We start from the raw sequence: 72,089 nt of genomic DNA, 5'->3' as shown, positions 1-72,089 counted from the left end.
AACACATCTAGTCTCCATTCCACTAACATCTCATCATTACATGGATTTGGTCATGGAACTAGTGATAGTGCCATTTCTTCAAAATGTCCAAAGCTGCTTTTCAACACAACACTGGTCCATCCACTTGTTGGTCATGCTACTGTGTGAATCAGTGACTTCATCAAGTAAAAAAAAACAAATTTGGCTTGGCAGACTGTTCAACATTATTCATACGTTTTTCATGTATAGGAAACAGGGAACAAATCTGGCACCAACATCAAATACTGCTATACAAGTTCCTGTGCAGTCAAATGGGTCTTCTCGTCATCTGTATGTACAAGGGGCGGGATGCAGATGCTCACCAAGAAAAACACATTATAATAATTCATGAAAAAGAGAAAAAGAAGATGGCACCTACCGTTCCTGTTAAAAGACTTTTATTTAATCTGTTAAAAAACAGTGCTGGGGAGAACTGTGGAGAGTGGGATGAACAGACAATGGCCATTTTGTGCTGGTTTCACTTCAAAGGGTCATACGGTTTTCACATGTCTCAGTCTTACATAAGCCAAGGGGCAGCAGCTGTGTTTCCTCTTGCCAAAATCGGAGTGGTGACTATCACAACTCTACCAATTGATTGTAGCCAGCACTTCCCCACTCTCTCGCCATAGGGTATCACCCTATGGCGGACTTTCTTTCCCTCTCTAAATTTCTTCATCATAATTGCAAGGTAAGCAATAATTTAATTCAATATGTGGTGAATACTTTTCCAAATACTTTACTTTAGACTTCTCATAAACGTACCTGCATTTAACCCCTTAATGACCGCCAATACATCTTTTAACTGACATGAGATGAATGTCATCCGCTCAATGCCGACTTTTATTCCCCATTGACTTGCATTGGGGTCGGGTTTCGGACGAAACTCCGACTTTTTTTGCCCTAGTCGGACCAGTTTCATCTGAAACGAATTTTGTTTCATGAAACCCGATCCGACTAAAGTTGCTCAACTCTAGAATTAACTCAGAAAGTTAATTGTTAAACCATAATAACCGATCTTTGCTGAAGCAATCCAATCAATGTTTCATAAAACTTTATTGTTTAGATGCTGTAATTCATCTTTGCTATAGTCCAGTCTTAAGCATAAGTACGTAGTACATTCTTTTTTTTCCACAACTAAATAATAATAATAATATTAATTAATAATAAAATAACACCTTTGGGTTCAAATTCTCAATTGACTTTACAAACCAAAAAAAAAAACACAGAAGTTTGTTCAAATTAATAGTTTAAATTATTAAAGACATTGGTATTCTCTTTGGACAACGTAATTAATGTTCTTCTTCTGTTTCAGCTATTCGTGAAGGAATAGCATTCCATACAAACAATGGAGATCTAGATAACCGGTTGATGCTAACATAGAAACAGAAATATGAAATTTATCTCCATAGCAACAGAATCATGTCATGTAGTTTTAGAAGCAGTAATTAATATTTTGAAGTGACAACTCGCAATAACTGTTTGTAGCATTGTACTTGCATGTACTGTAAGTTTTCAAATAAATATTGCCAGTACAAGTTTTATGAATCTCATGTTATAGTTACCTGTTAGTGCCAGAAGTGCAACTGGAAAGTATTTAGCTCACATTTAAAATTCCTAGCAAGGTCCCCTCCTACCATATACAGTATGTGTCTTTCCTTACCTCTATTCTGAGATTATGGCTCAAAATGACATTGTCCAAATATTTGACGATGCATGGTGGGCTCTGGTTTTTCATGCCTGTTTCTATAATCTAAAATGTTGCTGAGCCTTTTTTTAAAGATTCACTCCCTTCAAAGCTCTTAATATATTGCAATCATCATTTTATACAGCACTGTGTACTTACAATTGCTCATTTTGCCTTTCTACCCAGCTATTTCTTCTCTTTTCTCTGCTCTATATAGAAACAGGAAGTCTCTTTTCCCTGCATGAGTCATCCCCCTCTTCAACTCCTGACTTAGCTGCTTCCTCTACCCCTCTAGGACTTTTGCAGTGATGACTCATGCCAGGAAAAGAGACCTCCTGTTTCTACACAGAGATTAGAATAATTCAGCTAGTCTTTATTTAATAATGTGATGTCATAGACCAAATGGAAATGAGCATAATTAGCTGGGTAGAAAAGCAAAATGAGCAATTGTAAGTACACAATACATATAATATGATGAGAGCCATATATTTTTGGATAAACACTTTGATGGAAGGAATGCTTCTTTAATATTTATGTATTTTTATGGTGAGTTGGTGGTGTTCCACCCAACTACTGAAAGAACCAAAATGTTTGATACCATGATTGTAGACAGTGGCATCCATGACCACTCATGGACTAATATTGTGTCTCTGAAATCCAATCGCTTCTCTTATATGGGTAAAATATTCCATTGTTAAGCATTCATCACAGCCTCCATTACATATGTGTTGAAAATGTCATGGCATGAATAATATAATGAGGGCACAATGCAATGTGAACTTGTCATTAACAATGTATTGAATTCTTCATGGCAATAACTGGGGAAACTCAAATCAAAATTGCGTACATTGAAATAGTTATCTATAGTTATCTGTTTTGTACACTTAACAAAAATAGGAAATTCTAATACTCCTCAGCTTACGGTAGCTTTTCAGATGCAAATTTAGACAGATGGAAATTACAAAGAGATAGATTGATAAATAGATAAATATATAGATAATTTATTCAGCCCATCGGGCTATGTGCCCGATGTGCACATAGCCCGATGGGCTGAATAAATTTTCTTCATACTTTTCAAAAGGCGTGCTGCTTTCAATTTTTGATGGATGCTTTAAAGGTTTGGTAAATACCTGGGAGCGTGCACCCCCCTTTTTTCTTATATTGTTTGTGCTGCTTTTTCACTTTTTCAACTAAATATATAGATAGATAGATAGATAATAGATAGATAATATATACAGTATATAGATAGATAATAGATAGATATGGGATAGATAGATAGATAGATAGATAGATAGATAGATAGATAGATAGAAAAACAGATAGCAGCACAAACTTGAGCAGATTTTGGGTGCAGTACTTCCTGAGTAATGCGGTTGTCCAAACCAAAATATAAATGGAAAAAAATCAGGCAGCACTCCAGTTCAAGGAAAAATTGTGGATTTTAATCCAGCACCAAGTGGTGCAACGTTTTGACCTCACAGCATGGTCTTTGTCAAACACTTGATAAAGACCATGCTGTGACAAAGACCGTGCTGTGAGGTCGAAACATTGCACCACTTGGTGCTGGATTAAAATCCACAATTTTTCCTTAAACTGGAGTGCTGCCTGATTTTTTTTCCATTTAGATAGATAGATATGGGATATATAGATAGATAGACAGATAAAAGATAGATACATAGATATTTGAAAGATATCAAATGCACTACAAATTTCACAAAAAAATAGGATTTGCCACTGTGCAAATTTTTGCAATTCCTTTAGCTGAAATCCAGCAATTTGGTGGTTGACCAACCCATATCTTACTGAGTACTGTTTAGGGCCAAGATGGGGTTACCAAATAAGCAAAATATATATTATACTCATCTCAGCCATTACCTGTCCCAACTTTGCAAATCCACGCCAGTCCTCTTCTGACATGTCATGATGTTGTATGAGGCTTAGTCAGCACCATAGGGGCTAAAAAGTAAGGACTGAAGAGAATAAGGCCCAAGACAGAAGGAGAGAGACAGCGGAATACTGAGTGAGGAGCTGACGGAGAGGGACAGGTGTGGGGCTGAGGGGAATATATAATTTCTTAGTTTTAGAGACCATTGTTCATTGTGCTCTGAGGTTTTGAAAGATCTCAGAACAGAATAAGAAAAAAATTGGCAATTTGATTCCTTTCGCATAACTTTGAAGCAAATGAAATTTCCCTGCAAACTTTGAGCAAATCTCTCAAATTTGAATTTCAGCAGATTCGCTCATCTTTAATAAATGGAGGACATGAGGAGAATAGATACTGTAGTTTTTTTTTCTTTCTGTGACATCAATTTTTGTCTCTTTTGTGAATTGAATACAAACAAGTATACAAAAGTACAAAAAATATATAAAGAGTTATTGCTTCCGATACACAACACATACCAGGTGTATAGCACACACACAGTGACTGTAATAATACCCAATTATCTAAAGTAATTTCCTCCTGGTATTATGCAGCTAAGATAATTCCTGTCTCTGAAACCCATTTTAGTCTTTGCCTTGTTAGGTTCTAGAAATGTTTACACCAACTATGAACTTGCACGGAACCAAAATAGACTCATGTCTGTGATTGTTAAAATAGATGTTTGCTGTACACTTTAGCACTTTGATTTTTCTTTTATATTAAGAGAAAAAAGTATTCACTTGCTCGGAGAATCCAGTGGAGTGTAGGTCTGCCCGCCCCTGTCAAATTGATAGAGTGAAGATGTTGAACTAGATAATGGAAACTTTCTATTCAGTGAGGGTTGGAATAAAGAAACCGTTTCTAGTCATTATCAGCATTGATTGCCTTACTACTTGAGGCTTAGATCCGAACTCACTCTTTATGAAGAGAGAATAAAACCAGCGTGGGATCCACTGCAGACAATGTGGTTAGGCAAAGCTTATCATTTTGTGCTAAAAGTAATCACAGCAATGTTTAACAACTTAGGATCTTACTCAATGAATCGCATGTGGATTGCTACATTGCTACTTTATTCTTGCACCATCATTCCTCAAATAAGAAGAGAGTTTGGAAAAAGCTTTTTTTTCCCCTCGCAGTCTGTTATCTAGATTGTCTGCAAATGAGCTTACAACTAATTAGTTCTTTTCTCATTTTTGACATAGGTCCATTAAGTGCAGCCTTACTTTACATTGTCTATTGCTAGATTATCCGTAACCCACAATGCAATTTTTTGTAAGAAATGCATCCAGCCCTCCCATAAATGCTGTTAGAGTTTCTGTTATTACTACTACCTCTTATACTCAGACATTCTACCGTTTGACTGCTACAACTATATAGAATCCTTTCCTATTTAGATGCCAGTTACCCTTTGTCAACATGTAATAAATGTCCCCTGGTCATTTGTATGGTCTTTAGAATAAATAAATCATGTGCCAGTCCTTTGTTTTCATCACACTTGTATGTGTGCATATGAATGAAATCCCCTCTGAGACATCTTTTTTTGTAAGCTAAACAAGTCCAACTTTTCCAACCTCTCATCATATGAGAGGCCTTCCATCCCTTGTAATAATCTAATTTCCCACCGTTGAACTCACTCTAACTTCCGATTATCCTTTTAAAAAGAAAAAAGGAAAAAAGCCAGCTCACCTGAAGGCATGTGTTGTGGGAAGCACGGACCACGTGCAGTCATCACGTAGCAGTCAGAGCAAATTGAGGAAAAAAAGTCCAGCTTCACAAAAAGTCCGATTTATTATTTAAAATATGGTCCAGAAGAAATAGGAATCACATGAGTAACATATTGGCAACGCGTTTCGAACAATAGTGTGTTCTTTTTCTTCTGGACCATATTTTAAATAATAAATCGGACTTTTTGTGAAGCTGGACTTTTTTTCCTCAATTTGCTCTATCCTTTTTAAAATGTGGAGCCCAAAACTGGATCCCATATTCTAGATGTGACCTCACCAGTGATTTATAGGGGGATAATAATACATTGGGATTGTGGGATTATATGTCTTTTTATACATTCTAAAATCTTGTTTGCTTTTGCAGCTGCTGCTTGACATTGAGTACTACTGCTCAGCTTACTTGTAACGAGCATACCCAAGTCCTTCTCCTGTTCTGTAGTCCAGAGTATATCTCCATGTAACATATATACAGAGATATGAATACTCCAGCTGCGGTGCATCACTCTACATTTATTAACATTAAACTTCATCTGCCAAGTGTTTGCCCATGTAGGCTTCTAATCTAGATTGTTTTGTAATAATACACAATCAAGCTCATTTTATGTTATCTTACATAGTCTGTTTCATGTGCATAGCGATATCGCTAGCGATATCGCTAAAGCATCACCGATTTTGTGACGCAGCAGCGATATCACTAACGATATTGCTATGTGTGATACTTTCCTCCGACCGGCTCCCCCGCAGTCTGTTGCTGATCGCGCGAGATCGTGCAGCTCCATTTCTCATCGGGCGCTTCCTGTTGGTGCCGACGAGCGACACGTGGACGCGGGCGGGAGGATGTCAGGATCGCCGAGTCTGAAAGGTAAGTAACGACCGCTGCTGCGTCGCTACATTGCTGTGAGACCTGTCTGCTCACTAGCGACCATTTAGCGATGCACCAGCGATCCTGACCGAGTCATATCGTTGTCAGGATTACAGGTGCATTGCTAAATGTAAAGGGGCCTTAACACTTTACCCTCACTCCCATTTAAAAAGTCATTAATAAGGAGAATAAAAAGAATTTTTCCTAAAACAGATCCTTATGGTCATCACTACTAAATTAATCCCATTTTGAGAATGTACAATTTTTTTATCCATCTGCATATAATGCCCCCTAGTCAATGCTGCTGTTGCTTCAGTATAAGGCGGTAATGTTGTACAGTATCACATGCATTTGCAAAGACAAGATAAATCACATCAGCTGCTCGGCCCATATCCAGATTTATAATTATCTTCTGATCGAAACCAAGCTCATAGATTAGACGCGACTTATCTTACACAAATCCGTGCTGGTTTTCTGTTATTACATTATTCTCTGCAATATATTTCTGCAGGACATCTCTTTTAAAGACCTCAAACCACACCACTGATGTTAGACTTACCGGATCATAGCTTTAGTTGCCCGGATCCACCTTCGCCCTTTGTGTTCTTTAGGTCTTAGGCCTGTTTCACACATCTTTTTGTCCCAATCAGTCAAGATCCGCCGTTTTGCAAAAAAAACGGATCTGCCATTTTTCTTGTTGGATCCTTTTTTTCCCCAAAGACTTGCATTACCGGCGGACCTTCATGGATGGCCATCCATTGGATCCTTTTTTTTGCGGATCCGCCAAGATTTTGGTGTCCGCTGACAAGACTGGACGGACAATGCAACGTTTTTCTGGCTGGCCGGATCTGCACTTTATAGTGCGCATGCCCAGCAGAGTCGCATTTGCAGTAAATTTAACCCTAAATCCCGATCTGGCAGCTGAGAAAAAAATCTCTCTCTCTCTCCTCTCCAGACAGCGGTTCCTTTAAATTTCTAAAATTTCTTCCTTCCCCAGATCCGTCAAAAAAACGGTCCGGTGCCACACGTTCATGTCCGTACGCAGGCGGATCTGTTTTCTGCCATTTTGGCGGATTGCAACTGACAGAAAAAACTGATGTGTGAAACAGGCCTTAGCATTTTGTTATACTTATTGATTTTTACAGCTGGTTGGTGGTTTCTAGCTAAAATAAGAAATCATTTAGTCTAACTTTTATTAAGTTGCCTTTACAAATAGTTTTTTTTAAAGAAAGATTGCTGTCGTTTTGATACAGTTCTTCTAGGCAAAGTCAGAAATTGATTCAGCATGAAGCAGCAGTATCATTCTGCAATATGTATTTCTCATTCCTTTTAAATCCACTTGTAACCTTGAATCAAAAAACAGAACCAAAAAATGTAGTTGCATTTTTTTTATAAGGGAAAAAAATGTCATTTCCAGAGCACATTATGTCAAATAAATGCTACAGATCTTAAGCTATTTTTATGTAATGTTTTTAATAATGCAATTCAGATTTTAAAACAAAGCATTTGAAAATATCGTAAAACAACATATATTGCCCTAAAATGCTGCAAAAAAAGTCTAAAAAAGCTCAAAAGCACAGAGAGTGAACTTATATTTATACACTCATTTCTTCAGCTATATTTAACAGTTAAAGGATCACTCCAGGTAAAAGTGATACACTGTATTTGGTCCAGTGCAGGATGACATACTTCTGGTTTCACATCCTTGATTCTGGGTTCTCTGGTTGGCATCTCTTCTCCCGCTGAATCACAACAGATACACATTATCTTTGGGTGTTTTCGTTCTGTTATCTGTTATGATTGAGTCACCGCAGGAGGCAAAAACAGAAATGCAAGCTAAGTCCAGAAAACCAGAGAGGTTGGCAGCTATCGGATTGCAGACCCCTGAACCTATCAACACAACTAGCAGTAGCCGTGGGGGGTTCCTACGATGCCCTAGACCCCTCGATCACAGCCGGAGGACTAGATAGCCTAAAGACAGAAAGGGAAATCTAAACTGCCCCAGAGCAGACACCAAAGCAAAAGGCAGCCCCCCACATATAATGACGGTGAAGCAAGAAGAAAGAACACAACACAGACAGAAAGATAGACTGAGCAAAGACGGGGCCCAAGCTAACTAGATAGGAAAGGACAGGAAGGCTGCTGTCTGCAATCTGTGAAAAACCCTATGAAAATAAGAGCCAACAGACTGACAGTGAAAAAGGCCCTGAAGACGCTAGGCTTCAAAAAGACTATGTCAGTACTCAGGAATATTCTGAAGACAGAGCAACAGGCAAAAGGAGAATCAGCTCACCCCAGCAGGGAATGGCAGAATCCAGAAAAGCAAGGCAAAAAACAAAACACAAATGCAAAAAGGGCAAAGCAGCAAACTTAGCTTTAGAGGAGCAGGAATCAGACTGGTGTCCTAGAAGTCCACAGAGAAATCACCCGCAGGGCAGAAGGGCCTCGGCAGCCTTATATCCAGTCAGTGACTCCACTCAGCCAATCATCATCTTTAGGCTCAGGTGCCTGATAATCAGGCTCACTACCTTCCCTCACCAGAATAGGGAGTTCACCAGACCTCAGTGACGAAGGGGAAAATGAACTCACAACAGTTATCTTTGTTTCTGTCGGTTTTGCTTAACAGGTGTTTTTCATTTACTCTGTTTGTCTGTCCTATCATCTTTCGGGTGCAGTTTTAAATACCTTCTCCTGATAGTGTTTCCTGTTGGTGATAGACGTTATTGGTTTGATTCACTTTAATGTATTTTGTGTTGATTGCAGTAGTTTTGTGTGTGATTTCATTATTTCTTATGGAACTGCTATTCTAGCGATCCAAGGAGCTGCTAAAGATATTCAGGTTAAGCAGCCATCGAGTAATCTTGGGGGCCAACTTCTCCACTCAGACATGGACAAACCACTGTCAGAGGTTTTTTATCCTAATCTGGACAGGGACCTGTCAGATTCAGGTATTTGTCTTTGTTGTTTGTACGTTACTGGTATGAATGTGCTTTGGCAGTCATAATACAGAACAAGATGAAATATGGCATTACATAGTTCTAACTTCTTTGGTGTTTTTTCTATATCTGTGTCATTCAAGCCTCTTCAGACCCCACACTAAGCGTATCATAGTTTATAAGCTTTGTGCAGTTATTCCATTAAAAATTCAGCCATTAAGCTAAACTAAAATTTAGATTCCAAACTCTTAACTTGTCTATGATTTACCATTACCCTACTTTTATAAAATATTTTACAGTCTCATAGAATATGATCATGTCATTTAAAGCAATTAGTTAATTTTGATTTACCAGTCATAAAAATGTAGCTTAGAAGGCATATGGAAATCACACAGAAAGTGCCAATACTTGGAAGAAGCTATCCATTTACAATGATACATCCTCAATACACTTCCTAACTGATTTGCATATGATTTGTACACTGAATTTTTACATGATAAGGGAGCTCTACAGAAAAGATATCATTTTTTTGGGAGGGACAAACACCTATACATCCATACCAATACTTCCATAAAAGCATGCTGATAGGTTCCCTTTAAGAAACAGCGGGCATTTCTACTGATATGTCTGCTTTAAGCCCCCATCACACATAGTGATCTCGCTAGCGAGATCACTGCTGAGTCACAATTTTTGTGACACAACAACGATCTCACCAGCGAGATTGCTGTGTGTGACAGCGATCAGCGACCGGCCCCCCTGCCGGTATTGCTGATCGCTGCAGGAAAGGCCAGGACTTTTTTTTGGTCGCTGGTCTCCCGCTGGCCACCACGCATCGCTGCGTGTGACAGGCGGGAGACCAGCGATCTCCTGGTAACTAACGTACACATCGGGTATCTAGGGACGTGCGTCCCTTGGATACCCGATGTGTACATTAGTTACTAGAGTTGAGCGATACCGTCCGATACTTCAAAGTATCGGATCGGAATGGATCGGCCAATCTTAAAAAAAAGTATCGGTATCGCCGATTCCGATACCGGAAGTCCCATTCAAGTCTATGGGACTTCCGGTATCGGAATAAGAAAAACCCTATTTTTGCCTTGTACAGCCTCTCTGGAGTCTGTACGGGCCTTTCGGGGGGCTGTGCCGGCCTGCCAGGGGGTCTGTGCAGGCTCCGGTGGTCTGTGCCGGCCTGCTGGGGGGCTGTGACGGCCTGCCGGTGGTCTGTGCAGGCTCCGGTGGTCTGTGCCGGCCTGCCGGGGGGCTGTGCCGGCCTGCCGGTGGTCTGTGCAGGCTCCGGGGGGCTGTGCCGGCCTGCCGGTGGTCTGTGCAGGCATCGTCCGATGGGACTACAAGTCCCATCGGGCGATGCCTGCTACCATGACAGTGATTGACACATTAGCCAATGATGGGACAGTAGTAGTCCCATCATCCGGCTAATGTGTTGAATGTAAAAAAAAAAAAAAAAAATGACATGCTACATACATGCTACATACATACAACATGCATACTACATATGTACTACATGTAACATACATACTACATATATACTACATGCAACATGCATACTACATGCATGCTACATACATGCTACATACTACATACATGCTACATTCATACTACATATATACTACATGCATGCAACATACATACTACATATATACTACATGCATGCAACATACATACAACATATATACTACATGCATGCAACATGCATACTACATATATACTACATGTAACATACATACTACATAAATACTACATGCATACTACATACATGCTACATACTACATGCATGCTACATACATACTACATGCATGCTACATGCATGCTACATACATACTACATGCATGCTACATACATACTACATGCATGCTACATACATACTACATGCATGCTACATACATACTACATACATACTACATGCATGATACATACATACTACATGCATGCTACATACATACTACATGCATGCTACATACATACTACATGCTACATACATACTACATACATACTACATATATACTACATGCATGCTACATACATACTACATGCTACATACATACTACATACATACTACATGCATGCTACATGCATGCTACATGCTACATACATACTACATACATACTACATATATACTACATGCATGCTACATGCTACATACATACTACATACATACTACATGCATGCTACATACATACTACATATATACTACATACATACTACATACATACTACATATATACTACATGCATGCTACATACATACTACATGCTACATACATACTACATACATACTACATGCATGCTACATACATACTACATGCTACTATGTATGTAGTATGTATGTAGCATGTAGTATGTATGTAGCATGCATGTAGTATGTATGTAGTATGTATGTAGCATGCATGTAGTATGTATGTAGCATGTATGTAGTATGTATGTAGCATGCATGTAGTATGTATGTAGCATGCATGCAGTATATATGTAGCATGCATGTAGTATGTATGTAGTATATATGTAGTATGTATGTAGCATGTAGTATGTATGATGCATATATGTAGTATGTAGTATGTATGTAGCATGTAGTATGTATGATGCATGTATGTAGTATGTATGTAGCATGCATGTAGCATGTAGTATGTATGTAGCATGCATGTAGTATATATGTAGTATGTATAGTATATATGTAGCATGTAGTATGTATGTAGCATGCATGTAGTATGTATGTATGTAGTATGTATGTAGCATGCATGTAGTATGTATGTAGCATGCATGTAGTATGTATGTAGCATGCATGTAGCATGTAGTATGTATGTAACATGCATGTAGTATGTATGTAGCATGTAGTATGTATGTAGCATGCATGTAGTATATATGTAGTATATATGTAGCATGTAGTATGTATGTAGCATGCATGTAGTATGTATGTAGTATGTATGTAGCATGCATGTAGTATGTATGTAGCATGCATGTAGTATGTATGTAGTATGTATGTAGCATGTAGTATGTATGTAGTATGTATGTAGTATTTTTTTTTTTTTTTTAAACATTTAACACATTAGCCGGATGATGGGACTACTACTACTGTCCCATCATTGGCTAATGTGTCAATCACTGTCATGGTAGCAGGCATCGCCAGATGGGACTTGTAGTCCCATTGGACGATGCTTGCACAGACCCCCGGACATCAGCACAGCCCCCCGGCAGGCCGGCACAGCCCCCCGGCAGGCCGGTACAGACCCCCACAGGGTGCACAGACCGCCGGCAGGCCGGCACAGCCCCCCGGCAAGCCGGTACAGACCCCGGGCAGTCCACACAGCCCCCCGGCAGGCCGGCAGAGACCCCCGGAAGGCCCGAAATGACGGCGCATCATGATGCGCACACACCGCGCATCATGATGACGTCATTTCGGCTGTCAAATCAATCAACTTTGAACTTCCGATTCCGGTATCCGATATTGAAAAAATATCGGATGTCGGTATCGGAATTCCGATACAGCAAGTATCGGCCGATACCCGATACTTGCGGTATCGGAATGCTCAACACTATTAGTTACCAGCTTCCTGCATCAGCGCGCTGGTTACTAACAAGCACAGCGACACCAGGTGCTCGGCGTCGCTGTGCTGATCGCTGGTGAAGCTGTCTGTTTGACAGCTCACCAGCGATTACATAGCGATTCACCAGCGATCCTGACACATTGATATCATTGTCAGGATCGCTGGTGAGTCGCTATGTGTGACTCCAGCCTTACTTGTAGCCTTCATGATAAACAAAGGTGGAGTGGATTTTTTTTTTGCTTCCGCAGTATTGAATAATGTAATCAATTGTACAATTCCCTTCAATTGAGAAAAAGGTATCCTTAGTAGCATATAACAGCACATTGAATGCCAGAAGAATAACCTTTATGCATCCATCAGGCAAGAAGAACCCTTTAGATTTGTTAGGCATTTACGCTTTAAGCTTTTAGAATAGGACATTGATCTGGACACTGTAAATACAGCGAAAATAGACCCTTAGTCAAGTCTACATGATATCTGGGACAAATCTGAACAGAAATAATCACACGTATCCTTCTTTTGCCATTTGTTACCCTGCATTATTCTGTCTTTTCCACATCAGTACAAAAATCATCATTCATTCTTTTACTTGACTGTAAGTGAATAAAACTAATAAAGAAAACCTTAAATGAAAGGGTATTCACTCACCAAGACAAAACTCTGTCAATGTCATTTATTAGAATATGGAAACTTTTGACTTCCTTCTATTAAACAAAATAGAGAGCCTTTATGAAAGAGACATATCGAACCATTTCATTCAGTGAGCACCATGCCTGCAATTTCAGCCAAAAAAGTTACAATTTCAGCCAAAATGTTCACATTCAGATGATCGTGTCATTGCTTTCTTCTTCTTTTTGAATTAGTACAATAACACTACCCAACAATGGTGCCAGGATAAAGATAAATTAATTGCAATTTTCACATCAGATTTTAAAACAGAAACACATGGAATCTAGGAGACTTTACTCACCACTGAAATACTGCGGGGCATATCCATTAAAGCTGTCTAATTCTTAGAAAGTGCAAACTTAGGTTAGAGAGCATTGAAAAATGGTAAACTTGTCAAAGTGGTTTATGCTGATTAAATGTTTTAAATCTAGTGTTAAGATTAGTCTAGCCTATCTATTCTAACATGACGCCATCTAATTGTCGGCTAAAGACCCCCATACGATTTAGACAAATGTTGGCCGCATTATCCAATATCAAAAGGTTTATCTGATGGTCTAATATGTATGGGAACGCCAGCTGACTGATGGTCGGGGGAGATGTGGGTCACAAATGCCCGATTTCAGACTGACGATCACATTACTCTCCTGGAGATAAGCCTCCGGGTGACTTGTCAGTTAGCAGAAATGTCAATGAGAGCACATAAGTGCTCAATCAAATTAGCACTCATGTCTATGGGAATACTAATGTGTAGAGTTGAGCGAATGCGTTCGGAATCTGAATTTGCCATATTCGTGCCATATTGGTCCCCTATTCATGCCAAATTTATGTTTGATGATCAGCTTCAGACATATTCAATCATTTCTACCCCCATTGATTCCAATGATGTTCGGCTGTTTGGCAAATATTGCAATAACAATATTCACCACCTATCATAATCTGATCTGAATTTTGAAAAAAATCGCTCAACTCTACTATTGAGTCCACTGAGATGGGTGAAGAAACTTTCAGCCCACAGCCCTAATGCGTGTAGCCGGCTATACTTTCTGCGAGAAATGTGTACCATCATTTTGGTGCATTCTTTTCTTGCATTGTGTGGCGTGTTGTTAAGCCATGACCCTTTTTGAGCAAACCACACCTATTTCAAGCGAGGCCACACCACCTAGAACAAGTTCTAAAAAGTGTCTAGAACACATCACTGTCCTAAAGCAAGCTATGAAATACAGTTTTTGATGCAAATTATGCCAAAAGTCCATCACTTTGAGCTTGATAAATATGGCCCCTGTGTCCTAATACAAGACAGAGCACAGCTGTATCATTATTTTGTCAGTGAATTCCTAATAGAAATAGCAGCAAGTCATCTCAATACTAATCAACTATTAAAACCGAACATTGAAGATTCTGAAAATATCTGTATATCAAGTAATCAAGCCTAACTCTTGATGACCCTGAGCACCAGATCTGACAAATGATCTATTAACTCATCCCATCTGTGTCCATGAACAAACGCTTTTCTCTCCTGTCAAATCTTACAGTGAAGAAGAAAATGCAAATTTCTATCTGTTACACCCTCTGCTATTTTTCTCTTTCTGAACCATCCAATGAGTTGCCATATCTGTCCTTGCTGGTCTATACTGTACACTAATACCTTGCATCTGATTGTTTTTTTTTTTTTTACCTTTCCTAGCTAAAGTTATGTAATTTTTGAAAAAAGTTGCGTTGCGCATTTTTTGCAAGCTGATGTAATTATTGTAGTAATTGTCAGATACAGATTTTACATCTTACTATGTGACTGCATACTGCTGAATCTTGACAGTGAATGAATTGCACACTGTCATGTTTCTCCAGTATTCCCTTATTAGGGAGTGTCATCTTACTGCGATCCGATTCTCAGACATGAGAGAATCGTATTACAGGTGCGAAGAAGACGGAGAACTTCATTTCTCCATTTTCTCTGTGAAAGTATATCGGAGTGCACTCGGATGACATCTGAGTGCAGTCCTTTCTTTCACACGCACCATATAATTCAATGGGTGCACGTGATCCGAATATCAGAGCCATTCGTAGAACGCTGCAATAATTGCAGATCTGCATTGTCCCATAGTATAACATTACTAGTATGCCAGATGGGACGAATGAATGACAGAATGCTATCCTACAATATTCCTAATATTGTATTCTTATTGCATCTTTAGTACAAGTGTTTTATTAACTCCCATTTACTGTTCAGTGTTTCTGTATATGTTGGGCATAAGGATGTGTATAATAATTAGGAACCATTTGTGATAAGTTCACTTTTACATGTGGTCATAACAGTGCAGAGTATTTAAGAACACTGGTTGTCCATATGCTCTATACCATGATTAAGGCTTAACCGCTGAAACGTGGTTCTCTGTGGTGTACAAGCTATGAAGCTTTTTAATTGAAAAAATAAAGTTTTACTTACAATCATCTTGTTTTCAACACTGGAGATTTTTTTTTCCTTTTTCTCCTATATTATAACATTGAGCCCAGTGCTATTTGGTAAAACATCAGATACCACCGTGTTATGCGCCTGTGTGAGCGATTCCTAAACCTGATTTATTTCTTCACAAATATCAGAAGTCTACAAATCATTTGCTGCTGATTTTATCTAACTTATAAACTGTATATAGTTGACAGTTTTGAAGTTGAAGTGGTCATTATTACCCTCTACTCCTCTTAGGTCAGACCTCATCTGGAATATTGTGTCCAGTTTTGGGCACCACATTTTAAAAAAGACATCAACAAACTGGAGCAAGTTCAGAAAAGAGCGACCAGAATGGTGACCGGTCTGCAAACCCTGTCTTATGAGGAAAGGTTGCAGGATTTGGGAATGTTTAGTTTGCAAAAGAGAAGACTGAGAGGAGACTTAATAGCTGTCTACAAATATCTAAAGGGCTGTCGCATTGTAGAAGGATCAACTTTATTCTCATTTGCACAAGGAAAGACTAGAAGCAATGGGATGAAACTGAATGGGAGGAGACGCAGATTAGATATTAGAAAAAACTTTTTGACAGTTAGAGTGATCAATGAGTGGAACAGGCTGCCACGAGAGGTGGTGAGTTCTCCTTCAATGGAAGTGTTCAAACAGAGGCTGGACAGACATCTGTCTGGGATGATTTAGTGAATCCTTTGAGCAGGGGGTTGGACCAGATGACCCAGGAGGTCCCTTCCAACTCTACCATTCTATGATTCTAAGTTATGTTTGTTAACTTTTTACATCAGGTAAGAAATAAATGACGGAAAAGCTAAAAATATAGAATATTTCATAGTTTCATAGTATTTAAGGATGAAGATAGATATAAGTCAATTGAGTTTGAGCTAGTATTGCTTAACATGCTGATACAAAGGAAGGCAAAAAGACTATGAAGAAGATAATTGCCCTAGATTATTGTAAAAATTCCTTCCCTACTCCACATACGACAATCATACTAGTTTCCTGGATCATCATTCCATTACAGAATCTAGTCCCCCATAACCTGTAATATTATAGTCTTTAAGAAAGGCATTTTAACATCATGTGTCAGAGAGAGTTCTATAATCTCACTGCTCTTAAGGGCCTGTCACACTAAGCAATATCGCTACAATGTCACTGGTTTTGTGACTTTATAACGATATTGCTAGCGATATCGCCATGTGTGATACTTACCTCCGACCGGCTCCCCGGCTCATTATCGCTGATCGCGCGAGAACGTCCTGGGCCGTTTCTCGTCGTCAGTTTCCTGCTGGGCTTCCTGTGGCGCCGACGAGCGACGTCTTCATCGCCTCATCTGACAGGTAAGTATCGACCCCCAACCCCTGCGATGTCGCTGGTGAGATCTGGTGTGGCAGCTCACTAGTGACCACTTAGCGATGCACCAGCGATCCTAACCGCGTCATATCGCTGGTTGGGATCGCTGGTGCATAGCTAAGTGTGACAGTACCTTAACAGTAAAGAATTTGCACTTGTGATGATGATTAAACCTTCTTTCATCTAGATGTAGAGGATGGTCTCTTATCATTGCTGGGCTTGGTAGAAAAGGTAATTAAAATGATTTATGTGCTGTCCCTTCATATATTTATACATTGTAATAAGATTACAAAATGTATATGGAAACCTATCAGGCCTGCTGGTAATGTGATCTCTGTAATTCCTTTATTGGGTCTGTCTAATTGTACTGTATTATTTTTCTATGTATTTATAGAAATAAAAAAGTTATAGCTCTTGGATAGAGATGATTGAATCTGAATCAAATTTGCCAAGTCATGCAGATTTTATAGAACTCAATATACTGCAGTAATTAGTTAAAATTGAATGTTCCTTTTTTATCTGGGGTTTCTCAAGATAAGTGCTAGAGATGGCCAGCCCAAACAGTAAAGTTTTGAGACCATATCAAGCACCAAGTTTTCGTGCATGGACCCTGAACACTGACTTCTCCAGGAAGTCCTTGTTACCGTTCGGGTTTGGCACCCTGAACATTGGGTGTTTCCCACGTTGTCATCTGCATGACAGCACTAGACACGCTGGCATCTCTGATTGATGATAACATAATTTACACCGGTTAGATGACAGCGTGAGCCAGCAGTGTTACTGGCGGTAAAATGTTTATCGCCGGTCACAGGCGTTGGCTGATGAGAGAGCACTATTCTCATGATCCTACACCTCCTGTCACTGATAACAGCTGTGCTGAAGGGAGTATTCATCAAATAAATTTTTTAAAAATTTATGTGGGGTCTCTTTTTTGATAACCAGCGCAGGCAAAACAGACAGCTGCGGGCTTCAACCCTTATCTGTCAGCTTGATCATGGCTGGTTATGAATAATAAAGAGGTCTCACACCATTTTTTCAATTGTTTAAATAAATAAACCTTTTTAAAAAGCAGCGTGGGCCCCCCCATTTTTGACAACCAGACAATCTAATGCAAACATCTGGAGGCCGGTATTTTCAGACCTGTAAAGGGACATGGCCTAAAAATAGCATCCCGCAGCCACCCCAGATAAGGTGTATCTATTAGATGTGCCAATTCTGGTGCTTTGCCTGGCTCTTCCCACTTGCCCTTGTGCAGTGGCAAGTGGGGTAATAGTTGTGGGGTTGATGTCACCTGTTTTATGGCCGCTGACATCAAGTCCACAGGTTAATAATGGAGGGGCGTCTATATGACGCCCCAATTGCTAACTCTATAGTAAGGATCCCGTCTCACTTAGTGACTCACCAGTGATCTCGACAACGATACAACCTGGTCAGGATTGCTGATGTGTTGCTACCTGGTCGCTAGTAAGCTGCCAAAGAGGCAGGCTCACCAGCAACCAGGACCAGCAAGCAGGCTAATATCCAGGGTAAACAGTGGGTAACTAAGCACGCATGGTGCTTAGTTGCCCACTGTTTACCCTGGATACCAGCTCCTAGCATCTGCTTACAGCGCTCGGAGCTCGCTGATCATTGGTCTCTTGCTGCCACACGCAGCGATGCATGTTGGCCAGTGGGAGACCAACGATCAAAAAATGGCCCAGGACATTCCTGCACGATCAGCGATATCCGGTTGGGGGGCCAGTCACTGATGCATGCAACACACACAGCGAGATCGCTGGAGAAATTGCTGTTGCGTCACAAAATTGGTGACGCTTCAGCGATCTTGCTAGCGATCTCACTATGTGAGAAGGGGACTTTAGATTGTAAAAAAGACAAAGCCAGAATAAAATCATTTAATTTAAATAATTAGATTAAAAACAGACTCCTTTATTTGAAATAAAAATAAAAAATAAAAATGCACAGTTATACTCACCTTTATGCCTAATCCATTGAACCCCATGTCACCTGTAAAAGGCAAAAAATAACAAACAACCATAATACTCACCTTTATGCCTAATCCATCGATGTGCACGTCCCCTGGAGAAAAACAAAAATAATAAACAACCATATCCCTCATCTGTCCAACGTGAAGATACTCCAAACAGTCCCATGACGATGCGGATGATTTGGAGAGTAGTCACATCTTGACCTCTCTCCCTGCCAGCTAGCACACACTGACACAGGAGCCTAATCACTCCTGCAGTGTGAAGCACTGATCTGCCATGAGAAAGTTTACCAGAGTTCAAAGCTGGTGAACCTCGGTGACATCACTTACGGCACTGCTCGCTTAGTGAGAACTTCCTCAGTTTTGCCTTCGCTGGTTATCAAAAATAGAAGAGACCTCACATAATTTTTTTAATATATTTATTTATAGCACAGGTGCTGGCTGATGAATACTCCCATCAGCATCACCCGTTCTTGCTGTTATCAGTAACAGCAGGTGTAGGCTGATGAGAGTAGTAATCTTCCAACAGCCGATGCCTGTGGCCAGCGGTAATCTTTTTACTGCAGGTCACAACTGCTGGCTCATGCTGTCATCTGATCGGCAGTAATGATGTTACCACCAATCAGAGCTCATGTTTGCTGCACTGTCATGCAGATGACAGCGTGACAAAAAATGCATGTTCGGGCCCCCCATTTATTTGATCATCCTGGTACTCAAACCAAATTCTTTTAGATGTTCGGCTGAATCCACCAGACCTGAACATCCATCCTTGCCCATTACTAATAAACACCCATCTCCTTACGCCTCTTCACTACAGGTCATGATTTTGCGCTCAGTTAGGCTTTTGCGGCATGACTTGCAGTAATATCAGAGGCCTAGGTGAGACAGAAGCCATGGCTGGGAGTCAAGAACCCAAAAAGGATGTGTGAGATAAGAGAAAGGGAGAAGAAAAGGCAGAGATGACCAGACAGCACACTGCAAGGTCAGCTGGAGAGTTGAGTGGTGAAGTGAATTTTATTATTATTTTAACCATTTTCTTGGACCTCAACGCTTCTGAAGAATTGTGTACCACAATTTTTGCTGAAGTTGGAAATAACAATTTTCAAAAAGTGCGTTTTCAGCAGAAGACACATTTTTATAAAATTCGAGGAGGATTAAATTCATTAAATTAACTCATCTCTCGGATTGTGATAATTAAAAAAAAATGCTGCAAAAATATTTTGTTTTAAAGACCCAAAATTGGAAGGTTCTAAAAGAGTTAAACATTAGTCTTTCTTTTTAAATAGAGAAAAAATAAAAACAATGTCACAAGTAACCTTCAAATACATTATCTCTAAGCTGACTTAATGGTTTCAGATGGTTACCAGAGACCTTTTGGGAAAAAACAAGCAGAAGAGGATTAGTTTACTTATAATTAGCTTCTTCGTTGTTCTTGAATCCAAATAAAATATTTGATACAGTAAAGTAAACATTGTGAAGGAGAGTTGGTTTTAGAATACTAATGAATGTCTTTACAGAGGGAACACGATCATGTAAAGGTGCATACAAGATCCACATGCCTTGTTAGACTATGAGAACGAATTACCAGAGAACAGTTTGCTAATGATTTGCACTTGCCATGCTCTTTTGTTTGGCGCTTGTAATCCCGTGATTTTCCAGGAAATAGGCTCAAATGATAATTCATTCATTATTTGATTTCCAGTTTCTGAGAAAATCTAGTTTCATTGTTATTTTTGTATTTTTCTAAATCCCTTCCAGCTTTCATTGGGACTTGTCATTTGGACAATAAGTTAAGGATTCTGTATTGATCACTAAAGAACATTGGAAAGGGTCTAGCGCTCTTGTTACTCTTGCTTGTCTGAAATGAAAATGGTCCTGACATTCATTGAATCACCAGGATCCATTAGATGTTGCTCAGGTTTTTCTGTTACTCTGGAGACCTAATGCACTTACTGCTCTTAAAAGCAAATACCGCTTGGTATTTTAGTTCATTAGCACACTGCAGATTTTTTGGCATGAAACTGGCACTGTGTGCTCTCATAAAGGGGTTACTACTTGGGACTCTATTTTGGTTTGAAGGGTATCCTGATGATAATTTGATCACTGAGTGTGCGGTGACTTCTAACAATGAGCTGTAATCTGTGTTAGAATTTGGCAGCAAGTGTTGAATTCCCAGGCAGTGCCAACACAGGTGAATGGAAAACCGACACAGTTCTCATTTATATTATTGAACAATCAATATAATACTGGTTGGGAAGGTTATATAGGGTGACAGACACTCTTATTAGCTGCTGCTTGTTCTAGTTAAATGGAATATCTGGTACTTTACAAAACAAAAAAAAATATTGAAGCACTAACAGGCAGGTAATTACAACTTACCTGCTTGTTGTGCAAGGCGCTGTTCTCTTCCAGCACAGAGTGGTCACAGACAGCTCCTGCCGGGGATTCAGAAGTCTCTGCTGATGTCATGTCTGCAAAGCGGAGGCTTGTTTTCTGGTTCACTTTGTTGATGGGGTGGAATTTCCAAGGTCATTCTCATTGACAGCTGGATCCCCGTTGCCTAACTGGAAGAGCCTGCAGTCAATAAAAATGACCTCGCAAGTCCCGCTCTGCCACACCAGCAGAGGTAGTTGAAACCCCGGCAGGAGCAGTCTGTGACTGCTCTGTGCTGGGGAAGAATGGTTCAGTGCACAACAGAGAGGTAAGTTGCAATTACCTGCCCGTAAGTGCTTAGATGTATTTTTTGTTTTTTGTAAAGTCCCAGACTCCCCCTTTAACCCCTTAATGACCGCCGATACGCCTTTTAACGGCGGTAGTTAAGGGTACTTAAACCACAGCTCCATTAATTAATGTCGCTGTGGAAAAAGTAAATAGCACCCCCCAGAGTCAAATTTTCTCTGGGGTCTCAGCTGCCGGGAGTAGCCAAGACCCCAGAGAACATGATTCAGGTCGGTTTTTACCGACCCTGCTTTTGCGATCGCCATTATTAACCATATAACAGCGACCACAAAAAAAGCCGCGATTTTGCATTTAATTTCTCTCTCCTCTGATGTGATCACACATCAGAGGAGAGAGAAATAGGGTCTCCGATCCCCACGGTACCTCCCGGTGTTCCTTGGGCCCTCCTGCCTCCTCTGGTGGGCGCTGCCATCTTGATCCAGGAAGAAAATGGCGGGCGCATGCACAGTACGCCCGCTGAATCTACCGGCCGACAGATTCCATTCATTCATTCAATGTACATTTTGATCACTGTGATAAACCCTATCACAGTGATCAAAATAAAAAAAATAGCAAATAACCCCCCCTTACCACCCCCTTAGTTAGGCAAATATAATGAAATAAAGAAATTACATTTATTTTCATTTTTCCATTAGAGTTAGAATTAGGGTTAGGGTTAGAATTAGGGTTAGTGTTGGAATTATGGTTAGGTTTGGAATTAGGGTTAAGATTAGGGTTAGGGATTAGGACTAAGGTTGGGATTAGGGTTAGGATTAGGATTAGGGTGTCATGGTTTGAACAGGTTTCTTGCCCTGCACTCACAGGGTTAAGTGTTCGTGGCCTCTTTCTGGATCTGGGATGGGTATTTATACTCACTCTTTACCAGGGTTCTCTGTCAGCTATACTGTTGTTCTGGTGTGTCTGACCCCTGTGTGCATGTATTCTGCATTGCTTGTTTGCTTCCCGTGTATGACCCGGTCTGTTCCCTCACTCTGTACTCCGTCTCTCGTTTTGGTACTATTGTCTTCTCCGGTTCTGACCTCCTGGCTTGGCTATCATTACTCCGTTACAGTTTGTCCCTATTATACCATCTATTGCCCTTTCTTGTTTTCTTGTCTATTGCTACGTCCTGACTATCCATTCTGTCTAACCCTTTGGTACTGTATTGCTATCTTGTGCTTTGACCCTGGCTTCATCTGGTTTCTGTCTCTGTCTATTCCCCTTGGTAACATTGTCCTGCAGTTACCTTTCTAGGAGTTTCCCTGCAGCTCCTAGCTCTGTGGAGTTTAGGCCACGCCCCCAGCAGTCATGTGCTTCAGGTCCTGATACTCTGAAGCACACATCATCACCACTGTTGCCCTGCTCCACAGGTATCTTTGAGCACTGTTTTTGTACTCAGGACACCCGCACTGGTTCAGTGAGCAAGTGCAGTGTGGGGCTCCTGACATAGGGATTAGCATTAAGGTTAGGGTTGGGATTAGGGTTAGGGGTGTGTTGGGGTTAGGGTTGGAGCTAAAATTGAGGGGTTTCCACTATTTACCAACTTTGGGGGTCTAATTTCTCATGTTACCCTTGGTAAAAAAAAAAAATTGGGGGCTGAAAACTCACTTTTGTGGAAAAAAAAGATTTTTTATTTTCACGGCTCTGCGTTATAAACTTCTGTGAAGCACTTGGGGGTTCAAAGTGCTCACCACTCATCTAGATAAGCTACTTGGTGGGTCTAGTTTCCAAAATGGGGTCACTTGTTGGGGGGTTTCTACTGTTTAGGCACATCAGGGGCTCTGCAAATGCAACATGACGCCCGCAGAACATTCCATCAAAGTCTGCATTCCATAATGGCACTCCTTCCCTTCCAAGCTCTCCCATGTGCCCAAACAGTGGTTCTACCCCACATATGGGGTATCAGCGTACTCAGGACAAATTGCACAACAACTTTTGTTGTCCAATTTCTCCTGTTAGCCTTGTGAAAATAAAAAATAGCAAGCTGAAAAATATTTTTTCAGGAAAAAAAAGATTTTTCAGGAGCTCTCTAAATGCGACATGGTGTCAAATCTCAATTCCAGTCAATTCTGCATTGAAAAAGTGAAACGGTGCTCCTTCCCTTCTGACCTCTGCCGTGCGCTCAAAAAGTGGTTTACCCCCACATATGGGGTATTTTCATATTCATAAGAAATTGCACAACAAATGTTGTGGTTCATTTTCTCTTTTAACACTTGTGAAAATAAAAAAAATTGGTTCTGAAGTAAATTTGGTGCAAAAAAAAAGTTAAATTTTAATTTTTTCCTTCCACGTTGCTTCAGTTCCTGTGAAGCACATAAAGGGTTAATAAACTTCTTGAATGTAGTTTTGAGCACCTTGAGGGGTGCAGTTTTCAGAATGGTGTCACTTTTGGGTATTTTCTGTCATGTATACTCCTCAAAATGACTTTAAATATGATGAGGTCCCTAAAAAATGATTTTCTAAATTTTGTTGTAAAAATGAGAAATTGCTGGTCAATTTTTAACCCTTATAACTTCCTGAAAAAAAAATTGTTTCCAAAATTGTGCTGATGTAAAGTAGACATGTGGGAAATGTTATTTATTAAGAAATTTGTGTGATATATGTCTCTGATTTAAGGGCATAAAAATGTAAAGTTTGGAAATTGCAAAATTTTCAAAATTTTCACCATATTTCCAATTTTTCAATAACTAAACACAAGTCATATAGAAGAAATTTTACCAGTAACATGAAGTAAAATATGTCACAACAAAACAATCTCAGAATCAGCGGAATCCGTTAAAACATTCCAGCGTTATAACCTCATAAATTGACAGTGGTCAGAATTGTAAAAATTGGCCTGGTCATTAAGCTGCAAAATGGCTCTGTCACTAAGGGGTTAATAATTGAGTATCAAACAATAAAGTCTCCTATATAAATGAAAAATGTCTAAACAGAGATGTTATAAAAATATGTTATCTCAACCAGAAAATTAACTTTACATTAGTTGTCTTTCATCTACTTCGCTTTGGGAATTTCCTACTTAGTTAAAGAAAATCTGTCATGTAACATATCACTATTATACTGCAGATATGGGGTTAATTTGCAGTTTATTAGCACTCTGATACTGTGTGGCACCGGCACGGAGAGCCCCACTGCCAGGAGGAAATGAACCCTATTCCCCCATCAGCATTCGGCTTTCAGTCAGCTTCTGCTTCTGTGTGGCGCTGGCACAGTTCAGTCACTACTTTGTGTATAAAGCGCAGGAGCTATAACCGTGCCCCTTGCATTGACTGACAGTCAGCTCTAATGCTAAGCTGCTGTCAGTCGGTGCTGGCGGCACAGTTACAGCTATACACAGATAGATGACTGAAACTTTGCCAGCATCACCAATATGACTGGAAGCTGAATACTGCCAGGAGAAATAAAATGAATTTCCTCCCTGCAGTGGGACTCTCAGTGTGGGCACTGCATCCCCAGAGCTGCAGGTTAATAGCATTATTTTACATGACTGGTTCCCTTTCAACATCCCAAATTAAGTGGCCCAAGATACCTAGCTTTGAACAAAACACATATTTTAGGGTACTCTGTGAGGAGCTGGATATGTCTGTATGTGGCCACCCACTGATTGTGATGAGAGCTGCAGTCTGTTGAGAGATTTGTTAGTTTGTTGTGAATATACTTTAGACAGTAATATTAGTCCTTAATGGTTATGGATACCTTTGACAAGAAAAATGATTATTACTTATGTTAATGGTTTTAGTCTAACATCTTCATTCATTAATTCATTTTGAAACCCTCTATTATGAACTTTTCAGCCTGATGCAAGATTCAGATTTTTACTTCTGGGAGTTTCACTCACAATAATAAAGGCTGGGTCTCACGATCTGTGTTTATCCAGGGTGTTGCTGTGTTCATTAGCTCGTTTATCGGGACAGATTCTATCCTGCACTTCTTTATTCTTAACTTGTTATTGTGCTTTTCAATTATATGTATTCTCTGCCCTCTCTGAGACTGTGTTTGCTTTCTCCCCTCTTCATATTGTGGAAGCATAGAGCACATAAAGCACTCTGAACCAGTAACAGAATCTCTGAAGGATTTATAGCATTTTTGCAACCCACCGAGCAAAATAAGGAACTTACACACAATATATTGAAGCAAAATATTAGAAAATCTTTTATGAAATCTATTTAGAAAGTTACTGACTTTATATTTAGAGAAAGAAATGAACGATTAAAAAACTCTGTGCAAAGGTGTTGAGGTGTAGTGACCACTGTGTCCACTTAGGGGCACTTTGTGGATGTCCCAAGAGTGAGGATGAGTGGCAGAATCCTGAAGGACCATTATGTATCTCAAGGTGGGTGGCCTTGAGATGGAGACTTAAAGGGAAGGTGCCACAATTTTATATAATTTGCAAAAAAATAGTAAGTAACAAAACATGTTTTTTCAACAAATGTTGTACTAACCAGGATTTATGGTTTGTTTGTAATAATGTTTTAATGTAGCCACTGGGCGCTGCCATCTTGATTTGCAGATCTGTGGAGGACTCATACAGTCTGCAAATATGGCCGTCCCTGGACATAGAAGACAGTAGTCGGTTCCTGACCCTATCTCTTAACATTGCAGCCTCATTAGCAGTGAACTGGGCACGCCCCTGTGGGCTGCACCATTCACTGCTGTAGGTGAGGCTGGGCGCCATTTTACTGTAGCCCAGTGCTATCTGCTGAGCTCCACTTACCCTCTATCACAGGACCACTTGTGGCATAACAGGTCCTGTGTTGTGAGGAGAGGCTGTAGATATGGAGAAGGTGGTCAGCAGAGGAGAGAGGCGCTCACTGGAGCCAGGGGATGGAGAGTGGTGAGTGTGGGTGACTTTCCTCTATCCTGCTTACTCCAGGCTCGGCACTGTGCTTCCTGCTCTACTGTGTTCTTCTGCACTGTCTCCTCACTCACAGCCCCAGTGATCTCCGATAATCTGACACCTTCTCTTTTATGACAGCTTTTATGGCTGTCTGAGAAGGACAGTGACTTATACAGCCCATAGTCTAGTGTATGGGGGGGGGCTGGAAGTTTCACCAGTGTGGGCATATCTGTAATACTGTCTCGTGTGAAACAGTCTGCTGAGCCATGTATCTAATCCTCCCCTGTGTGATACTGACTGCTGAGCTGTGTATCTAATCCTATCCTGTGTGATACTGACTGCTGAACCATGTATCTAATCCTCCCTTGTGTGATACTGACTGCTGAGCCGTGTATCTAATCCTATCCTGTGTGATACTGTGTGCTGAGCCATGTGTCTAATCCTCTCCTGTGTGATACTGACTGCTGAGCTATGTATCTAATCCTATCCTGTGTGATACTGACTGCTGAGCCGTGTATCTAATCCTCCCCTGTGTGATACTGACTGCTGAGCTGTGTATCTAATCCTATCCTGTGTGATACTGACTGCTGAGCCGTGTATCTAATCCTCCCCTGTGTGATACTGACTGCTGAGCTGTGTATCTAATCCTATCCTGTGTGATACTGACTGCTGAGCCGTGTGTCTAATCCTCTCCTGTGTGATACTGTCTGCTGAGCCGTGTATATAATCCTCTCCTGTGTGTTACTGACTGCTGAGCCGTGTGTCTAATCCTCTCCTGTATGATACTGTCTGCTGAGCCGTGTATATAATCCTCTCCTGTGTGATACTGACTGCTGAGCCATGTATCTAATCCTATCCTGTGATACTGACTGCAGAGCCGTGTATATAATCCTATCCTGTGTGTTACTGACTGCTGAGCCATGTATCTAATCCTATCCTGTGTGTTACTGACTGCTGAGCCATGTATCTAATCCTATCCTGTGATACTGACTGCAGAGCCATGTATCTAATCCTCTCCTGTGTGTTACTGTCTGCTGAGCCATGTATCTAATCCTATCCTGTGATACTGACTGCAGAGCCGTGTATCTAATCCTCTCCTGTGTGATACTGTCTGCTGAGCCATGTATCTAATCCTCTCCTGTGTGATACTGTCTGCTGAGCCGTGTATCTAATCCTATCCTGTGTGATACTGACTGCTGAGCCATGTATCTAATCCTATCCTGTGATACTGACTGCAGAGCCGTGTATATAATCCTATCCTGTGTGTTACTGACTGCTGAGCCATGTATCTAATCCTCTCCTGTGTGATACTGTCTGCTGAGCCATGTATCTAATCCTATCCTGTGTGTTACTGACTGCTGAGCCATGTATCTAATCCTATCCTGTGTGTTACTGACTGCTGAGCCATGTATCTAATCCTATCCTGTGATACTGACTGCAGAGCCATGTATCTAATCCTCTCCTGTGTGTTACTGTCTGCTGAGCCGTGTATCTAATCCTCTCCTGTGTAATACTGTCTGCTGAGCCATGTATCTAATCCTATCCTGTGATACTGACTGCAGAGCCATGTATCTAATCCTCTCCTGTGTGTTACTGACTGCAGAGCAGTGTATCTAATCCTATCCTGTGTGTTACTGACTGCTGAGCCATGTATCTAATCCTATCCTGTGATACTGACTGCAGAGCCGTGTATCTAATCCTCTCCTGTGTGTTACTGTCTGCTGAGCCGTGTATCTAATCCTCTCCTGTGTAATACTGTCTGCTGAGCTGTGTATCTAATCCTATCCTGTGTGATACTGTCTGCTGAGCCGTGTATCTAATCCTCTCCTGTGTAATACTGTCTGCTGAGCCGTGTATCTAATCCTCTCCTGTGTGATACTGTCTGCTGAGCCGTGTATCTAATCCTATCCTGTATGATGCTGACTGCTGAGCCTTGTATCTAATCCTATCCCGTGTGATACTGCTCTCCTGAAATACTCTGTGCTGCTGTCACCCTGCTCCTCCACCATATATCTCCCTCTGTGCCCCCCATAGATCAGCACACTGCTCTCCTGAAATACTCTGTTCTGCTGTCACCCTGCTCCTCTACCATATATCTCCCTCGGTGCCGCCCATAGACCAGCACACTGCTCTCTTGAAATACTCTGTGCTGCTGTCACCCTGCTCCTCCCCCATATATCTCCCTCTGTGCCCCCCATAGACCAGCACACTGCTCTCCTGAAATACTCTGTGCTGCTGTCACCCTGCTCCCAGAATCCTTGCTGCCTGCCATCCTCAGTGACCAAAGACCCCATTCCTCTCCTCAGCTCCTGTCCTGGCGATGTGTAAAAGTGAGGTGACAGGGGCCTGATATATGGTGGAGGAGCAGGGTGACAGCAGCACAGAGTATTTCAGGAGAGCAGTGTGCTGGTCTATGGGGGCACCCTGTTCGGTGCCAGGGATTGTACATAGAGCGCTGTGTTTTATACACATGGATGGACCGTCTGCTTGTCTGCTCCACAGAAATCCAGGAAACATGTCTGCTGATTGATGGCCTGTTCTGATCCAGACTTTACATGCAAAGACCGTCAGTAACTTTGCAGGCCCCATCAAAATGGCTGCTCACTGTGTTCCTAAATGTCATCCTCTCTTTTCCCTTAGCAAATACCCAGAAGGGGAGGAGAGGAGTGACACCACACCCATGTCAGCAGACTCCGCCCATAATTACTGCAGGGCAGTAATGGGAGCTTGTTGTACACTAGGTTTTTGTGCCAAATTTCAGTAGCTGCTCCCCCTAGTGTTAGCAAATGGAAATGCCAAACTTTTTTAAATTATTTTTCATATTTTACAAATTTAAAAACAAACGATAATATTTTTTAAGAAAATGTAAACATTAATTCTTCACATTTTTTCAATTGCTGAAAAAAATTTTTTTTGGGATGACACCTTCCCTTTAAATGTGTGTTGATCAACAATGATATTGCTGGGGTGTTGTTTTAATGTGTCAGGGAGAAGTCTCCAGGTAACTGGGGAGACGGGCAGCCCCAGTTACCTACAAACCCACCCAGGGGGTGTGTTTGAGAAAGTGGTGATAAAAGTGTGTGAATGGTTCAAGGACCTGTGATGAGGTCATAGCCATGTGACCTGGTGGGCGTGGCTATGGACCATATAAGGTGGCCAGGATAGGTCACATGTGGTGAATGCTGGGACCCGGTTGGTCCAGTGTGGAAGGTCCTGCTGAGATGGGGCTTCCTGGCTAACAGCCTGTGAAGTGGCTGTGAGTAATGGCGACGTGTGCCTGTTAGTTCCCTGGAGGGAATGAATGTGTGCAGCATGGTGAAGCAGCATGAGGAAACCCTGACAGGGTGAGATAACTTGGGGCTAGGAAGCCTGCGCATTGAACAGTGCATAACTTATATGACTACAGGATAACAGAGGGAACCTCTGTAATGGACGCTATGCTGATTGTATGCTGTTTTCTGTTGCTGTGTTGGTTTATGATGCTGAATAAACCGAAGGGACTATGATTGTTTTGTGGAAAACCTGTGCCGGAACTGGTTTTGTGGTGGCTAAGCACGTGTCCCCTACTTTAATGACAGCGCTACCTCACAGTGTGTACAACCTTTTATGAAATTAGCAGAAAAGTAAGAGTGGATACAACTGTATACAACATTTTTGAGAGTTATTATACCAGTTTGCTACATCTGATGAGATACCTTTGTGTTCATTGTACAATTCAACTTTAAAATTGCATTTAAGTGGGGTGTTCACCTTTTTTCTTTTTTCTTGTTTAAATGCATTTATTTTGGCTAAATCAATTTATTATTTTTTTTAATAAAACATTATTTGCTATTTTTATATATTCTGTGTTGTCTTGGCTATTGTTGGCTGCTAAATGAGTTAAAGGAGGAACCATCAGTGAGTTTGTCCTGATGGTCTAACAAAACAGCTTGTAAATCTGTTATCTGCCTTATACTGAGCTCCTCTCAGCTGATTTTGTGCATAGACAGCTTCACAGTTGAATGTGCAGAGAAAGAAAGAACATTTAAAAGACAAACAAGATATCAAAAAAGGAAAAAAGTCCGATCACTCATAGGAAGGTCCCAAGAACGGAGACCCGCAAGAGAAACAATAGTAGGGGAAGCAATGAATTTCAGCATCAGGTTCTTCAGTTAAAAAGTTTTTATTAGGTAAGTTAGATAAGTATTAAAATTGCAACCCCTGTGTAGGGATAGCTAACGCATTTCAGAAGAGTGTTTTAAATTATTGCAATTGATTAAGGACATGAGACGGAAGTCTGAAAGGTGTTTGCTAGATATCCCTACACAAGGAATATCGCAAGGAAATGTAAAGAAGTGAGTAAAATCAAAGAAGTTTTGTATATATCCCAAAAATACCTGGATATCGATAAAAATACATTATATAGCAGTGGTGTCAGTAAAAATACATATGACAAGTGGATTGATAACTAGATTATGCAGATACCCCAGCAGATATAAAATAGACATACCCTATGATAGGGAATAGCACCAAATCACAGCTCCCCAGAACTCCAATGCATGTTTCGCTGGGTGGCTTTCTCAAAGAGTACCTACTCCTTGAGTAAGCCATCTCGAGTGTTCTGATTTGGTGCTATTCCTTATCATTAGGTATGTTTATCCTATGACATCTTAGGTGTCTGTGTACTCTTATAATCAATCCACTTGGTTGTTTTTGTAATATGTATATTTACTGATGCCTCTTCTATATTATTTGTTTCATGTATCCATGTATTTTTGGGATATATACAAACTTTTTTTTATTATACCCACTTCCTATTACGATTCCTTGTGATATCCCCTGTGCATGATCTGTCCACTCTGCATATTATATTGCTCCGTTTTTAATAGTTTTATATCTTATGAATTAATAAAGATATGTTTTTATTGAACATTGTTTCAGATGTTCTGTTTATTCACATCTGTGAGTAGGATTATTGTTATTATACCAGTGGGTATTTACTTACCTTGAGATATATTTATCTAAATTTAAATAGGTTCTCTCCTTTTCTTTTCCTCCTTTGGTGTAATCACTATGCAAGGGTTGCGATTTCAATTCTCACCTAATCAAAACTCTTTTTAAAGGGAATCTGTCATCTCCTTTTTGGTCTATAAGATGCAGCTACCACCATCAGGGGCTTATCTACAGCATTCTGTAATGCTGTAGAAAAGCCCCCGATGTAACGTGAAAGATAAGAAAAACTTATCTTAGATTATACTCACCCGGGGGTCCGGTCCAGTCCGATGGGTGTAGCGGTCTGGTCTGGCGCCTCCCTTCTTCTAGTGATGATGTCCTCCTTCTTACTTCTGCTACGGCTCCTGGCAGGCATACTATATCTGCCCTGTTGAAAGCAGAGCAGAGTACTGCAGTGCGCAGGTGCCGGGAAAGGTCAGAGAGGTGCGGCGCCTGCGTACTGCAGTACTTTATTCTGCCCTCAACAGGGCAGATAAAGTACGCCTGCACAGGAGCCGTAGCAGAAGTAAGAAGAAGGACGTCATCGCTAGAAGATGGGAGGCACCGGACCGGACTCATAGGCCAAAAATGAAGTGACAGATTCCCTTTAACTGAAGTTCATGATGCTGGAATCCATTCCTTCGCCTCCTATTGTAAATGCCAAACAGTGCAAAATTTTCAACGAAACCGAATTGCAAAACCATTTTTTAGCTCGAAATATATGCATTTAAGTATAAAAAAAAATACCCAGAGGTGGACAACGCTTTAACTTATGATGTAAGCCTCAGTTCACACTTTTCATTAGATTTGGAAGCCACCCATAAAGCATATGTAAAATAAAATAATGCGAATGAGGAAAGAGAACACTTGGCATTCTCCAAAATAATTATGACCTTTGCAGTAAAGCTTTTATCCCATATTAAATAATAACCCCTGATATAATGTAAAGATAGAATGCTTGATGGATTGGTAAGTCACAAGGTAGTTTAGTTGTATTGGTCCTGAAGAATGACTCATTTGTCAGAGACTGCAAGAGACTTTAATGAAGCAACAGGAGAATTCTCTATAACGTATGAATCTGCAGAAACATTGAAGATACTTTCCTCTATGTGAGTCTGGAATAAGAATGGATGGAGCAGATGTATTAAAGTAGAAGCTTGGGCCATATAGATATATTGCATGTATCATAACGCTCCACCAACTGACCGAGTTTTACATTAGATGCTTCATTATACATGATGGTCATCTATTTTATTAATATGCTTTCAATTACAGATGAACACTTTGTATTCAAATTGAACAGTATCTAATGGTTCTTTTCTAGTGATTCCTCTGGGTAATCAACAATTTTATTACTTTAATATCGCTACAGTTACCATTTGCTGGGAAATAGAAAAGAGCAAAAAGCAATTCTGGATCAATGGTTTGACACTATAGGTCACCCTTAAGGAAGTGAAATGAGTAAGCCCCTTTAATGAAATTTCCTGTCTTTTACAGGGTTATAGGAGAGGCAGGCATTAACATTTACACATCATTTTTTTTCAGGGTCCCAGATCTTTCCAGATACTTTGTAAGATGCTTGGAATGTATCACCGAAGAGACTAAAAGTAGTTAAAGGGCATTTTATAATTTCATTTAAGGTTGCAAATGCATAATGCAGTTTCCCTGCTTTATTCATTATTCCCAGTGGTTTTAGAGCTCATAATATTATATTTAACTGTCCTTGTATAAGTAAATTTTAAGTTTGGCTGCTGTCGTTTAGCTTCAACAAAACTTTTTATTATCATTTGATTATACATGTAGAGTTGTGGAAAGGAAAAGTTAGACAGACATGTGGAGATATGGTCATAGCTACAGTGTAGGGCTGGTAGGGCATTCACCTTACTTTTTTTAGTGCCAATGGCAGCATCATTTAGTTACTTTGCTTCATAAAAGAAAATTATTTTCCCACAACAGATATGTATCACCAGAAAGCTGATTTTTGGAAGCCCTAGCACTAGAGCTCACACCAATTAGTAGCTGCCCCTCAACAATGATGTGAGGTGAACTTTGAATAGAGCAGTGTCAAGCAATCCAAAGTCAAAGGGACTGACATATGTAGCTGGTATATTATGGTATGCTATACACTGCAGGAGTGATTAACTTCTGTGTCAATGTATAGCCGGCTGTCTTTAAGAGCAGCTGAGATCTTATCTCCTGAGATCTTGGTGCCGAGATCTCTATCTGTGCATGCACCGCCCCCACCAGCCATTTTCCCATAGTCCACCACACAGTAAACCATGTAGGTGTGGGAGCTGTGGGCTTTCACAAAATGTCTGCAGAGCCCCTGGCACCACCAAACACCTGCATCGGAGCACATTGGAACCCCCTCCTCCCAGCCTGTGGCCTGCAGCAATGCTCCACTCTTGCCTCCTCCATCAGCGACCCTGGGACCCTACTCCACCACGGCCTGCACCACAGCGTCGCACATCCAAACACCCCTTTCAACCAGTCTGGAGTTCACAACATCGCCCCACTACTACCTCTGCCTGCAGCGACCCTGCTTTACTGCAGCCACCACCCCCGGTAAGCAATAAGATGCATGGATTAACCCCTTAAGCCCCAAGGGTGGTTTGCACGTTAATGACCAGGCCAATTTTTACAATTCTGACCACTGTCCCTTTATGAGGTTATAACTCTGAAACGCTTCCATGGATCCTGGTGATTCTGACATTGTTTTCTCGTGACATATTGTACTTCATGTTAGTGGTAAAATTTAATTCAAATAACTTGCGTTTATTTGTGAAAAATACGGAAATTTGGCAAAAATTTTGAAAATTTTGCAATTTTCCAACTTTGAATTTTTATGCCCTTAAATCACAGAGATATGGCACACAAAAAACTTAATAAGTAACATTTCCCAAATGTTTACTTTACATCAGCACAATTTTGAAACCAAAATTTTTTTTTGTTAGGAAGTTATAAGGGTTAAAAATTGACCAACGATTTCTCATTTTTGCAACACCATTTTATTTTTACGGACCACATCACATTTGAAGCCACTTTGAGGGGTCTATATGATAGAAAATACCCAAAAGTGACACCATTCTAAAAACTGCACCCCTTAAGGTGCTCAAAACCACATTCAAGAAGTTTATTAACCCTTTAGGTGTGTCACAGGAATTTTTTGAATATTTAAAAAAAAATGAACATTTAACTTTTTTTCACAAAAAAAATACTTCAGGTTCAATTTTTCTTTATTTTACCAAGGGTAACAGGAGAAATTGGACTGCAAAAGTTATTGTGCAATTTGTCCTGAGTACGCTGATACCTGATATGTGGGGGGAAACCACTGTTTCGGCGCATGGCAGACCTCAGCAGGGAAGGAGCGCCTTTTGACTTTTTCAATGCAAAATTGGCTGGAATTCAGATTGGATGCCATGTCGCGTTTGGAGAGCCCCTGATGTACCTAAACAGTGGAAACCCCCACAAGTGACCCCATTTTGGAAACTAGACCCCCCAAGGAACTTATCTAGATATGTGGTGAGAACTTTGAACCCACAAGGGCTTCACAGAAGTTTATAACGTACAGCGGTACAATTAAAAAATCATTTTTTTTCCACAAAAATGATCTTTTCACCCCCAATTTTTATTTTTCCAAAGGTAACAGGTCCCTAAAAGTTATTGTTCAATTTGTGCTGAGTACGCTGATACCCCATATGTGGGTGTAAATGACTATTTGGGCGCATGGCAGAGCTCGGAAGGGAAGCAGCGCCATTTGACGTTTTTGGCTGGAATTGAGATCGGACACCATGTTGCGATTGGAAAACCCCTGATGTACCAAAAGAGTGGGAACCCCCCACAAGTGACACCATTTTGGAAACTAGACCCGCCAAGGAACTTATCTAGATGTGTGGTGAGTAGTGTTGAGCTTTCCGATACCGCAAGTATCGGGTATCGGCCGATATTTGCCGTATCGGAATTCCGATACCGAGTACCGATACTTTTTTCGTATCGGATACCGGAATCGGAAGTCCAAAATGCAATGAGCCACTTTTGTGGCTCTGATTGGCTGCCGAAATGACGTCATCATAATGCGCTGTCTGTGCGCATCATGATGCGCCGTCAGTTCGGGCCTTCGGGGGGCTGTGCCGACTGTCCGGGGGTCTGTGCCGGCCTGCCGGTGGTCTGTGCAGGCTCCGGGGGGCTGTGCTGGCCTGCCAGGGTGCTGTGCCGGCCTGCCGGTGGTCTGTGCCGGCCTGCCGGTGGTCTGTGCAGGCTCCGGTGGTCTGTGCCGGCCTGCCGGTGGTCTGTGCAGGCTCCGGGGGTCTGTGCCGGCCTGCCGGTGGTCTGTGCAGGCTCCGGGGGTCTGTGCAGGCATCGTCCGATGGGACTACAAATCCCATCGGGCGATGCCTGCTACCATGACAGTGATTGACACATTAGCCAATGATGGGACAGTAGTAGTCCCATCATCCGGCTAATGTGTTGAATGTAAAAAAAAAATAAATAAATAAAAAAATTTACATGCTACATACATGCTACATACATACAACATGCATACTACATATATACTACATGTAACATACATACTACATGCAACATGCATACTACATACATGCTACATATATACTACATGCATGCAACATACATACAACATATATACTACATGCATGCAACATGCATACTACATATATACTATATATACTACATGTAACATACATACTACATATATACTACATGCTACGTACATGCTACATACTACATACATGCTACATACTACATACATAATACATATATACTCCATGCATGCAACATACATACAACATATATACTACATGCATGCAACATGCATACTACATATATACTATATATACTACATGTAACATACATACTACATATATACTACATGCTACATACATGCAACATACATACTACATACATGCTACATACATAATACATATATACTACATGCATGCAACATACATACTACATGCATGCAACATACATACTACATATATACTATATATACTACATGTAACATACATACTACATATATACTACATGCTACATACATGCAACATACATACTACATACATGCTACATACATAATACATATAATAATAATAATAATCTTTATTTATATAGCACCAACATATTCCGCAGCGCTTTACAGTTTAACAGTTTCAAAACACAAGTCATAAGTAACAACGCTAACAATACAATAATTAAAGCAAAATAAGACGAAATAAGACGACCCTGCTCGTGAGAGCGTACAATCTACAATGAGGTGAGGGAGATACAGAGTACAGGTGTGTATTTACAATGGTGTATTTACAATGAAGATCCAGCCATCTTGCGGGAGTGAAGGATGGATGGAGATAGTGAATGGGCTACACACGCACACTTACACAGAGAATGACTTTGATTAGTGAATGTGATAAGCCGCTCTGAACAGGTGTGTTTTGAGGGAGCGCCTAAAACTATGCAAATTGTGGATAGTCCTGATTTCTTGGGGTAGAGCATTCCAGAGGATAGGAGCAGCACGGGAGAAGTCTTGGAGTCGGGAGTGGGAGGTACGGATTAGTGCAGAGGTTAGTCGAAAGTCGTTTGCAGAGTGCAGTGATCGGCTAGGCCGATAGACAGAAATGAGAGAAGAGATGTAAGGGGGTGCCGCACTGTGGAGAGCTTTGTGGGTGAGAACAAGTACTTTGAATTGGATCCTATAATGAATGGGCAGCAAATGTAAGGACTGGCGAAGAGCGGACGCGTCCGAGTACCGATTACCCAGATGGACGATCCTGGCTGCTGCATTGAGTATGGACTGGAGAGGGGATAGTCGAGTGACGGGGAGGCCAATTAATAGAGCGTTGCAGTAATCCAGGCGAGAGTGGATCAATGCAACAGTGAGGGTTTTTGTTGTTTCCATAGTGAGAAAAGGGCGGATTCTAGAGATGTTCTTTAGGTGTAAGCGGCAAGAGCGGGCAAGGGATTGTATATGGGATGTAAAGGAGAGATTGGTGTCAAACATAACACCCAGACAGCGCACCTGCTGCCGGGGTGTTATTGTGGTACCACCCACGGAGAGGGAAATGTCAGATTTAGGGAGGTTAGTAGACGGCGGGAGCAGAAGAAGTTCAGTTTTGGAGAGGTTGAGTTTCAGATAGAGAGCGGACATGATATTGGAGACTGCGGACAGACAGTCACTGGCGTTCTGTAGTACAGCGGGGGTAAGGTCGGGGGAAGACGTGTATAGGTGTGTGTCATCAGCATAAAGATGGTACTGAAAGCCAAATCTGCTGATGGTCTGTCCAATTGGGGCCGTGTAGAGAGAGAAAAGAAGGGGGCCAAGGACTGAGCCCTGAGGTACCCCGACAGCAAGAGGAAGAGGAGATGACGTGGAGCCAGAGAACAAAACACTGAAGAAGCGGTCAGAGAGATAGGAAGAGAACCAGGAGAGTGCAGTGTCCTTAATGCCTAGTGACTGGAGCCTAGAGAGTAGGAGATGGTGGTCAACAGTATCGAAAGCTGCAGATAGGTCAAGAAGAATGAGCAGAGAGTGGTCACCGTTACGTTTTGCTGTCAGAAGGTCATTGGTCACTTTGATGAGTGCAGTTTCAGTCGAATGTAGGGGGCGGAAGCTGGACTGTGAAGGGTCTAGAAGGGAGTGAATGGAGAGGTAACGGGTAAGGCGGGAGTAAACTAGGCATTCCAAAAGTTTAGAGATGAAGGGGAGATTGGAGACTGGTCTGTAGTTGTTTGTGCAGGATGGGTCGAGAGCAGGTTTCTTTAGTAGTGGAGTAACGATGGCGTGTTTGAAGGAGGATGGGAAAATGCCCGAGGAGAGGGAGAGATTAAAGATTGTAGTTAGGTGGGTTGTGACGACTGGAGAGAGAGACTGGAGGAGATGTGAGGGAATGGGGTCGGTAGTGCATGTAGTCGGACGAGAAGAAGAGAGGAGTCTGGAGACTTCTTCTTCTGTTATGGGATCAAATGTGGAGCGTGAGCCAGGGGAGATGTAGGAAGGGATGGGAGTCACAGCACTTGGTGGTTGGGAGCAGATTTCTTGACGGATATTATCTATTTTTTCTGTAAAGTGGGAGGCCAGGTCATCAGCACAAATGTCTGTGATAGGGGCTTGTGCTTTTGGCCTGAGGAGGGAGTGAAAAGTGTCAAAAAGTTTCTTGGGGTTGTTGGCTAGTGAGGAGATCAGGGTGGTGAAGTAGGTCTGTTTGGCAAGGTGAAGGGCAGCGTTATAGGTTCTTAACATAAATTTGAAGTGGATGAAGTCTTCTGGTGTGCGGGTTTTTCTCCATAGGCGTTCAGCACTCCTGGAGCATCGCTGGAGAAGTTGAGTTTGCAATGTGAGCCAGGGCTCCTTTACTCTGTGTTTGGAGGTTCTGAGGGTGAGGGGAGCTACTTGGTCAAGGGTGCTTCTAAGAGTGTCATTGTAGTGATGAACAGCCAGATTAGGACAGGAAAGAGAGGAGATTGGGGACAGAGATGAGTGTAGGGAATCTGAAAGTGTCTGAGGGTTAATAGCTTGTAGATTTCTGACTGTGTGGTAGGTAGGAATGAGCTGGGGTGGGCGAGGATTTGTGAGCGTGAAGGAGAGAATGTTGTGGTCAGAGAGTGGAAGCGGTGAGTTGTTTAGGTGGGAGATTGAACAGAGCCGGCAGAAGACCAGATCAAGGGTGTTACCGTCCTTATGTGTCTCAGAGGTTGAAAGCTGTGAGAGGCCTAGAGAGGTGGTTAGTGATAGAAGCTGGGATGCAGATGTGGAATTAGGGCTGTTAATGGGGATGTTGAAGTCTCCCAGGATGAGGGTTGGTAGTTCTGAGGACATGAAGTGTGGCAGCCAGGCTGAAAAGTGGTCAAGGAAGAGGGTGGGTGAGCCTGGGGGCCGGTATATGACCGCTACCCTGAGGGAGAGGGGACGGAAGAGCCTGATGGTGTGGACCTCAAAAGAAGGGAATAAGAGTGATGGGACTGGGGGGATGACCTGGAAAGTGCATTGTGGGGACAGGAGTATGCCAACTCCACCACCAGGTCTGTTTGTGGGTCTCGGGGAGTGAGAGAATTGTAAGCCACCGTAGGAAATGGCAGCAGGAGAGACAGTGTCAGAATCCTGAATCCAGGTTTCAGTGAGGGCCAACAGATTAAGAGAGTTGTTCAGAAAGAAGTTGTGTAGGAAAGGAAGCTTGTTACAAGCAGACCGTGGATTCCAGAGGGCACAATTAAAAGATTGAGATGAGGGAGTGCAAGTAATGTTAATCAGATTATTGTGGTTTCGATATGAGGTAGGGTAGGGGTCGAGGTTGGGGGATGGTGGACCAGGGTTGGGGGAGATGTCCCCTGAAATCAGTAGGAGAAGGAAGATAAAGAGCCAATAGTTGTTGGAGTTGTAAGTAGTTTTTTTCTGCGATGTGTTTGGGCAAGATGGGCTGAGGTTTCTCAGGAAGGTGAGGAGTGTGTGGGAGCTGTACATGGGCTAGGGAAATATAGAGGGGCTGATGTGTATGAGTCGTGATGGAGGGGGGATAGGGTGATGAATGTGGATGGCAAGGGAACACAGGAGGATAAAAATAAAGCACATGGTTAAAGGGGAAGGCAAGGTGTGGGTTACCTGACTCCTGCCCTGACTAACTGCCATGTATAACTGCCATTTTGCTGGATGCTTATCTTCTGTGATGCTTTGCTTATGGGATGCTTGCGTGCTGTACCCCACACTGCGTGCTTCCCCTTAGCAACTACTACATATATAGGCCACACTACAGGGTCAGGAGAGAGGGATTGTGGGAGATGGTTGGGTATAATTTGGCAGCTGGGGCCAGCACACCAGGGGATGGTTAGATGATCAAAGGCACTAGACCAAGATGTGGCAAAATGCTATAGCACCTTCCACCTGATAAGATCTAGAAAGGCCCCAGGCATATATTAGGCATATATACTACATGCATGCAACATACATACAACATATATACTACGTGCATGCAACATGCATACTACATATATATTATATAAACTACATGTAACATACATACTACATATATACTACATGCTACATACATGCTACATACACACTACATGCAACATACATGCAACATACATACTACATACATGCTACATACATACACACTACATGCTACATACATGCAACATACATACTACATACATGCTACATACTACATACATGCTACATACATACTACATATATACCACATGCATGCAACATGCATACTACATATATACTGCATATATACTACATGCATGCAACATACATATATACTACATACAATACATACATATAGACATACAGTACATATAACATAGAGTACATACTCACCGTCACTTGTCACTTTGATCCCCGAAGCCATTGTCCCCTTGAGGAATAAATATCAAAATAAAAAAACACCAATATACTTACCCCGATCCGCAGAAGTCCACGAGGGTCCCACGTCCATCTTGCGTGGAGAACAGCAGCATCAGCTGATGCTACCATTCTCTACCAGCTCCAGGAATACAATGACGGAAGGTAGGTATCCTTCCGCACTATATTCCTCCACCACTTTAAAAAAAAAAAAAGTCCCTAGTCTCACTTTATGCCATTGCTGCGTGGGAATTTATATATATATATAGTATATAGTATATATGTAGTATGTATGTTACATGTAGTATATATAGTATATATGTAGTATGCATGTTGCATGCATGTAGTATATACAGTGGGGCAAAAAAGTATTTAGTCAGTCAGCAATAGTGCAAGTTCCACCACTTAAAAAGATGAGAGGCGTCTGTAATTTACATCATAGGTAGACCTCAACTATGGGAGACAAACTGAGAAAAAAAAATCCAGAAAATCACATTGTCTGTTTTTTTTTCATTTTATTTGTATATTATGGTGGAAAATAAGTATTTGGTCAGAAACAAAATTTCATCTCAATACTTTGTGATATATCCTTTGTTGGCAATGACAGAGGTCAAACGTTTTCTGTAAGTCTTCACAAGGTTGCCACACACTGTTGTTGGTATATTGGCCCATTCCTCCATGCAGATCTCCTCTAGAGCAGTGATGTTTTTGGCTTTTCGCTTGGCAACACGGACTTTCAACTCCCTCCAAAGGTTTTCTATAGGGTTGAGATCTGGAGACTGGCTAGGCCACTCCAGGACCTTGAAATGCTTCTTACGAAGCCACTCCTTCGTTGCCCTGGCGGTGTGGTTTGGATCATTGTCATGTTGAAAGACCCAGCCACGTTTCATCATCAATGCCCTTGCTGATGGAAGGAGGTATGCACTCAAAATCTCACGATACATGGCCCCATTCATTCTTTCATGTACCCGGATCAGTCGTCCTGGCCCCTTTGCAGAGAAACAGCCCCAAAGCATGATGTTTCCACCACCATGCTTTACAGTAGGTATGGTGTTTGATGGATGCAACTCAGTATTCTTTTTCCTCCAAACACGACAAGTTGTGTTTCTACCAAACAGTTCCAGTTTGGTTTCATCAGACCATAGGACATTCTCCCAAAACTCCTCTGGATCATCCAAATGCTCTCTAGCAAACTTCAGATGGGCCCAGACATGTACAGGCTTAAGCAGTGGGACACGTCTGGCACTGCAGGATCTGAGTCCATGGTGGCGTAGTGTGTTACTTATGGTAGGCCTTGTTACATTGGTCCCAGCTCTCTGCAGTTCATTCACTAGGTCCCCCCGCATGGTTCTGGGATTTTTGCTCACCGTTCTTGTGATCATTCTGACCCCACGGGGTGGGATTTTGCGTGGAGCACCAGATCGAGGGAGATTATCAGTGGTCTTGTATGTCTTCCATTTTCTAATTATTGCTCCCACAGTTGATTTCTTCACTCCAAGCTGGTTGGCTATTGCAGATTCAGTCTTCCCAGCCTGGTGCAGGGCTACAATTTTGTTTCTGGTGTCCTTTGACAGCTCTTTGGTCTTCACTATAGTGGAGTTTGGAGTCAGACTGTTTGAGGGTGTGCACAGGTGTCTTTTTATACTGATAACAAGTTTAAACAGGTGCCATTACTACAGGTAATGAGTGGAGGAAAGAGGAGACTCTTAAATGAAGAAGTTACAGGTCTGTGAGAGCCAGAAATCTTGATTGCTTGTTTCTGACCAAATACTTATTTTCCACCATAATATGCAAATAAAATGAAAAAAAAACAGACAATGTGATTTTCTGGATTTTTTTTTCTCAGTTTGTCTCCCATAGTTGAGGTCTACCTATGATGTAAATTACAGACGCCTCTCATCTTTTTAAGTGGTGGAACTTGCACTATTGCTGACTGACTAAATACTTTTTTGCCCCACTGTATATATATACACAGTGGGGAAATAAATAGGTATTTGGTCCCTTGCTGATTTTGTATGTTTGCTCACTGACAAAGACATGAACAGTCTATATTTTTAAGGGTAGGTTACTTTTAACATTGAGAGATAGCATATCAAAAATAAAATCCAGAAGATCACTATTATGAATGGGTAACCCAGGAGGAGAGCAGACCCCGGCTAAGCCACAGAAAACCAGAGAGGTTGGTAACTAAGCGGATTGCAGACCCCTGATCTTATCCACACAGCTAGCAGTAGCCGTGGAGTGTACCTACGATGATCCTAGATGTCTCGGCCCAGCCGGAGAGCTAACTAAGCCTAAAGCAAGAAAGGGGAAATCTAAACTACCCCAGAGCAGACCCCAAAGCAATAGATAGCCACCAAACATATATTGTCGGTGAGACAAGATAAAAACACAAATGCAGGCAGGATAATAGACTGAGCAAATGATGAGGCCCACACTGACTAGAATCATAGAATCATAGAATCATAGAATCGTAGAGTTGGAAGGGACCTCCTGGGCCATCTGGTCCAACCCCCTGCTCAAAGCAGGATTCGATTAAATCATCCCAGTCAGATGTCTGTCCAGCCTCTGTTTGAAGACTTCCATTGAAGGACAACTCACCACTTATCGTGGCAGCTTGTTCCACTCATTGATCACTCTAACTGTCAAAAAGCTTTTTCTAATATCTAATCTGTGTCTCCTCCCATTCAGTTTCAACCCATTGCTTCTAGTCTTTCCTTGTGCAAATGAGAATAAAGTTGATCCTTCTACAATGTGACAGCCCTTTAGATATTTGTAGACAGCTATTAAGTCTCCTCTCAGTCTTCTCTTTTGCAAACTAAACATTCCCAAATCCTGCAACCTTTCCTCATAAGACAGGGTTTGCAGACCGGTCACCTTTCTGGTCGCTCTTTTCTGAACTTGCTCCAGTTTGTTGATGTATTTTTTAAAATGTGGTGCCCAAAACTGGACACAATATTCCAGATGAGGTCTGACCAAAGAGGAGTAGAGGGAAATAATGACTTCACGTGATCTAGACTGTATGCTTCTGTTAATACATCCTAGAATTGCATTTGCCTTTTTTGCTGCTGCATCACACTGTTGACTCATATTCAGTCTGTGATCTATTAGTATACCCAAGTCTTTTTCACATGTGCTGCTGCTTAGCCCTATTCCTCCCATTCTGTATATGCTTTTTTCATTTTTATTGCCCAGATGTAGTACTTTGCATTTTTCCCTGTTAAAAACCATTATGTTAGTTGCTGCCCACGTCTCCAGTTTATTTATATCTTTTTGAATCCTCTCTCTCTCTTCTCTAGTATTAGCTATCCCTCCTAGCTTTGTGTCATCAGCAAATTTAATCAGTTTGCCCTCAGTTCCTTCATCTAAATAGTTGATAAAGATGTTGAACAATACAGGGCCCAGGACAGAGCCCTGTGGTACCCCACTTGAGACATTCTTCCAACTGGATGTGCAGCCATTTACCACCACTCTTTGGGTCCGATCACTAAGCCAGTTATGAATCCACCTAACAGTTGCCTTGTCCATTCCATACTTAGTCATTTTTTCAATAAGGATTGTATGAGATACTTTGTCAAATGCTTTGCTGAAGTCAAGATATACTATATCTACAGCATTTCCTTGATCCACCCAATCAGTGATTCCGTCATAGAAGGAAATTAAGTTAGTCTGACATGACTTATTAGTTACAAACCCATGCTGACTTATCCTGGTACTGACATACATGTTGTTTAATAATTTGTTCAAAGATCTTTCCTGGTATAGAAGTCAGACTCACCGGCCTATAGTTGCCTGGGTCCACCTTCTTCCCCTTTTTTAAGATAGGAACAACATTTGCTCTTCTCCAGTCTTCTGGGACTTCTCCTGTTCTCCAAGAATTTTCAAAGATTATGGAGAGGGGTTCAAAAATTTCTTCTGCTATCTCCTTCAGTACTCTGGGTGTAATTCATCTGGACCTGGAGACTTGAATTCATTTAGGTTAGCTAAGTGTTTAATCACTTTCTTTCTGTTTATAAATATCCCGAATTCTTCTATTCCCTTAATAGGACAGTGAAGAACAGTTGATGTTACATTTCCTTTCTGAGAGAAAACAGATGCAAAATAGGAATTTAAAAGTTCGGCCTTCTCAACATCCTGTCTTATCATTTCATCATTTTTAGGACAGGAAAGGAAAGGAAAGACACTGTCTGCAATCACGCAAAAAAACCTGCAAAAATTTCAACACGTCTGATGCACAAAAACACTGAAGTCTCACGACTTCTCCCCCACTATATCAGCACTCTGGTATATTCTTAAAACAGAGCAAAAAGAGACCAATCTAACAGGGGACAAAACAAACTGGCACAAGCAGTAACATATGGGCGGTGATTCAGCATAGCCAGCCGGAGCTGGCTGACCCGCACAAAGCAGAGATAGACAAAACCAGATCAAATGCAAACAGAATAGCAAATGAACCACTTGGCTGAACATGCAGGGACAGAGCTAGATACATCAGTCCTAAGGAGGCACAGGAAGAAAATCACCAGCAGGGATAGAGGGTGTCGGCTGTCTTAAATCCCATTCTGAAACCCCAGATCTCCAATTGACATCCTCATTATCAGGTGGCAAGCCTCTGTCAATCAGATCAGCTCCATTACCTCCAGTAGCCACCTGAGGGAGCCCAGAAAGAGAACTCAAAACCCCTCTGTCAATCTGACCAGCTCCTCTACCTTCAGTAATAACCGGAGGGAGGCCAGAAAGCGAATTCACAACAAATCACATTATATAAATTATTTAACTTTATTTGCATTGTGCAGTGAGAGAAAGGTATTTGATCCCCTACCAACCTTCAAGAGTTCTGGCTTCTACAGACCAGTTTGACGCTCCTAATCAACTCACTACTTGCATTAGTCACCTTTATAAAAGACTCCTGTCCACAGACTCAATTAATCAGTCAGGCTCTAACCTCTACATCATGGACAAGACCAAAGAGCTTTATAAGGATGTCAAGGACAAGATCATAGACCTGCACAAAGCTGGAATGTGCAGCAAAATGATACGTAAAATGCTGGGTGAGAAGGAGACAACTGTTGGTGCAATATTAAGAAAGAAGAAATAAAAAATGACTGTCAATCTACATCGATCTGGGGCACCATGCAAAGTCTCACCTCGTGGGGTATCCTTGATCTTGAGGGAGGTGAGAGATCTACCTGAAACTACAAAGGGTATACTTGTTAATGATCTCAAGGCAGCTGGGACCACAGTCACAAAGAAAACCATTGGTAACACATTAAACCGTAAAGATTTAAAATCCTGCAGTGCCCGCAAGGTCCCCCTGCTCAAGAAGGCACATGTGCAGGGCCATTTTTCCAATGAACACATGGATGATTCTTTGAATGATTGGGAGAAGGTGCTGTGGTCAGATGCAACAAAAATTGTGGTCTTTGGCAATAACTCAACTCGCCATGTTTAGAGGAAGAGAAATGCTGCCTATGACTCAAAGAACACCATCCCCACTATCAAGCATGGAGGTGGAAACATTTTTGGGGGTGTTTCTCTGCTAAGGTCACAGGACTTCTTCACCACATCAGTGGGAGAATGGATGGAGCCATGTACCATACAATCCTGTGTGACATCCTCCTTCCCTCCACCAGGACATTAAAAATTGGTCGTAGCTGTTTCTTCCAGCAAGACAATGACCAAAACTTTCAGCCAAGGCAACAAAGGAGTGGCAAAAAAAGAAACACATTAAGGTCATGGAGTGACCTAGCAAGTTTCTAGAATTAAATTCCATAGAAATCTTGTGGAGGGAGTTGAAGCTCCAAGATGCCAATGTTAATGATTTAGAAATGATATGCAAAGAGGAGTGCATCAGAATGTGGGATTGATGTCACCTCTGTATTGTCAGGTGACATTAAGCCCAGAGGTTAGTAATGGAGAGGCATCTATAAAACGCCTCTCCATTACTAACCCCATATTCCTATTGTAAATAAAAAACTAACTCTTTTTTAGAATTTTTTAAAAAAATAACAAAGCAATACTCTTATTAAGTCCATTCCATTGAAGATCTTGTTCCCAATAAAAAAAGATAACTCATATACCTCGCTTATCTGAAGTGAAGATGTCCCATGCTGTAATCCATGCCTGTGATATGTGGTTTACAACCTGGACTGTAGCATGGTGGGAACGTCCAAGCTACAAACTATGGGAGAATGAGGAGCTGTGAGTGCAGCCTCAGTGACTAGCGTTGACATGATTGAGGGCAACTGGGAAGAGCAAGGCAAAATTCCTGAATTGGTGCATCTAATATATGCATCTTTTCTGTTGCGGCTTCAGGGTGCTATTTTTAGGCTGTAGGGGGGAATATCCAGCTATTAGCCAGAATGACATCCACAGTGAAGCCCCTTCAACAGAGTAGATCAGACAATAAATAGCTGTACTGTTGACATGATGTCTAGTGAAGCAGCAGAATTACCAGCAGGAGCAATCCATGACCGCTCTGAGCTGGCCAGAGTTTAGTGCCAGGCAAAATAAACAGGTAGTTATCAACTGTCAACTTTTAAGTTTTTAACCACATAAGAAAAAAAAATAAAAAGTGTCCTGGATAATCTCTTTAATAAGTTGCATTTCTCAGGACTATACCTATTGTGATGGCTTTCACACATTAGTAGTTTGTGAGTAAAGTGCCTGAGAATACCATCTTATGTTATATTGGAAAGTTTTGATTTTATGTGCTGCGGTAAGCAATAGATTTGATTGCTCTTGTAAACAAATGAACAGTTCTTTGTTTATGGTGAAGAACATTAATTTATTTCACATTGTTGCTACATATGCGCAGCTTTAACCCAGCTCACTGCCAGAGGGGACAATAATGTATGGCTTAGCAATGCATTACAGGTCTGCCTGGCAGGGAATGGGATAAAGAATTGTTCAAGTTTGCAAAGGTTTATCAAGTGGAATACAAAAGCATGGGTCGATATTTTAGTACCCACATACAGAATTTAAAAGAAAAGAACTAATGAACTTTGTAAAATATTTTTTCTCTTTAAAGTTCAGGATAATTTAAGGCCAGTATAATTTATTGCACTGCAGTCTCTGGAATAAAAAAAGTAAAGCATGAAAAGTGCTTAGGCTTAAAATGCAGAAGAAACAAACTTTTATCAAATTTTGAAAGGGGGACTTTAAGAATATTTATTTTTTTCACAATGAGACACAGTTATCTCCCACTTTAAGTGTTAGACAAGTGTAATGGTTAAAGTCTCTTGTTTGGGAAAACAGCAGAAAAGTAAATGGTAGATCATAGTCATATTACACAGTTTTAAAGTCAATGCTGAGGAAGAAAGAATTCGTCACCACTGTGCCACCAACAGAGCGCAAATAGTCCTGGTTTGTCATAAAATCACAGATATTATAAAAACGTCATTATTCCCATAGGAACAGGTGAGAACAAATCCAATATCCATATGAGAAGAAATCGAAGGATGGCACTCACCGTTCTAAAATCCAAAAATTTATTTAGTCATTAAAAGATTATGGCAGTGGAGCAATGTGTCGGGTACGGACACACTGCCACACTTCTATGAGTCCTAGTCATTAATTATGACCCGTAAAAGCTTGGCTGCTCATAACGGCCATCGTTCATACCTGGAAAATGATGAGTTACATTTAACCCCTTAACGACTGCCGATATGCCTTTTAACAATGGCAGTTAAGGGTTCTTAAACCACAGCGCTGCTTTTAAACAGCGCTGAGGATTAAGGTTATAGCGCCCCCAGAGTCAGAATTTCATGATTCGGGAAAAACATGATTCGGGTCGGTTTTTACCAACCCCGGTGTTGTGATTGACATTATTAACGGTATAACTGTGACTGCAAAAAAAAGTCAGATTTTCCATTTAATTTCTCTCTCTTCTGATGTGATTGCACACGAGAGGAGAGAGAAATAGAATCCCCCAATCACCCCCCCTGGTACCTCTATTGTTACTTCAAGCCCCCTTGTAGTCCTTCGGGCCGGCTTCTTCTGGGAGAAAATGGCAGGCACATGCGCAGTGCTCCTGCCCATATCTGCTGGCTGACACCCGGTAACAATAGATTTTTTCCTATTGGTTCTTTTTGACCCTATCACAGTGCTCAATATAAAAAAAATAGCAAATCATACCCTCCTTTATGACCCCCTTAGTTAGGGAAAAATATAATAAAATATATTTATTTCCATTAGGGTTAGAGTGGGACTAAATTGAGTTGGGCTAAAGTTAGGGTTAGGGTTGGGGCTAAAGTTAGGGTGAGGGTTGGGGCTAAAGTTAAGGTTAGGGTTTAGGATAAAGTTATGGTTAGGGTGGGGGCTAAAGTTCAGGTTAGGGTAAGGATTGGGGTTAAAGTTAGGGTGAGGGTTGGGGCTAAAGTTAGGATTAGGATTTGGATTAGGGTTAGGGTTTGAATTAGGGTTAGGATTGGGATTAGGACTAAGGTTAGGATTGTGGTTAGGGTTATGGTTAGGGTTGGGATTAGGGTTAGGGGTGTGTTGGGGTTAGGTTGGAGTTAGAATTGTGGGGTTTCCACTGTTTAGGCACATCAGGGGCTCTCCAAACACGACATAGCATCCGATCTCAATTCCAGCCAATTCTGCATTGAAAAAGTCAAATGGTGTTCCTTTCCTTTCAAGCTCTGCTGTGCGCCAAAACAGTGATTTACCCCCACATATGGGGTATCACCATACTCAGGACAATTTGGACAACAACCTTTAGGGCAAAATTTATCCTGTTACCCTTGGGAAGATAAAAAATTGGGGGTGAAAAAAAATCATTTTTGTGAAAAAATATGATTTTTTTTATTTTTACGGCTCTACGTTATAAAGTTCTGTGTAGCATTTGGGGGTTCAAAGTGCTCACTACACATCTAGATAAGTTCTGTAAGGGGTCTGGTTTCCAAAATGGGGTCATTTGTGGGGGTTTCCTCTGTTTAGGCACATCTGTGGCTCTCCAAGCACGACATGGCATCCAATCTCAATTCCACCCAATTTTGGTTTGAAAAAGTCAAACGGTGTCCTTCGCTTCCAAGCTCTGCTGTGTGCCCAAACAGTGGTCCCCCCACATATGGGGTATCAGCGTACTCAGTACAAATTGGACAACAACTTTTGAGGTTCAATGGACTAAAAGATCATGTTTGTGGAAAAAATATGATTTTTTTATTTTCATACCCGGGCATTATAAACTTTAGTGAAACACCTGAGTGTTCAAAGTTATCACCACACATCTATATAAGTTCCTTGGGGGTCGAGTTTCCAAAATGGTGTCACTTGTGGGGGATTTCCACTTTTTAGGCACATCAGGGGCTTTTGAAATGAGACATAGCGTCCGATCTCAATTCCAGCTAATTTTGCATTTGAAAAAGTAAAAAGGCGCTTCTTCCCTTCCGAGCTATGCCATGCACCCAAACAGTGCTTTACCCCACCTAAGGGAGTATCAATGTACTCAGGACAAATTGCACAACAACTTTTTACCCTTGGTAAAATAAAAAAATTGGATTTGAAGTAAATTTTTTCGTGAAAAAAACTTAAATGTTCATTTTTTAAATAACATTCCAAAAATTCATGTGAAGCACCTGAAGGGTTAATAAACTTCTTTAATGTGGTTTTGAGCACCTTCAGGGGTGCAGTTTTTAGAATGATGTCACTTTTCGGTATTTTCCATCATATAGACTTCAAAGTGACTTCAAATGTGATGTAGACCCTAAAAAAAGGTGTAAAAATGAGAAATCGCTGTTTATCTTTTAACCCTTATAACTTCCTAAAAAATAAATTTTAGTTCCAAAATTGTGCTGATGTAAAGTAAACATGTGGAAAATGTTATTTTTAAGTATTTTATGTGACATATCTCTGTGATTTAAGGGGATATCAAAGAAATTTTACCACCATCGTGAAGTACAATATGCCACGAGAAAACAGTGTCAGAATCACCAGGATCCATGGAAGCTTTCCACAGTTATTGCCTCGTAAAGGGACAGTGGGCAGAATTGTAAAAATTGGCCTGGTCATTACACCCTTGATGTAAAGGGGTTGACATATATAGGGGGACCCCACACCATTTTTAAAAAATTATTATTTATTAAAAAGGAGGGGACCTGTCTCTGTGCTTTTTTTCCACTTCATGTGTCGTGTACTTCTGGCTGTGTCACAAGATTTACCATTATGTAAATCAGTACACATGCATAGGCAGCTGTGTTCCCGCACTTAATACGCATGTGACTAGGAAGATAATGCAGTTTTACTGCATCTAATGAAAGTCTATGGGTAATTTATGCAGCGGAGACTGAGCATCTCCAATACATAAATTGATATGCTGTGGTCTGGAAAGACGCGCAACATCTCCGTCTCTGCGGGTGAGCTACGTGCATCGGTGCACGCATAGTGGGCATGGGATTTCTTGAAATCCCATCCACTATGCTGTAACAGCTGGATGCTGCTTGTTGGATGCTGCAAATGCACTCAGCGTCCAATGCTGCGGATGTACATAGCATCCAACCTGCAGCGTTTACGGACTGTGGGAACATACCCCAATATGTCTGCAAACAGGAAATCACTTTTTTCCTTCCCAGAACCCAACTTTCAATTAGCTTTATTTCAAGTGACAAAAAAATGCATGCAATGAAAAAATGCATCAAATATGCATGCGGAAAAAAATGCATCAAAAACACATGAAAAAAGCGCATCAAAAATACAGGTGACCTGCCAGTGACCTCAGATTCAGATTTGGTGCAGATTTTACCTGCGTCAAATCCTGAGCAAATACTGAGACATTCCTGACTGTGGGAACATACCCTTAGGGTACGTCTCCACACTGCATACAGGCAGCACTTTGGACGCAGCAGAAACCCCATTCCACCCAAAGCACCACCCCTTGTTGTACACACAGTGATTCTGGATGTGTTCATTAAACACATCCGGAATCACTGCATCGCATCCATACACTGGGTTATTTATCTTGCTGAGATGGAGCGTCTCTGCAAGATAAAGAGACATGCTGCAGTCTATAAAGACACGCCGCATGTTTGGTCACACTGGGAAGCCGGATGTGGCCCTGCACGCATAGTGGAGACAGGATTTCATAAAATCCCCTCCACTATGCTGTAAAATCTAGACCCTGCGGATTGGACCAATCCGCAGCAAATACTGAAGTATAATGCCATGTGGAGACATATCCTTACAATTCTGACCAGTGTCACTTTATGAGGTCTTAACTCCTGAAACTTCAATGGATCCCACTGATTCTAAGACTTTTTTGTCATGACATATTGTATTTCATGATAGTGGTAAAATTTCTTCGATATGACTTGCATTTATTTGTGAAAAAATAGAAATTTGGCAAAAAATTTTGAAAATGTTGAAATTTTTAAGTTGTATGCCCTTAAGTCATATCGCGCAAATAGTTAATAAATAACATTTCCCGCATATCTACTTTACATCAGCATAATTTTTTAAACTGAATTTTTTTTTGGTAGGATCTTATAAGGGTTAAAAGTTGACCAGCAATTTCTAATTTTTGCAACAAAATTTGCAAAAACATTTTTTTAAAGACCAACGCACATTTGAAGTGACTTAGAAGGGCCTATATGACAAAAAATACCTAAAAGTGACACCATTCTAAAAACTACACCCCTCAAGGCACTCAAAACCACATTCAAGAAGTTTATTTACCCTTCAGGTGCTTCACAATGAATTTTTGCAATGTGAAAGAAAAAAATAAAAATTTGCTTTTTTTTACCAAATTTTTCCTTTAGACCTACCGTATTTTGCAGATTATAAGACGCACCCCAAATTTTGAGGAGAAAAATAGGGAAAAAAAACTTTTTTTAATAAAATGGTGGTACTTCTTTTAACCCATTTCTGCCATTAGACATACTATCCCGTCCATGTGCCCTGGGACTTAATTCCCAAGGACAGGATAGTACGTCTAATGCGATCAGCGGCGCCCACGTGGTGAGCGCCGCTGATCGCGGCCGGGTGTCAGCTGATTATCACAGCTGACACCCGGCACAATGTGTTAGGGGCGGTCACTGACACGTTAACCCGTTGTACACCGCGATAAAACACGATCACGGTGTACCGGGGGTTAAAGGGAAGCATCGGCAGGGAGGGGGCTCCCTCCATGCTTCCCTGAGCCCCCCATGGCAGCGCAATGTGCAGTGCTGCTGCGGGGGACTCCTTCCCTACAGGCCCCCGGATCCAAGATGGTGACGAGGGGCCTTCGGGGGCCTGTAGGGAGCTGACTTCCTCACTGCCTGCAAAGCGCAGGCATGAGGAAGTCTGCAGAACTGCCTGTGACAGATTGCTGATCTGTCACAGTGATCTGTGACGTGACAGATCAGCGATCTGTCACAGGACAGTGATGTCCCATCTGGGACCATGTAATAAAGTAAAAAAAAAAAGTGTAAAAATAATTTTAAAGAAATCGCTAAATAAATTAGTAAAAAAAAAAATATTCCCCAATAAATTCATTTTTTGAAAATAAAAAAAACAATAAAAGTACACATATTTGGTATCACCGCGTCCGTAGCGACCCGCCCAATAAAACTGTCCCATTAGTTAACCCCTTTAGCGAACCCCTTAAAAAATAAAAATAAAAAACGAAGCAAAAAATAATGATTTATTATCATACCACCGAACAAAAAGTGCAATAACGTGCGATCAAAAAGACGCATATAAATATCCATGGTACCGCTGAAAAAGTCATCTTGTCCCACAAAAAAAGAGCCACCATACAGCATCATCCGCAAAAAACTAAAAAGTTATAGCTCACACAATAAAGCGATGCAAAAATAATTATTTTTTATATAAAATAGTTTTCATTGCAAAAAAAGATAAAACATAAAAAAGCTACCTAAATGAGGTATCTCTGTAACCATACCGACCCGAAGAATAAAACCGCATTATCAATTTTACCGCACGCGGAACGGTGTAAACGCACCCCCCCCAAAAGAAATTCATGAAATGCTGGTTTTTGTTAATTCTGCGCCCCAAAAACGGAATAAAAAGTGATCAAAAAATGTCACATGCCCGAAAATGGTATCAATAAAAACGTCAACTCGTCCCGCAAAGAATAAGACCTCACATGACTCGGTGGGTCAAAATACGGAAAAATTATAGCTCTCAATATGTGGTGATGCAAAAACTATTTTTACAATAAAAAGCATCTTTTAGCGTGCGACAGCCGCCAAACATAAAAACCGCCATAAATGGTAAATCAAACCCCCCGTTATCACCCCCTTAGTTAGGGAAAAATAATAAAATTAAAAAAAAGTATTTATTTCCATTTTCCCATTAGGGTTAGGGTTAGGGCTAGGGTTAGGGCTAGTGCTAGGGTTAGGGCTAGGGTTAGGGTTAGGGCTAGGGCTCAGATTAGGGTTAGGGGTGTGTTGGGGTTAGGGTTGGAGTTATAATTGGGGGGTTTCCACTCTTTGGGCACATCAGGTGCTCTCCAAATGCAACATGGCGTCTGATCTCAATTCCAGCCAATTCTGCATTGAAAACGTCAAATGGTGCTCCTTCCCTTCCAAGCTCTGTCATGCGCCCAAACAGTGTTTTATCCCCACATATAGGGTATCAGCATACTCAGGACAAATTGCAAAACAACTTTTGGGGTCCAATTTCTCCTATTACCCTTAGGAAAATAAAAAAATGGGAGCAAAAATATCATTTTTGTGGAAAAAAATGATTTTTTTATTTTCATGCCCAGGCGTTATAAACTTCTGTGAAGCACTTGGGGGTTCAAAGTGCTCACCACACATCTAGATAAGTTCCGTGGGGGGTCTAGTTTCCAAAATGCGGTCACTTGTGGGGAGTTTCAATAGTTTAGGTACATCAGGGGCTCTCCAAACGCACATGACACCCGCAGACCAATCCATCAAAGTCTGCATTCCAAAACGTCACTACTTCCCTTCCGAGCCCCGACGTGTGCCCATACAGTAGTTTTCTCCCACATATGAGGTATCAGCATACTCAGGACAAATTGGACAACAACTATTGGGGTCCAATTTCTCCTTGTACCCTTGGGAAAATGAAAAAATTGGTGACTAAAAGATCATGTTTGTGGAAAAAATATGATTTTTTTATTTTCACGCCCGGGCGTTATAAACTTCTGTGAATCACTGGGGGGTTTAAAGTGCTCACCACACATCTAGATAAGTTCCTTGGGGGGTCTAGTTTCCAAAATGGTGTCATTTGTGGGGGGTTTCTACTGTTTTGGTACATCAGGGGCTTTCCAAACGCGACATGGTGTCCGATCTCAATTCAAGCCAAAAACGTCAAATGGCGCTGCTTCCCTTCCGAGCTCTGCCATGCTCCCAAATAGTGGTTTACCCCCACATGTGGGGTATCAGCGCACTCAGGACAAATTGCACAATATCTTTTAGGGTCCTGATACCCTTAGAAAAATAAGAATTGAGGATGAAAAGATAATTTTTGTGGAAAAAATATGATTTTTTAATTGTACGGCTGTATGTTATAAACTTCTGTGAAGCCCTTGGGGGTTCAAAGTTCTCACCACTAGTGTTGAGCGATACCGTCTGATACTTAAAAGTATCGGATCGGATGGTATCGGCTGATCTAAAAAAAATATCGGGTATCGCCGATTCCGATACCGGAAGTCCCATTCAAGTCTATGGGACTTCCGGTATCAAAATAAGAAAAACCCTATTTTTGCCTTGTACAGCCTCTCTGGGGTCTGTACGGGCCTTTCTGGGGGCTGTGCCGGCCTGCCGGGGGGTCTGTGCAGGCTCCGGTGGTCTGTGCAGGCCTGCCGGGGAGCTGTGCCGGCCTGCCGGTGGTCTGTGCAGGCTCCAGTGGTCTGTGCAGGCTCCGGGGGTCTGTGCCGGCCTGCCGGGGAGCTGTGCCGGCCTGCCGGGGAGCTGTGCAGGCTCCGGTGGTCTGTGCCGGCCTGCCGGGGGGCTGTGCCGGCCTGCCGGTGGTCTGTGCAGGCTCCGGGGGTCTGTGCCGGCCTGCCGGGGAGCTGTGCCGGCCTGCCGGGGAGCTGTGCAGGCCTGCCGGTGGGCTGTGCAGGCTCCGGGGGTCTGTGCTGTCCTGCCGGGAGGCTGTGCCGGCCTGCCGGTGGGCTGTGCAGGCTCCGGGGGTCTGTGCAGGCATCGTCCGATGGAACTACAAGTCCCATCGGGCGATGCCTGCTACCATGACAGTGATTGACACATTAGCCAATGATGGGACAGTAGTAGTCCCATCATCCGGCTAATGTGTTGAATGTAAAAAAAAAAAAAAAAAAAAAATAAAAAATTTACATGCTACATACATACAACATGCATACTACATATATACTACATGTAACATACATACTACATATATACTACATGCAACATGCATACTACATACATGCTACATACTACATACATGCTACATACATGCTACATACATACTACATACATAATACATATATAATACATGCATGCAACATACATACAACATATATACTACATGCATGCAACATGCATACTACATATATACTATATATACTACATGTAACATACATGCTACATACTACATACATAATACATATATACTACATGCATGCAACATACATACAACATACAGTGGGGCAAAAAAGTATTTAGTCAGTCAGCAATAGTGCAAGTTCCACCACTTAAAAAGATGAGAGGCGTCTGTAATTTACATCATAGGTAGACCTCAACTATGGGAGACAAACTGAGAAAAAAAAATCCAGAAAATCACATTGTCTGTTTTTTTTTTCCTTTTATTTGCATATTATGGTGGAAAATAAGTATTTGGTCAGAAACAAGCAATCAAGATTTCTGGCTCTCACAGACCTGTAACTTCTTCTTTTAAGAGTCTCCTCTTTCCTCCACTCATTACCTGTAGTAATGGCACCTGTTTAAACTTGTTATCAGTATAAAAAGACACCTGTGCACACCCTCAAACAGTCTGACTCCAAACTCCACTATGGTGAAGACCAAAGAGCTGTCAAAGGACACCAGAAACAAAATTGTAGCCCTGCACCAGGCTGGGAAGACTGAATCTGCAATAGCCAACCAGCTTGGAGTGAAGAAATCAACTGTGGGAGCAATAATTAGAAAATGGAAGACATACAAGACCACTGATAATCTCCCTCGATCTGGTGCTCCACGCAAAATCCCACCCCGTGGGGTCAGAATGATCACAAGAACGGTGAGCAAAAATCCCAGAACCACGCGGGGGGACCTAGTGAATGAACTGCAGAGAGCTGGGACCAATGTAACAAGGCCTACCATAAGTAACACACTACGCCACCATGGACTCAGATCCTGCAGTCCAGACGTGTCCCACTGCTTAAGCCTGTACATGTCCGGGCCCGTCTGAAGTTTGCTAGAGAGCATTTGGATGATCCAGAGGAGTTTCGGGAGAATGTCCTATGGTCTGATGAAACCAAACTGGAACTGTTTGGTAGAAACACAATTTGTCGTGTTTGGAGGAAAAAGAATACTGAGTTGCATCCATCAAACACCATACCTACTGTAAAGCATGGTGGTGGAAACATCATGCTTTGGGGCTGTTTCTCTGCAAAGGGGCCAGGACGACTGATCCGGGTACATGAAAGAATGAATGGGGCCATGTATCGTGAGATTTTGAGTGCAAACCTCCTTCCATCAGCAAGGGCATTGATGATGAAACGTGGCTGGGTCTTTCAACATGACAATGATCCAAACCACACCGCCAGGGCAACGAAGGAGTGGCTTCGTAAGAAGCATTTCAAGGTCCTGGAGTGGCCTAGCCAGTCTCCAGATCTCAACCCTATAGAAAACCTTTGGAGGGAGTTGAAAGTCCGTGTTGCCAAGCGAAAAGCCAAAAACATCACTGCTCTAGAGGAGATCTGCATGGAGGAATGGGCCAACATACCAACAACAGTGTGTGGCAACCTTGTGAAGACTTACAGAAAACGTTTGACCTCTGTCATTGCCAACAAAGGATATATCACAAAGTATTGAGATTAAATTTTCTTTCTGACCAAATACTTATTTTCCACCATAATATGCAAATAAAATGAAAAAAAACAGACAATGTGATTTTCTGGATTTTTTTTTCTCAGTTTGTCTCCCATAGTTGAGGTCTACCTATGATGTAAATTACAGACGCCTCTCATCTTTTTAAGTGGTGGAACTTGCACTATTGCTGACTGACTAAATACTTTTTTGCCCCACTGTATATATATATAAAAAAAAAGTGTAAAAATAATTTTAAAGAAATCGCTAAATAAATTAGTAAAAAAAAAAATATTCCCCAATAAATTCATTTTTTGAAAATAAAAAAAACAATAAAAGTACACATATTTGGTATCACCGCGTCCGTAGCGACCCGCCCAATAAAACTGTCCCATGAGTTAACCCCTTTAGCGAACCCCTTAAAAATAAAAATAAAAAACGAAGCAAAAAATAATGATTTATTATCATACCACCGAACAAAAAGTGCAATAACGTGCGATCAAAAAGACGCATATAAATATCCATGGTACCGCTGAAAAAGTCATCTTGTCCCGCAAAAAACGAGCCACCATACAGCATCATCCGCAAAAAACTAAAAAGTTATAGCTCACAGAATAAAGCGATGCAAAAATAATTATTTTTTATATAAAATAGTTTTCATTGCAAAAAAAGATAAAACATAAAAAAACTACCTAAATGAGGTATCTCTGTAACCGTACCGACCCGAAGAATAAAACCACATTATCAATTTTACGGCACGCGGAACGGTGTAAACGCACCCTCCCCCAAAAGAAATTCATGAAATGCTGGTTTTTGTTAATTCTGCGCCCCAAAAACGGAATAAAAAGTGATCAAAAAATGTCACATGCCCGAAAATGGTATCAATAAAAACGTCAACTCGTCCCGCAAAGAATAAGACCTCACATGACTCGGTGGGTCAAAATACGGAAAAATTATAGCTCTCAATATGTGGTGATGCAAAAACTATTTTTGCAATAAAAAGCATCTTTTAGCGTGCGACAGCCGCCAAACATAAAAACCGCCATAAATGGTAAATCAAACCCCCCATTATCACCCCCTTAGTTAGGGAAAAATAATAAAATTAAAAAAAAGTATTTATTTCCATTTTCCCGTTAGGGATAGGGTTAGGGCTAGGGTTAGGGTTAGGGCTAGTGCTAGGGTTAGGGTTAGGGCTAGGGTTAGGGCTAGGGCTCAGATTAGGGTTAGGGGTGTGTTGGGGTTAGGGTTGGAGTTATAATTGGGGGGTTTTCACTCTTTGGGCACATCAGGTGCTCTCCAAATGCAACATGGCGTCTGATCTCAATTCCAGCCAATTCTGCATTGAAAATGTCAAATGGTGCTCCTTCCCTTCCAAGCTCTGTCATGCGCCCAAACAGTGTTATATCCCCACATATAGGGTATCAGCATACTCAGGACAAATTGCAAAACAACTTTTGGGGTCCAATTTCTCCTGTTACCCTTAGGAAAATAAAAAATTGGGAGCAAAAATATCATTTTTGTGAAAAAAAAATGATTTTTTTTATTTTCATGCCCAGGCGTTATAAACTTCTGTGAAGCACTTGGGGGTTCAAAGTGCTCACCACACATCTAGATAAGTTCCGTGGGGGGTCTAGTTTCCAAAATGTGGTCACTTGTGGGGAGTTTCAATAGTTAGGTACATCAGGGGCTCTCCAAACGCACATGACACCCGCATACCAATCCATCAAAGTCTGCATTCCAAAACGTCACTACTTCCCTTCCGAGCCCTGACGTGTGCCCATACAGTAGTTTTCTCCCACATATGAGGTATCAGCGTACTCAGGACAAATTGGACAACAACTATTGGGGTCCAATTTCTCCTTGTACCCTTGGGAAAATGAAAAAATTGGTGACTAAAAGATCATGTTTGTGGAAAAAATACGATTTTTTTATTTTCACGCCCGGGCGTTATAAACTTCTGTGAATCACTGGGGGGTTTAAAGTGCTCACCACACATCTAGATAAGTTCCTTGGGGGGTCTAGTTTCCAAAATGGTGTCATTTGTGGGGGGTTTCTACTGTTTTGGTACATCAGGGGCTTTCCAAACGCGACATGGTGTCCGATCTCAATTCAAGCCAAAAACGTCAAATGGCGCTGCTTCCCTTCCGAGCTCTGCCATGCTCCCAAATAGTGGTTTACCCCCACATGTGGGGTATCAGCGCACTCAGGACAAATTGCACAATATCTTTTAGGGTCCTGATACCCTTAGAAAAATAAGAATTGAGGATGAAAAGATAATTTTTGTGGAAAAAATATGATTTTTTAATTGTACGGCTGTATGTTATAAACTTCTGTGAAGCCCTTGGGGGTTCAAAGTTCTCACCACTAGTGTTGAGCGATACCTTCCGATACTTAAAAGTATCGGATCGGATGGTATCGGCCGATCTAAAAAAAATATCGGGTATCGCCGATTCCGATACCGGAAGTCCCATTCAAGTCTATGGGACTTCCGGTATCGGAATAAGAAAAACCCTATTTTTGCCTTGTACAGCCTCTCTGGGGTCTGTACGGGCCTTTCTGGGGGCTGTGCCGGCCTGCCGGGGGGTCTGTGCAGGCTCCGGTGGTCTGTGCAGGCCTGCCGGGGAGCTGTGCCGGCCTGCCGGTGGTCTGTGCAGGCTGCGGTGGTCTGTGCAGGCTCCGGGGGTCTGTGCCGGCCTGCCGGGGAGCTGTGCCGGACTGCAGGGGAGCTGTGCAGGCTCCGGTGGTCTGTGCCGGCCTGCCGGGGAGCTGTGCAGGCTCCGGTGGTCTGTGCCGGCCTGCCGGTGGGCTGTGCAGGCTCCGGGGGTCTGTGCTGTCCTGCCGGGGGGATGTGCCGGCCTGCCGGTGGGCTGTGCAGGCTCCGGGGGTCTGTGCAGGCATCGTCCGATGGGACTACAAGTCCCATCGGGCGATGCCTGCTACCATGACAGTGATTGACACATTAGCCAATGATGGGACAGTAGTAGTCCCATCATCCGGCTAATGTGTTGAATGTAAAAAAAAAAAAAAAAAAAAAAAAAATTTACATGCTACATACATACAACATGCATACTACATATATACTACATGTAACATACATACTACATATATACTACATGCAACATGCATACTACATACATGCTACATACTACATACATGCTACATACATGCTACATACATACTACATACATAATACATATATACTACATGCATGCAACATACATACAACATATATACTACATGCATGCAACATGCATACTACATATATTCTATATATACTACATGTAACATACATACTACATACATGCTACATACTACATACATAATACATATATACTACATGCATGCAACATACATACAACATACAGTGGGGCAAAAAAGTATTTAGTCAGTCAGCAATAGTGCAAGTTCCACCACTTAAAAAGATGAGAGGCGTCTGTAATTTACATCATAGGTAGACCTCAACTATGGGAGACAAACTGAGAAAAAAAAATCCAGAAAATCACATTGTCTGTTTTTTTTTTCATTTTATTTGCATATTATGGTGGAAAATAAGTATTTGGTCAGAAACAAGCAATCAAGATTTCTGGCTCTCACAGACCTGTAACTTCTTCTTTTAAGAGTCTCCTCTTTCCTCCACTCATTACCTGTAGTAATGGCACCTGTTTAAACTTGTTATCAGTATAAAAAGACACCTGTGCACACCCCCAAACAGTCTGACTCCAAACTCCACTATGGTGAAGACCAAAGAGCTGTCAAAGGACACCAGAAACAAAATTGTAGCCCTGCACCAGGCTGGGAAGATTGAATCTGCAATAGCCAACCAGCTTGGAGTGAAGAAATCAACTGTGGGAGCAATAATTAGAAAATGGAAGACATACAAGACCACTGATAATCTCCCTCGATCTGGTGCTCCACGCAAAATCCCACCCCGTGGGGTCAGAATGATCACAAGAACGGTGAGCAAAAATCCCAGAACCACGCGGGGGGACCTAGTGAATGAACTGCAGAGAGCTGGGACCAATGTAACAAGGCCTACCATAAGTAACACACTACGCCACCATGGACTCAGATCCTGCAGTCCAGACGTGTCCCACTGCTTAAGCCTGTACATGTCCGGGCCCGTCTGAAGTTTGCTAGAGAGCATTTGGATGATCCAGAGGAGTTTTGGGAGAATGTCCTATGGTCTGATGAAACCAAACTGGAACTGTTTGGTAGAAACACAACTTGTCGTGTTTGGAGGAAAAAGAATACTGAGTTGCATCCATCAAACACCATACCTACTGTAAAGCATGGTGGTGGAAACATCATGCTTTGGGGCTGTTTCTCTGCAAAGGGGCCAGGACGACTGATCCGGGTACATGAAAGAATGAATGGGGACATGTATCGTGAGATTTTGAGTGCAAACCTCCTTCCATCAGCAAGGGCATTGATGATGAAACGTGGCTGGGTCTTTCAACATGACAATGATCCAAACCACACCGCCAGGGCAACGAAGGAGTGGCTTCGTAAGAAGCATTTCAAGGTCCTGGAGTGGCCTAGCCAGTCTCCAGATCTGAACCCTATAGAAAACCTTTGGAGGGAGTTGAAAGTCCGTGTTGCCAAGCGAAAAGCCAAAAACATCACTGCTCTAGAGGAGATCTGCATGGAGGAATGGGCCAACATACCAACAACAGTGTGTGGCAACCTTGTGAAGACTTACAGAAAACGTTTGACCTCTGTCATTGCCAACAAAGGATATATCACAAAGTATTGAGATGAAATTTTGTTTCTGACCAAATACTTATTTTCCACCATAATATGCAAATAAAATGAAAAAAAAACAGACAATGTGATTTTCTGGATTTTTTTTTCTCAGTTTGTCTCCCATAGTTGAGGTCTACCTATGATGTAAATTACAGACGCCTCTCATCTTTTTAAGTGGTGGAACTTGCACTATTGCTGATTGACTAAATACTTTTTTGCCCCACTGTGTATATATATATATATATATATATATATATATAATTAGTTTAATTATAAATATTTTCTTTACCACTGGAACGGTCAAAAATTCTTAATAAATGCGTCACCCTCATTATGCTGTACTTTACTCTCACGTACGCTCTGTAACATACTCATCCTCAGTGTCTTTCATGTAGATTGCATATGTTCATTCTCCATTATCTCTGTCTAGCTGTGTTGTGTAGTAATCTTCCTGCATCTTACATAGTCTGTAAGCTTATTCTGTCCTTCGATGGTTTTGTATGCCTATGAATGAAAGTCTTTATTCTTGCAGTGTTGCTTTGGCTCAACCTGCCTCCGTGAACTTCATATCTGACACTGTATGTACATTTGACTCTGAGCTTAAGTCTTAGAGATTTTCTTCTTCCTTTTCTTTAAATCTTTCGTGGGTGACTTCACTGACTCATTGATATTCATCTCTATTCTGGTGCCAATCAGTTCTATTTCTGTTGTATGTTTTGCCCTGCACTCTCAAGCTTTTCACTGCTTTTCAGTAATTTAATTCTTTCAAGTAAAGCTGATTCTATTTTTTTCCCATTAGAATGTGCGTCACCTTCTTCTTTGGTACTCTTTTTGCATTCTTGTCTGAATGTGACATTCATTCTTTTGCTTCCTAAAACATTGATGTGTTGTGCTCTGTAAATCATGGCTGCACAAAATAATCCATCTCTTCCTGTAAAAGACAGAACAATTAATCCTTGGAGTCGGTACTGCCCGACAGCTAGTGACAAAACTGAGTAGTCCTAGGTATAAAATATGGTACGTCAGTAGAGCATTTCTTATAAAGTAGTAATTTTATTTGGCATTTGAACAAACTATTTTGAGTTTTTTCAATAGTTTCCCCATGTAACCCTTTATGAGGAGAGGATTCTAGTAAATCTAAGACATGTTCTTCTCCTCAAACTACTATAATTGAGTGAAACTTACCCAGAATGCCACAATTTTCAGAAGACCTGATCATGAACAGATTTATGACAAATTTTCCATTTCATGAATACACTGAACCTCTCCAAAAGGCCACCTTTCTGAGAAGACCACACTCGTACTAGTTCACACTTTCCCCTATGTTTTTTGTCCCACTTTTTTGATAGGGTCATTGTTTGGAACATTTTATTTTTCCACTGTAATTTTAGATGTTATTCTCAAAGTGCTTTCACTGTATAAATTAGTCCTCTTGTTTGAGAGAAACATTTTTCTATAAGATCTTTTACTGATGCTATTTTGGGTCGTCACTCGTCATCTCAAAAAAGTTTAATTTCTTATTAATGTTCTTTGAGATGAACTTCCCTTTAAAGAACAATTTTTTACAGCAATTGTTTACGGTAGTCTAGAAATGGTTTCTCTATGTTTTGGGTAAGATCCCACGCTGACTAAACATGTAAGTGTACAAGATCTGGAGAACCTTATTTGATTGGAGTGCCAGTCAAGCATATGCACAATCTCTCCATATATTTTCTAATACACTACCAGTGACAGTAGAATATGACACAATACTAAATTTGTCAATCCCATAGACAATGAATAGTGAGATTGCTTGCAAGTTTGACCTTGACTCCATCCAGATGAGGCTTTATAGACCCCTTTTCTCAGGGGTGTTGGAGATTCCAGTCTTGGAATGCCTGTGGTCAACAAGTTATGTCCTCTTCTGAGAATAAGTAATTTTCTAACTTGGTACTATAAATTGCCTTTGTGTCCATAAAATTTAATTTCACACTAGATGTGAAAAACAGGTTCTGTTTATTGGCAATCATTGACACTTGGCTATACAGAAGACAAAGTATAAATGAATAATTCTGCATTATTGATATATAACTAATAATATATGTTACCGACTAGATGTTCTGAGTTTCTTATTTGGCAGAAGTATGTGTTATCTTTAATTACTAGTAGGATTACATATTTTTTATTAAAACTCCTCACAAATGCATCTTCTGTGAGTTAGATGACCAATCTTCTGCTCCTACTTGTAGTGATGAACAAATCTGTTGATATTTTATATTCTGCGATTTGCTCAAATTTGGCCAGGAAATTCAATTTGCATCTAATTTATTCAATGCATATTGAATAATGTGTCCTATTATGCTTTGAGTTTTCATGGACCCCACAGCATAATAAACTTAGGGCCCTGTCACACATAGCGACTCACCAGCGATCCCGACAACAATATGAACGTGTCAGGATCGCTGGTGTGTCGCTACAGCATCGCTGGGGAGCTGTCAAACAGGCAGCTTCACCAGCGATCAGCACCAGCAATGCCGAGCAGGCGCACCGCTGTGTACGTTAGTTAACAGCACGCTGATGCAGGGTGCTGGCAACTAAGGTACACATCGGGTTTCTAAGCACTGCGCATTGCTTAGAAACCCAATGTGTACCTTGGTTGCCAGCTCCCTGCATCAGCGTGCTGGTAATTAAGGTACACATCGGGTTTCTAAGCACCGCGCACTGCTTAAAAACCCTATGTTTACTTTGGTTACCAGCTAGCTGATCGCTGGTCATTGCTCTCCCACCTGCCACACGCAGTGATGCGTGCTGGCCAGTGGGAGACCAACAACCCAAAAAAAGTCCTGACATTTCATGAATGATCAGCGATACCCGGCAGGGGGGGCGGTTGCTGATAGCTGTCACACACAGCGATTTCGCTGGTGAGATCGCTGTTGCATCACAAAACTTGTGAATCAGCAGCGATCTCGCTAGCGAGATCGCTGTGTGTGATGGGGGCTTTAGGTTGAAAAAAATATTCACCTCACTTCACCTGTCAACCTCCCAACTGGTCCACTATGCATCCACCTTCACCATTTTCTTATCTTTTTTCACAACACATAACAGTCTTTTGTCCTATCACCAGGACTTCCTGCACACAATGACATCAGAGGCCAACTCAGTGCTGGTAGTCCATTTTAATGGTCAGGCAGATGACCATATTGTAGGTCCAAGTGTAATCCAACAAAACATCAGATCTCACTCTGACCAATGTTAATCCAAGGGCCGTGCATGTGTCCAACTGTTTCCTCTGACACAGGCTGTCCATGAAAATAATTGCTGTATGCCTGAGTTGGATACAATAATCGGTTCACACTTAGCCATGCAGGTCAATGAGTCAGTAGATGACATCAGTGGATGAGATCTGATTGCAGTCCGATTTCCATGGACTGACACAATAGAGAAGATGGAGATTTTTTTAAGAATCTGATCATGCTATGATCACACTCTGAGCAATCTCTGATCAGAATGTGATTAGCATAATTGTTCTGATTTTGACGGATGACAAAAAATATGTTTGTCTACACCTGCACTTAGAATGAAGATTGAGAAAGATGATAGCTCAAGTGGGATTGCTGTAAAAAAGAAGCCAGAGGCAACTGTGTGGATGACCAGATAAAAGGCTGTGATGGCAGGACAGATGAGCAGTGGTGTCAGTATTATTTTATTCAATTTGCAGGTATAAAATTACAAAAAATATAAGATTAAGGAGAATTTGAATTTAATTTATTTTTGTAAAATTTTAGGCAAATTTGCCTTGAGTGGCTTCTCTCACCTCTAGCTACATCAGGTATTTATTCTACATCTCTGCATTATAAAAAAAACTGAAACAAACAAATCTTTATTTATATTGTGTATTTTACTTGGAAACTTTAAGATTGTTTAATAATTGTTATTGTCTAGACAGGCTATGAAGGACTCTGCTTTGACACTTTTTTTTATTTCTCTCGACCTTCTGATGCATATGAGATTTAAATGTTTGTTTTGGATATAAAGTAAATCTGCTTTTGGGAGCAAATCTGAAAAATGACACCTATAAAGATGCTTTCTGACAATCTCATTTTTCCGCTGGTGATGAAATATTTGCACTTTTATGTGTTAGAGGTTGGATGTGATGTGCCTTTCTCTACAAATGCAAAAACATATTTTTACAATGTAAATGGCAATCAACTCATATACTGTAGTTACCATAGAAATGTTTCCAGCACAGCTCCCATATAAAGTCAAATACACAGGACTAGCTTTATCATTCAGTTACACACAGGTATATCACAAATAAAATAACACAGGTCTGCAAAAATATTTTTTTCAAGAGATGTTTTGGTTATTCCACATAATCTTTATGTTTTTGAGTGCGCTGAATCCGAAAATGACCTCCGTATTGTCATAGGACATCACGTTTTCTGACAATTTAAGTAACTATGTTAAATATGACAATACCTCAAATTAAATGAAAATAGACTCATAAAATTAATTTTCTATTACAAATGTTTAATGAAAATCATTTTTATAACTGCAATGAGCTCACTAACAGACACTAAAATCGATTCTTCTTCCCTGTGAGGCTTCTCTTGGTACATTTACGCTTGTGAGTAGCATCTGTAATGTTTCTCTGAAGCGTCCAACAGTAGTCTGCCATCATTGTAATGCTCCATCTTCCCTGGTATCTTCTTTCCATCTCTTTAATGTCCTGGTGGAATCGTTCACCTTGCTCTTCACTCACAGCTCCCAAATTTTCAGGAAAGTTGTCAAGGTGGGAATGGAGGAAATGTACTTTCAAACTGTTAGGAGTCGGATTTCTGCGTTTACTCCGCAGGGATCCAGATCCTCACATTCTGCAGTCTCCTGCTCTTTATCTACTGGAGAAGAGGTTGCAGAGGAGATTGCCTTGCAGCAAATCTCTCCTGAGGCTAAGTCCTTCTGTCCTCCTACTGAGCATGCTCATGGGACGATCTCCCATTGGAGATCGGGAGTCATGTGCTCATGTCCCGCTCCAGATCTCATTGGTCCATCTCAGAGATCTGGAGGCTTGCAGAAGGTCCCGGCTGCTATAAAAGGCACGCATGGCTGTTCCGCCATGCGCTAGTATAGACTTACGTGCTGCTGTGTGTATGAGGATGGATGCATGATTCTGGTGAATGACTCATTATGAAACCCCTTCTCTCTGATATTACATATGTGGTCAGGGACTGAGTTCCTAACACAAAATCATCAAGCAAGCTAAAGCTTGAAATGCTTTCAGCATTCGTCCAACGATTTTTTCGTAGTCAGGGTCTTTGTTATTGCCTAACAATTTCTCTACGACCTCTTTAAATGCAATCCACCCTTCTTTGTGAGGATGCGTCATGGTATTGATAAACTCTTGATCAGCTATAAGCCTTCTAATGTCTGGTCCGACGAACACACCTTCCCTCAATTTTGCCTCCGAGAGGCCTGGAAACTTGGTGACCAAGTAATTGAAGCATTCTCCATCTTTTGGAAGTGATTTTATGAATTGCTTCATCAATCCCAATGAGATGTGGACAGGTGGTTGAAGAACTTTATGGAGAGGAACCAAAGTTTCTCGGAGGACATTTTTTTCACCAACTGTGAGCACCCTCGGCTGCAAATTCTTCTTGGTCCAGTGATTTTGTCGGTCTCGACTGTCCCATAGACACAGAAAACAAGGGTATTTGGTATACCCAGCTTGTTGCCCGAGCAGCATGCACAAGACTTTCAAATCCCCGCACACTTGCCAACTGTGGTCTTCATATTTAAGTTTACGAACAACCAATTCCAAGTTATTGTAGGTTTCCTTGAGGTGTACGGAATGACCTACAGGGATGGAAGCATAAAAACCACCGTTGTGGAGTAAAACTGCTTTGAGACATCTTTTTGAAGAATCTATAAAAAGACGCCATTGCGCTGAATCATATTGGATTTTGAATTGACCCATCAAACCTTCGACATCATTGCAATAAACCAACTTATCTTCCTGGGCAAAGTAAGGAACGAACTCGTCTTCACGATGTCTGAACCATGAAAAAGACACTCCTGGCAACAATAAATTCTTGCTTTTGAGCCTTGATCCCAGTAACTCAGTGGCATCTTTGGGAAGATTCAAGTCTCTTACCAAATCATTCATCTTCTCCTGGGAAAACAATTTTGGTCTTGTATCATCTTCAAAGTCAGAACTTGATTCATCATCTGGTTCAGGTATGACTCCACCTTCATCGGAGCTAGTTATCTCTTCCAAGGTAGCAGGGGCCTTGGGTACTGGTATATCTGTGCCATGGGGGATAGGACGATTTGCTGAGTGAATATTGGGGTGTGAAATGGAATGCTTCCATTTTGAATTATACCCTTTCACATTGCATGAACAAAAGTAACAATCGTTACTATGGTTCTTTTCGCCATACCATAGGAATCCCATAACGGAAAGCTTTTTTCTTACCCTTGAACCAATTTCGGAGGTCCTCAACACACCATTTGCACACTTTATGAGGCGCCCAAGCTTTATCTTGATCTCCAAGCTTTAGTCCGAAATATGCAAAGTATACTTTTTTCACAAAGTCTGTAATATTCAGCTGTTGCTTCAACACTGTATATTCACCACAAATGTAACAGAAACTGTCAGGTGAATTAATACACTTCTGCTGAGCCATAATGCTAATTTTGGGAAACACGGTTGAATATGACGGGCTAACACGAACTGAGATTAAAAAGTGTGAACAGGCGAGAACCAAGATAAAACAATTGAAACAAGCCCAGGCATGTCAGAGCCCGCTCGTTCAGCTTGCAACATGTTGATGCTGGTTTCATTAGCTCACTCTGCAAGTTCTTTTCTTTGAAAGTTATATTTTTTTGGCATTGTATATCTTCAATGCATTGATGTGAATTAATTAATAGCAATTTTGACTTTCAAAACCCTAAGATAAAAAAAGCAAAAATTGAGAAAAATTTACTAAATTTGAAGAGAATTTTGCATTTTGTGGCAAATCCTGACGTCCAGGATTTTTTTCAATATTTTTTTCATTTTCAGCACACCAAAATACATGGGATGAAAATAATCAAACAGCTTTTTAGTCACAGACCTGTGTAATATATCTCTTCTTAATTGCATAAAGTTATAAAATAATTGTCCCCTTTGCAAAGTGACCAGTGTTCTTCTGGGGAAAGAATGAACCATGACAAATTCTGGAAGACATTAGAACTTAGGGCCCAATTCTTTATTTGATTTGCGTCTTTTTGTTTCAAGTTGTTGGTGTTTGAGCCTTTTTTAGAGGATCATATTTATCGCACGTTTTCTAAAGTCACTTTTTCATGTGTTCATATTTTTATTTTTTGTTTTTTAATTTGTCCCAGTGAGTAAAATTGTATATTTCCAAATGCTTTTGTATGATTTGTAACATAATTTGTGATTCTTTGAAAAGTCACAAAATGTGTCCAACTGCACTATATTTTCCCCTCCCTCTAATTAAAGTGATTTTATTTCTTGTCATTTTAGCAGAATGTGAAACTTTTTGCCCACAAATACTATTACTGGATTGAAGACAAAAATAAAGGCACAAACTCTTTAACTGTGAGCACTTGATAAATTTATCCCAACAAACATTAACCAATACCACAAGAGATAGATGACTTCGCAAAATAGCAGAATGTATTGGGCACTTAAAGGAGTCATCCAGGACTATTTCATATTTTTATTATGGGCCTAGAATTAACAGGAAGGTACTGTAGGTGCTAAATACTTGCACGTTATACCCAACACTGATCTCTGCTGGCACAGAGTAGTCACAGACCTCTCCTAAAGGCAAATTCTGTGGCTCCTGGTGACATCACATCCATAGAGCAGTTGCTGATGGGATGTAACTGCTAATATCATGCTGATTGACCACCTGTGACCCACCAGTTGAAAATCAGCATGACGTCTGCAGTCTTGCCATCTTGACAGCAGCACAGAAGAGCTGTTATGTTCACATGGATCAGCTGGATTGCTGGCAGGAGTGTTTTGTGACCTCTCTGAGCCTGTGCCAGGTAAAACAGACAAGTAATTGGCTTTGTTAGTAACTACCTGCCTTTTAGTTTTTAGTCTCATAGTTAAAAAAAAAAATAGACCTGGATAAGCCCATATTGCGTAACTGTTGCTTCTCAAGTTATGACAAAATTGAAGCCTTCAGTTTGCCCTAATATTTATTTAGTATCTACACTATGGTCATTTGGTTATGTTGAAAGTTGTTTTCCAATGGATGTAGAGTTTTCAAATACTTGTACAAGTTAGTTAGTAAGCCATAATTATTCATTGTCATATAATAAGTGTTGCTTTTCTAAATTTTGTCAAGTGAAATTCCTGGCAAATGATGAAAATTGAAATTTGGATTGTGTGCCCCATTACAACAACTATAAGAGTACTACGGAATCTAATTGCGTGGGATAATACGAGTCTTAGACCAAAGTTGATACAAAGATGTATATTTAACAAGGGTAACGCAACTAAAAGAGTTCTTCCTGCAATAGTAACGATACCACAGCACAAAGCACTTCCTGCAATAGTAGCAAAAACACAGCACAATATAGAATGATGCAGAATAACTGAAGAGAGGGACGTGACTGCTAATATGAACTGGTACAACAGTAAAATGATGCAGGTGTGCACAAGGGAATAAACGTAGGAGTCCAGCAGTAAGTATGAAAGCACTCCGCATTTAATGAGGCAGTCCTGCGATGTTATGAATGAGCACATAACACTAAAGTGTAGAAGTACATCAATCATAAGGGTGGAAATGATCAAGGCACTTAAACGACGAAGTCCAGCGTGATAAAGGAGTGGCATAAACAGGAGGTCACTATATGTACCTTTAGGGCTGAAAGTCACGAACAAATCCAGCAATGAGGCCCAAACAAACATAGACTTAAAGGAAAAGGAGATGTCATGATTCCTTACTAGCCACAGCAGTTCCAGGGGTGAATAACTCCACACTAGAAGTCCAGACCTTAGTTAAGCACAGACAGCATCAGGGAGATGCACAGAGGGCTGTAGGCGGCAGAACAAGGAAAGGCAGAGCACCAAGTAATGGGCAGCAGCAGCAGGGAGTCCACAAGCAGACAGGCAGGAGCTCTGGAGCCAACAGCAACAAAATACTCAGGCAAAGAGGAGCACATGACCTGGACTCAAATATTAAGGACAGATAGGAAGTTCCATGACAAGGCGAGATACGAGACTCCATCTTAGATCAGGGCAAAGAGGCACAAAGGAAAGTCCGGAATCCTTATACCCATTACTAACAGGGACCGATAGGAATGATGACAATCTATGTACTGCTGTTAATGTCATGGTGCTGTACTAGTAACAAGAAAT

Source organism: Dendrobates tinctorius, unplaced genomic scaffold, assembly GCF_039654945.1.
Source record: "Dendrobates tinctorius isolate UK_male_01 unplaced genomic scaffold, ASM3965494v1 ptg000084l, whole genome shotgun sequence".
NCBI lineage: Eukaryota > Metazoa > Chordata > Amphibia > Anura > Dendrobatidae > Dendrobates > Dendrobates tinctorius.
This window is presented reverse-complemented; position numbering follows the sequence as displayed.